The sequence below is a fragment of the Zingiber officinale genome, chromosome 5A, assembly GCF_018446385.1.
Source record: "Zingiber officinale cultivar Zhangliang chromosome 5A, Zo_v1.1, whole genome shotgun sequence".
Lineage (NCBI taxonomy): Eukaryota > Viridiplantae > Streptophyta > Magnoliopsida > Zingiberales > Zingiberaceae > Zingiber > Zingiber officinale.
In genome coordinates this window covers 63,925,442-63,997,530 of record NC_055994.1, presented here as the reverse complement: position 1 = coordinate 63,997,530, position 72,089 = coordinate 63,925,442, and the positions used below count along the sequence as shown (strand labels likewise).

The 72,089-nt window shown below is 37.4% G+C and overlaps 1 protein-coding gene and 1 non-coding gene across 6 annotated transcripts; both read left to right on the top strand.

Moving 5' to 3' along the window:
• Positions 1-12,822: 12,822 nt before the first annotated feature.
• Positions 12,823-12,928, top strand: LOC121983455. Its single transcript, XR_006112507.1, has one exon. It is a non-coding gene; the product is annotated as a small nucleolar RNA R71 (small nucleolar RNA).
• Positions 12,929-31,094: 18,166 nt separating this feature from the next.
• LOC121980527 lies at positions 31,095-33,429 on the top strand. Of its 5 annotated transcripts, XR_006111581.1 has the most exons (4): positions 31,095-31,638; positions 31,726-31,805; positions 32,197-32,350; positions 32,962-33,429. XR_006111581.1 is itself a non-coding variant. In XM_042532600.1 (3 exons), exons 1-3 carry the CDS (start codon positions 31,156-31,158, stop codon positions 32,977-32,979), a joined length of 651 nt encoding a protein of 216 aa, XP_042388534.1. In that variant the 5' UTR covers positions 31,095-31,155; the 3' UTR covers positions 32,980-33,416. The 5 variants fall into 5 exon arrangements, 3 of the variants coding, with proteins under 3 accessions (XP_042388534.1, XP_042388533.1, XP_042388535.1); XR_006111580.1 differs by having other exon boundaries at positions 31,095-31,805; positions 32,962-33,428; XM_042532600.1 differs by lacking the exon at positions 31,726-31,805 and having other exon boundaries at positions 32,197-32,346; positions 32,962-33,416.
• The last annotated feature ends 38,660 nt before the right edge of the window (positions 33,430-72,089 follow it).

Below are 72,089 nucleotides of genomic sequence, written 5' to 3'. Positions count from 1 at the left end.
CCCTATTATAGAAGTTATAGACTACTATAAATTAGATAGATTGGTTTATTGTAGTCATTCAGTCAACTTAGACTTATGTGCTCAATTTTATAACAACTTAGTTAAAATAGATGACTTGACATACTCTACCAGAGTAAGTGGTAAGGACTTTAGATTCTCACCCACTCTACTGTATGATAGTTTGGGATTTAGGCAGTCCGTATGCTTATTTTTGTGTTATCCTAGTAGGGACTTGTCATTTGACGAATCCTATTCCCATATTACATTGAATATCATCCATAAGTATTTCTTTAGGGATGAGAGAGTATCCATTGTGACTGACTTTAGATCTCTCTCTCAGGAGTTCAGGACTATGTCTTATTAGAGTTCTTACCACCTGTATTTTGCCCATCACATCTCACGATGTTGTGATGATGCGACCATATTTTTCCTTCTTTCTTTTTGCACTATGCCAATGACTAGACATCGACATTGCATTACATATGTTTCAAAATGTCATTCACACATCTAGTCTCATCACTAGGGGACAGGTTCATATACCCTACTGCCATATTTTGATTTTCATATTTTCGACCATAGGGGTAGACATGACCCATGGTACACTTACATCCCTTAGTATGTATAATGAGATTGGTCAGCGTTAGCTTGCATTAGTACATATAGGGGTTACAGCTTAGGAGGGACTAACTTGGAAAGCGGGTCCTCATCCATCTATTCCGGACGAGGTCGATGAGAGCATCCTGCCAGTCATTCTAGCCGAGGTCGATGAGGCAGCTACGACTATGGAGGAAGAGATGCCAAAGTTTATGTTTGACGAGTACTTTGCACCTCTTCCATTTATGACCTAGCCTTCGACCTCACTTTCTATAGAGGATTGCCTTGCTAGACTTGAGGAGTCTTCCGCATAGATCTGATAGTCAGTCTTGGAGGGATTCAACTATCTCCGCGGTGAGATGCCCACTAGATTTAGGTAGCTAGACCTATAGATGCAGACCATACTTCAGGCTTTGCAAGTGATTGATCAGCCCCCACCTCCACCTTCCAATGATGGCTATACATTATTTTGTTCAGTGTACTTGTATATAGTGTTTGTTTGCTTGACTTTGTAGGGGATCTTGTGACCGGCCAACTAGAAGGGGGGTTGGATAAACGACTCCCCCAATGATTCGCTTCCTATGTATTCGTTAGTGCACAAGCAGAAATATAATACTAAATACGAATACAAAAGCTAAAGACAAAGAAAGACAAAGCAAATCACTACACGTTGTTTAACGTGGTTCGGAGATAAGGCTTCTACTCCACGGCTGTCCGTAAGGTGGATGATCCCGATCCATCGGTGGATAACTCCTCGGCAAACTTCGGCTAGCTCACGTAGCTCCTTTTGGATGGAGAAACCTCACCACAACTCTCACAAGAACACTTGAGACGCTAGGGCACAAGTAGACGACTAATATGGATTAACTACATCTATTTCATCAACCTTAACCAAGCTTCCAAGGCTTGGTTATATAGGCCACGGGTTGAAAAATCCCGCCTATCAGTCTACTAATAAAAGTTCCAATCGACTGTCCTCCATGGAGATTCGACTGTTACAATCCAACGGCTCGATACCAGTCGACTAGTGAAAGTACCAGTCGACTGCTCCACACTGCCCGAGCGAACAGAAGCATTCTGTTCGCTCTCAGTCGACTACCGAGTTGACTATACCAGTCGACTGCCATTTCAATCAGTCAATTGGTACCCCAAGTAGAGCCTCTCAGCACTCAGACCCTCACCCCTACGACTCACTTGACTCTTCCTTGCAGCCTTGACCTCTTGCCTTCAAGCCTACTTCCTTTGGCTCTCGTCCCTCGGATGCATCCAAGCTCGCGGCTCATCCCCAATGCTATCCTTCATGTATGCCTCAAAGTCACTTCCCTCAGCCCTTGTCCTTACTACCTTGTCCACGATCCCTCGGATGCTCCATTTTTCACCAGACCCGAAGCCATCAAGCTGGGTCATATGTGTATCCTGCAAACCTGCACACTCACATACATATATTAAATACAAGGGTGAACTTAACTTAAATCCTTTGTCCAAACACCAAAACACATGGTCGCACAGACCATTGGGATTGCTCCAACAATCTCCCCCTTTTTGATGTTTGGCGATATATTTAAGTTAGGGAAAACATAATAGCAAAATAATATGCTAAAAACATTGAACTTACGTTGTCAAGGATACACACTTGGACTTACACCACCGAATGGACTTACGTTGCAAAGGCTATACACTTGGACTTACACCGCCGAATGGACTTACATTGCCAAAGCTACTCACTTGGACTTACATCGCCGAATGAAAAATGCAAACATGTATTAGAACCCATCCCAAGGCTCCCCATACACCTATGCTCCCCATTGAGTTAGGAATTTTACCACAGGGCTATTTAAGAACCTATCATAAGGCTCCCCCTACCAAAAGGCATTTAAGATTTTCTTAACTAAACCTTACATCTCCCCCTTTGCCTAACATTAAAAAGCTCCAATAATCTCCGAATTGTCAAAACTTATCATCCAAACTGATCCTAAACTCGTGTATTTATTCCCCATGGATCTCATACACCTAAACGAGTTGACTTGGTCAAAACCACTATTGAAAAATAATTTCAGACTGGTATCAGTCGACTGCCACAAGTATCAGTCGACTACTCCTATTGAATTCAACACACAGAACCATTTTATGTTTAAAATACACTGTTACCAGTTGAGTGATAATTGTACCAGTCGACTAGTACCCTAATTTCAGCCTAATCAGCATTCTGAACCCAACTTCATAAATGCATAAAAAATTCTATAGACATCTATAAATCCTCAAATTTTGTAGAGAGATCTATTTTACCCATGTCTACTTAGGAAAAGTACATCTAAAAATGCTATTAGAGTGTATACTAAAAGTCTAGCTTTTTGTATAAATATTTATTTTGAAATAAGAATCACATTGGTCAAATGTCTACATTTATGTTTAAGTGTAATTGTCCATTTAATTTATATTGTAGATAATATGGTATGTGGTGCCACAAAGAAGATCATGTTATCAGTTCCTTATAAATTATAAATAGTAGCTCACAACCAAGATAAAATGGGACAAACAATTGGAGTGGTTATAGTGTAATATGGTATTAGTTTATCTTACTATAAAATTACACTAGTACACTATGAGTGTATTGAGCAGGACCATTTGAGGTAGTTTCTTTTTATACTGATTACATAAAAGAATAAAACCTCTATTATTATGGAAGTGCGTACTCTTAATCATGATATAATAACAAGCACGTATACTTAATATTTATTTCTTTAATTTATCAAAGGGTGAGATTTAGTTCGTTAAATCAATAGGCCCGATAAGTTGGGAAATGATATTATTTATATGGTGTGTTGTTGATTATAGAATGAAATTGTGTCCTAGTGATCTGCGTTGATGATGCTCCCTTGAGGAGCTCATAAGGATTGTCATGTAACCCCTATAGGTGGACTTAGTGTCCGGATGACACTAAGTCCAGATGAGTCTTGTGTATACAAGAAGTGTGACGGAAACGTGGTGATATTTCTTGTACTATACGTAGATGACATTTTGTTAATTGGCAACAATGTCAAAGTGTTGTCAGAAGTAAGGGTATGGTTGTCCAAGAAATTCAATATGAAGGACTTAGGAGAATGCGGATATATTCTTGGGATCAAAGTAATAAGGGATCGCAAGAAAAGAATGTTGTGCTTATCCCAAGCTTCATATATCGATACTATCCTATCTCGTTTTAGCATACAAAACTCCAAGAAAGGTTTTCTGCCTTTTCGGCATGGAGTATCTTTATCTAAAGAGATGTCTCCTAAGACATCCAAAGTGATAGAGGAAATGAAGGTAGTTCCTTATGCTTCAGCTGTAGGAAGTCTAATGTATGCAATGTTATGCACGAGACCGGATATCTATTTTGCCGTGGGCATGGTTAGAAGATATCAAAATAATCCAGGACATTGGACTGCCGTAAAGCATATATTAAAGTACATGAGAAGGACTAGAGATTATATGCTGGTTTACCAAGCAGATGATTTGCTCCTTGTGGGTTACACGGATTTTGACTTCCAATCAGATAGGGATAATAGTAAGTCTACCTCAGGTTATGTGTTTACTTTAAGAGATGGAGCCATAGCATGGAGGATAAGCAGAAATGCGTTTTAGACTCCACCATGGAAACTGAGTATGTGGCAGCCTCTGAGGCAGCCAAAGAAGCTGTATGGCTCAGGAACTTCTTGATGGACTTAGATGTGATTCCTGGTTTTCCCAAAATCATCACAATTTATTGTGATAATAGTGGTGTAGTAGCAAACTCGAAAGAACCACGAGCCCATAAGGCGAGTAAACACATTGAGCACAAGTACCACCCGATACGAGACATTGTAAAGCGAGGAGAAGTTGTTGTCGCCAAGATTGCATCAGCAGATAACCTACTAGATCCTTTCACTAAGGCCCTTCCGGCGAAAGATTTTGATCGACATGTTGAGGGGATGGGAATTAGATATATGGCAGCATGTATGGCAGCATAGTCTTTTAGTATAAGTGGGAGATTGTTAGAATGTATACTAAAAGTCTACCTTTTTGTATAAACATTTATTTTGAAATAAGAATCACATTGGCCAAATGTTTATATTTATATGCTAAATATAGTTGTTTATTTAATTTATATTGAAGATAACATGGTGTGTGGTGTCACACAGAAGATCATGTTATCAGTTCCTTATAAATTATAAATAGTTACTCACAACCAAGATGGAATGGGATAAACCATTGGAATGGTTGTAGTGTAATTTGGTATTAGTTTATCTTGACAACAAAATTACACTAGTACACTCTGAGTGTATTGAGTAGGACCATTTGATGTTGTTCTTTTTATACTGACTGTAAAAAAGAACAGGACCTCTGTTATTATGAAAGTGTATACTCTTAATCATGATATAATAACAAGCACGTATACTTAATATTTATTTCTTTAATTTATCAAAGGGTGAGATTTAGTTCGTTAAATCAATAGGCTCGATAAGTTGGGAAATGATATTATTTATATGGTGTGCTGTTGATTATAGAATGAATTTGTGTCCTAGTAATCTAGGTTGATGATGTCCCCTTGAGGAGCTCATAAGGATTGTCATGTAAATCCTACAAGTGGACTTAGTCCGACATGATAATAAGGTTGAGTGGTACTACTCTTGGAGCTAGATATTAATTAAGTGAGTTGTCAGTAAATCATTTAATTAGTGGACATTCAATATCTTAAACACAGGGAAACTATCGCACTCATGATAAGAAGGAGCACATATTGTAATATGGGATTGGTGCGGTAGTGCAATAATAACTCTTTAGTGGTATGAGTTATTATTGATGAACTTGAGTTGGGTGTTTGGGGCGAACACGGGAAGCTCAAGCTCATCAGGAGACCAAAACAATTCCTCCTCTCGGTCCCTGATGTAGCCTCTTATTTATAAAGCCTTATATCCACTTAAAGCCAAGCTTCTTACCCATCTTGTTGTGGCCGGCCAAGCCAAGCTTGGAGCCGAAGCTAGGGCTGACCAAGCCAAAGGATGGAGCCAAGTTGTGGCCGGCCAAGCTTGGAGCCCAAGCTAGGTGGCCGACCACATAAAATATAAAAGGGTATTTTAAATTTTAAAATCTATCCTTTTGTGGAAGTCATGGTTTTAAAAGAGAGTTTTTAAAATTTAAAATCTTTCCTTTTATAGCTTTCTATAAAGGATTAAGAGAGAGGTTTGATATCTTTCCTTATTTGTAGTTAAAAGAAAGATTTTAATTTTTTGATAAAATTTTGCCTTTTGTAACCATCCACATGTTTTAAAAGAGAGATTTTAATTTATAAAATTTTCCTTTTATAACCAACAAGGGATTTAAAAGAGAATTTTTTTATTAAAATTTTTTTACCGGAAACAAATAAGGAAGTTTTAATTTTATGTTTAAAACTTCCCTTGTTTGGAGCACATGTGTAGGGTCGGCCATGACAAACATTAAAAGGAAATTTTAATTTTTTGTTTTAGAACTTTCCTTTTTAGTCATTGACATGGAAAGTAAGGAAGTTTTAATTATGTTTAAAATTTTCCCTTTTTGCCAAGACCAAGGATTATAAAAGAGATGGAGGGGGTGCCTCATGAGATAACAGATCTTCTATTCCTCTCTTCCAATCCTTTGGTGGCCAGCCCTTATCCTTTTCTCTTCTACTTTTGTTTTCTCTCTTGGAGGCCGCCGGCATCAAGCATTGCTTTCTCTTGGTGGCCGGTTGCTTAAAGGAGAAGAAGGAGAGAAGGAATCTCTCTTGTCTAGCATCCCTTGGAGGTTAGTTGGTGGCCGAATCTTGGAAGCAAAGAAAGAGGCTCGTGTGGATTTCATATTGGAAGATCGTCACCCACACAACATCCAAGAGAATGAGAGGAATACAGTAGAAGATCAAGAGGTCTATAAGCTACAAAAGGTATAACTAGTTATTATTTTCCGCATCATAACTAGTTCATCTTTTAGGTTATCATTTTGTTATCGATTTTATTTTTCGATTTTATGTTTTGATATTGTGTTTTTATTGAGGTCTCTGTAGTTAAACCTAGTTTACTATAAGAAGTTAAATATTTGATTTCTTTGAAAGACTTTATATAGGAAGTGGTAGATGATCTCATACCCAAGAAGGCCTAGTGCCTCACCATGTTTAACTTAGAAGCCGATCTTTGAAATATATATTTGATTGACTTCTGTAATATGATTTAACTTAGGAAGATCACATTGGTTAAATTTGGAGTAAAAATATTAAGTATCGTTTCCAATCATAGTTTAACTTCTGAAGGACAATTTGGATTAATAATGTTAAGTATCGTTTGCAATCTAAATTTAACTTTAGTAGAGCACATGGGTAGCTAGGATAGTTCTATATTTGTACAAAATTTTTGTACAAGTGAACTAGAATGGTATTCTGAGTAGCAACTAACAAATGTATCTATCACCAATCCCAAGATTGACACAAAATCCAAAACTATCTAAATGATTCAATTGTACCTTGACATAAAGTCTTAGTTTTGGCTTCCTCTTGATGTATTTGCTCATACTAAATCACAATGCATCTCTAGCATTGGTTTATATGGGATATATACATCCAAAACCAATTATCATGCAATATGACCCCCAATGTCATATTTCCTTACATGAAACACAACCCAATTGTGTTAATTCCCTAAGGTTGAGACTCAAATCTGTCTCCAAACCTTTTGGCACATTTTATGACTCAATCTAGACTCCCAAGTAAAATCCACTTGAGATCCATTTGTCATGGGTCCCAATTTGACTCTTAGATCTCCCCCTGGAGCTCTTAACCTTAGTCACCTCTCTAGATAACTCATCCACAAATGCTAGGCCACATCGATCCACCTTCCGTGACACTTGGCCTACAAAGCTAACCTTCTTAACCTTAGACACCTGGTCCTTAGTTAATTTCTTCTTACTTTTAAATGGCTTTCTGTTACCTTTTATTGGCTTCTCCTTGCTATAGTCATATGCAACCCTAGCATAAGACTTTACCTTAGCCTTGGAGACATTGGATTGGTATCCTAACCCCAATCTATCATTATTGGGTCTTTGGCTACCCAACACCATACTTAACCCTCTAGATCCAACATTGAATATATTTAGGGTTTTCTCTAAACGATCAAGCTTTGGCTTCAAAGCTTGATTTTCCTTTTCTAGGTCCCTAACCCTAGAATTGACTTGTCCACATTGGGCATTCCTAGACCTGCCCATTTTTCTAGGCATATGTGTCCCCTTCTTGGGATTAATGTTTTGGTTCTTCTTAGGCCTACCATATCTAGATTTATCATGAATGGGTCTCCTAGGGTTATCTCTAACATTTACCCTATTCATATCATGATATCTAAATCTGAAATTTTGCATGGGTAAATATTGAGAATTATTTCTAGCATGCATGGGAGTATAAGAATTTGAATTAACCTTCAAGTTAGGATATACCTCCCTTACCCTTGAAGCTCCCCCTCGACTTGAGCTCCTCTTCTTCTCCCATTTCTTTAGATACTCCAACTTCTTGAGCTCTCCCTTCTTCGGGCGTTTGGTGTGGTAGTGGCCCTTCTCACCACACATGAAGTGTTGACCTCCGCAAGTGTACGAAAATGTCGTAAGTAATAATAAAAGATATCGTATCCATAGGGACTAGAATAAGCACTAAAGATGTCTCAATGCGAATTAGCTAAACAACTAATCAATTGGTTTTCAAAAGCTAAGTATGACTATGAAATGTAAACAAAGAAAAGAAAGAATAAGAAACAAGAATAAGGGCAATGATAAAGGTATGTTCTAGGAGTTTTGATTTCTTTGTAAGGTTCTTCAATGTATTATTCCTCAATTGTCCATTATTTGTAGAAGGTTGTCGGTTCTCTCTTGCAATAGACAACTGGCCTAGGACTGAAATATATCTAAACGTGATCAATTAGAAATGAATCTATGTTGTCCTTACACGGGCTTGTTGTCACGTGTGTCCCTCAGAAAATCAACATAGAATTCATCACTCCTCAACCGCATTAAGATATAATATATAAACACATACAATCCATCCTACCCTCTTGAAATACCTAATTTCCCCCTTCAAGATTATCCCTCAAACGTCCTTACACGGGCATGTTCCTGTCACGAACGCCCCTCGGAAAATCGAATGAGGAATTATGTCTACAATATCCACAAGGTATCCAAACATTCATTCAAGCATGGTAATTAAGCCCTAATCACAACAATCTACACAAGAAAGAATAGATACAAATAGGGCAAAATCATAGAAATAGGAATTAGGTAAATCCACAAGAGTTTACATCAAATCTCCATTACAAATACTCCCTCCATCCTAGAACAAGAGATCTAATCCATGGAACAAGGAAAGAAACCCGAAGAAAAGATGATTACAAGCATTCTTAATCCCCTTCAATCTAAGAAAAGAGAGAGAGAAAACTTATCTACAAAGAAGAACGTCTTCGGATCCAATCCTTGCTTTCCCAGAGTCGATTCGGTGAAGATCTGCCCTTAGATCGCTAGAAATTCCTCCAAAAATGGTAAGGAATGCCTGAAATCTTGTTTCCCCCCTCCCCCCAAAAGGAGAAAAAATCCCTCTCAAATCAAGAAGGAGGCCTTATATAGAAAAGGGGTTTGGGCGCCACACGGCCCCGAGGCACGGCCGTGTGAGGTTCACACGGCCAAAGCCATTCCCTTCTCTGCCAACCTTACACGGCCATGTGTGGTACATGACCGTGACATGCATCTTCCATGACCCCCATTGCACGGCCGTGTAGATCTACACGGCCCGGACTGCTTCTGCCTCTAGAAACCTGGCACGACCGTGTGGTGTACATGGCCAGAGTCCTCTTGCTCACTGTAAATCCTGCACAGCTGTGTGGTGTACACGACCAGGGCTTCCCTGGTCTCTGGAAATCTTACATGACCATGTGGTGTACACGGCCTAGCTCCATTTGGCTTCAAATCTTGGCACGACCGTGTGAGGTTTACACGACCGAGCCATCTTCCTTTCCTACTGCAGCTACATGGCCAAGGATCCACACGGCCTGGGCAACCCCCCATGGCAGGGTCGTGTGAGGTTCAGGAATGGTGCCTTCCTCCCTTGCTTCGCTTTCAGATTTGGCCTTGAAAATGAAACCTTCACCAAATTCGACTCCTGTGTACAGAAAATGCACAAAAGCATATTTCCGAACAAAAAGAGTAAATATGCTAAAAGGAAAACTGAAAGTATGAAAATACGTAGACAAAGCATGTACAAGGTATGTGAATGTGCATCAAAACATGCTAAACAAGTGTATACAATCTACGCACATCACACCCCCCAGACTTAAACCTTTGCTTGTCCTCAAGCAAAATGCTGCAATCTAAATTCATATGTTTTACAATGCTCTTGTATCCCTAATGCATTCTCCTAACTCTATCAAAAAAGTTTCATTAACAAGCATGATCATGGAAACAAGTTAAGTATGGCTCAAGCATAAGTCTCATATGCACAGTGCAAAGTAACTTAAAAACTCTTCAAGTTTCAATCTATGTCCTAGTCAAGTCGTCATCAAGTTTGAATTCCTAATGTTTCCAGTGATAGACAAGTAACCAATGATAGACACTTACTTACCACACACTTGGTTCATCTTTCTCAATCAACCCAAGGTCTCAAAAGCGTGCTCAATCTCAAGAGAAGCTAAGCAGTCATTTCCCCAGTAATCTAACTCGGTCTCAAAGGGGTGACTTGCTAGATTCCACTCACGACAACTATTTTTTATATCCCTTATTCAATATTTTTTTCTATTTTTCACACTCTTTTTTTTCATAGGCATTTGCATTGTGCAACACTTATTCACAAATGTACTTTTAGCACAAATGTTGGGATATTTTGATTTTTCCAAATGAGCTTACATGATTTGAGCCTCATCCAGTAACCAAAATGAAGTTTGAGAAATTACCATGGAAACCAAGTACTAAAACAAACAAGATGAATCATGACTATTTCAATGAAATCAACCATCCAAGCATCAAGTATAGTGAAGTGAAGATAAGATCCTTAAGGTCAAGCCAAAACTAAAACTCATCTCCATAAGATACTTAGCTTATGTCATGCTACCAAAGATAGAGAAAAGAGGTACATTAAGCATTCTACTAGCATCACTTAAAACATCATGAATCTAGATAATGAACGTGCTAACAATTTGCTATAAGACAGGAAAACATAAAAATGGAGTTTGATGCTCTCAAGATGTATGCCATAAAAAATCAAAACAAAATGCAAAACATAAGCAAAAACAAAAACAAACAAAGCAAATCAAATGCATCTAATGCATCCCCCTAGACTTAAACTTTTCATTATCCCAATGAAAACTAAAAACAATGTGGAGAAGATTTTAAGAGAAGTTACCAAGTGATGAGTTCCAAATGGTTGACATTCATGTTTTTAAAGATACTCCTCCATCCAATACTCACATTCCTCCACAACTTTGAATTCTACAACAATAAGATAGACAAGAAAAATTAAGTAGAGGATACATGTTTATTATAAAGAGAGAACTAAAGACATAAAAGAAAATAAGGAAAATGAACTTGGGTTGCCTCCTAAGAAGTGCTTGTTTAAGGTCATTAGCTCGACCACCTCATTAGATTCATCTAAATCTTGCTCTTGGAGGGGTAAGATATTTCAACACCCTCCTACCAAGGGCTCTTATTATGGAGGGAGCTTTCAACATAGGAGTTAAAAAGTGAAGTATCGCTCTCTCCATCTTTGTCTTCTTTAAAGTTCTTTTGAGTGGTCGAAGACAGTTCAGATTGAGCTTCCAATTATTAGCCCAAGTGAAATCTGCACATGCAAAGAAAAGACAAATCTCCCACAAACATATTAGTCAAGATAGAGTCATAACCATATTAAGATAAGCAGAATAAGAAATAAAAACTGAATCACATCCAACAAAGTCAATGATAGGTACCTCTATAAAATTTTCCAAAAGATAATAAGAAATACTAACCTTACTTTGCTAAGAAATACCTAAAATTTCTAAACATGTAGATATGACTTCCTCTGAATCAAATGATGGTTCTGGCTCTGGCTCAGGTGTTGATGATATCAATGATGGTGATTCTTGAGACTCTACTATATCTACTTGAGTCCCTACACATTGGTCCACAACATGCTCAATCCTTGCAACTCTTACAACATCTAAGGATTGTGTGGACAAAGGAGGTGATTCTTGAGATGCTGCTTCCATAACACAGCTCCCTACACATTCTTCCAAAACATTATCATCAACACATACATCAAAAAATAAACCAACATCTATATCCTTAATAGGAGAATCAATAACAAGAGGATCAATAACTTCACTTGCAGTTTTAAGTTGATCTACCACATCACATGTATCATCTGAAAGTTCAATGTCAATATGATACCTTATAAAATTTAGAGGTAGATCTGAAAACTTATTCATCACTGCATTATCAATAAAATCCTCATCTGAAGAGTCTTCATCTTCATATACCTTCAAAAATCTGCACTCAACCATATTAGTGTCACAGGATTTGCCGAAGTCTTTATTTTCATCGACCCCCACTAACCTTTGAGGAAAAGGAACCTTTAGTGAAGGTCCTGGGAAAGATTTAACTTCCTTTTTCCCAAATTCCCTTTGAGATTTTGGAGGAGGTTCAACTTGCTTATTTAGTGTTGGTGTGATCAATTGTTGAGGGAAAGGTACTTGTAGCCTTTAGGAACTTCCTGGAGAAATGGAATTGAGTCCTTGTGATTTTCTATTATTCTTCTCCTCAATTCTAAACATGTCCTTCTTTAGAAGTTCTTCATGATTTTTTCCAATTCTCAACCGAACATCATCATACTTTTCACTAGATCTTGTCTGCGAAGGAGGGGGATCTTCTTTAAACCATTTTTAAATAATACTTTCAATCTTTGCCCCCAAATATTTGAACTCCCCGTTCTGTGACTTGTGATTTTCAAGACTCATAGATGGTTGAGTTATAATTTGTTTGACAGGCTCTATAGCATTTATGGCTTGCACTTCTTGAATGTTTGAAGGAGAATTCATCCAACTTATGTTCGACCATTCATGGAGGTTCAATGTCACTTGATCAATTAATGTATATGCTTCATCTACACTTTTATCCATAAAAGAACCTCCAGCTGATGAATCCAATATACTCTTGTCTGAAAAAGAAATTCCCCCATAAAATATGTGCAAAATCATCCATTTTTCAAAAACATGATGAGGGCACTGTCTTTGAAGACTCTTGAATCTATCCCATGCTTCAAATAATGATTCTCCATATGCTTGAGCAAAATTTGTTATGCAATTCCTCATATACATTGTTCTACTTGGAGGGAAAAAATGATTCAAAAATTACTTCTTCAATTATTTCCAACTTGTGATGCTTTGAGGACGGAGAGAATATATCCAAGTCCTTGCTTTATCCTTGATACTAAAAGGAAATGTCATCAATCGAACTGCATCTACGACACTCCTTCACATTTCACCATATCACAAATCTCTAAAAATGTTTCAAGATGCAGATAAGGACTTTCTGATACTTCTCCTCCAAATTTGTGACCTTGTATCAGGAAAATTAACTCTGGGTCTAGTTGGAAACTTTCTGCTTCAATTTGAGGTTGCACAATGAGAGATAAAAATCTTGCAGAAAAAAGTGTAGAAAAATTTCTCATGGGCCTGCTTGACATGTTAGTGCTCATGGATGTTCAAGAATCAAAAACAAGAAATAAAATGTAATATGAAAAGCAAGAAAGAAAATGCAGAATTTAAATTGCAAGAAAGAAAGTGCATAATGAAAACAAGAAAGAAAAGATAAAGGAAAAAGAAAAATATCTAGAATAATTTATATGCTAATCAACTAATGTGTTTATAAGTTCTTATTATTCTTGAGGCCTTTACGACGTTTGATCTTCACATACACAAGAACAAGATTGCAAGATATGTTTACAAAAGAAAAAGAAGAAAGACACTAAATCAAAAGAAAATCAGAGAAAAGTTAGACTAGAATGTTAGAAATCAAAAATACAGAATTAGAATTGAAACAAAAAGAATTGACAAGAAGTAGAAAGTTATACAAGAAAAAATTATGAAAACAAAATTCTAAATATTAGTTACAATTATGCTAATGAAAAGAAAAGAAAAAGTCATGTTTAGTCTAACTCAATTGATAATCTCTAATGTTATAGCGCAGTCCCCAACAACGGCGCCAAAAACTTGTTGACCTCCGCAAGTGTACGGAAATATCATAAGTAATAATAAAAGATATCGTATCCACAGGGACTAGAATAAGCACTAAAGATGTCTCAATGTGAATTAGCTAAACAACTAATCAATTGATTTTCAAAAGCTAAGTATGACTATGAAATGTAAACAAAGAAATGAAAGAATAAGAAACAAGAATAAGGGCAATGATAAAAATATGTTCTAGGAGTTTTGGTTTCTTTGTAAGGTTCTTCAATGTAAACGATCTACCAAATCTTATTCCTCAATTGTCCATCATTTGTAGAAGGTTGTCGGTTCCCTCTTGCAATAGACAACTGTTGGGTTTTTCGGGCCGCGAAAACTGCTTTTCGCGTCGCGGAAACCCCGAATCACCCATGCCACTGGATCTCGTGCGAAGAAAAAATTTTGAAAATATGAGTACGAGTTTTAAACTTTGATCTACAGTAGATCTACAAAGGAAAAACATTTTTATACCTTTGATGCGTGCCCTTCGCAATCCTGCAAGTCCAAGGTACGCCGGATCTCGAAGTTGTCAATGTAGACAACTCTCTAGTGATATCCACACGAACAAGATGTGTTCTCTAACACTCAAGGATGGAGAAGAGAGCACCCCAAGTGTGCTAGCACTTTCTAGGGCTCTCGGATGGGATTGGAAAGAAAAATAGAGAAGATGAAATACAAGAACACTCTTCTTCTTCTTCTATGTGACAATCACTCTAGTTTTCTTTCATGAAACTCAAAACCACTCACCTTGTTTCTTCCTTGAAACTCACGGCCAAGAAAGAGGAGAGGGAGAAGAGAATGGCTAGAGGAAGGAGATGAAATGAATGAGACTCATGAATAAAATTCATTCACTTGTGTGGCCGGCCACATGAGTAACTCCCACTCATTTAATGTGGCCGACCACATTAATGGGAATGGAGGTTTGTAACCTCCATGATGTGGCATACCATGATGATGTGGAGCATCATCATTGGTCCACATCTTGCCATCTCACTAATGATGTGGCAATTAGTCAAGTCAAACTTGACTCTTCCTCTTCCTCTCAAGTCAAGTCAAACTTAACCAAATCTCTTACATGGTTGATCTAATCTAACCATTTGATTCAAGCCAACTTAATATAATGAATCTAATTCATTAAATTAAGTTGATTTTGTTAGGACCAAAAGTAGCTAGAGGGGGGTGAATAGCTCGTCGCGTTCGCTCGGTGCTCGTTCCTTCAAAGATGTGCAGCGGAAATACAAAGAAACAATCACACAACGCTAACACGGTTGGTTTACTTGGTATCCACCTCACAAGAGGTGACTAATCCAAGGATCCACACCAACACACACACCCTCCACTATGAATAACACTCCTTTATGGTAACTACCAAAGGCGGAGAAGTCCTACAACACTCTCAATACAAGAAGAAGAAAGGAAAATACAAGATAAGCAAAAGCTTACAAGATATGCAATAAAAACCTTAACCCTAACTTCTTCCTCTTGCAATAGATCCGCCTCTTGACTTGGAGAACTTCCAAGATCCTTCAAGAACTGGTGATCTCGAGTTTGGAGAGAGCTGTGGAGGAGCTGGTGAAGATCTGAGTTGAATCGGTGAAGAGATGCTGAAGGAATCGCACGCCAACAACGCCAGCGGTCGAATCCCAATCGATTGGATTGCTCCCAATCGATCGGGAGGCTTTGGATCGATCCACGGATCGATCTAGAGCGCCTCTGAAACATGCCGATCGATCCACGGATCGATCCGGCCATATCCACGGCGGCGTCCCAATCGATCCAGCGATCGATTGGGACGAAGGGTTCTCACGGGGACTCCCCGATCGATCGGCGGATCGATCCAATCTTCTGGATCGATCCACCGATCGATCCAGATCTGATCGATCCACGGATCAATCAAACTTGGATCAATCCACGGATCAATCCAAACCTGCTGGATCAATCCACGGATCAATCCAAACCTTGGTTTTTGCCCAAACCAAGTCCAAAGCCCCCTAAACCAACATCTAGTCAACCATGACTTGTTGGTACATAAGACCTAGCATCCGGTCACCCTTGACCAGCTAGGACTCTCTCACCAAGTGTCTGGTCAATCCCTTTGACCCACTTGGACTTTTCTCTTCTTGCCAAGTATCCGGTCACTCCCTAAGACCTACTTGGACTTTTCTTCCTCGTGCCAAGTATCTGGTCAATCCCTTTGACCTACTTGGACTCTCACCAGATGTCTGGTCAACCTTGACCCATCTGGATTTCTCTTGCCTGGCTTCACTCACCAGGACTTTTCCAATTGCCTAGCTTCACTCACTAGGTCTTTCACTTGGCTTCACTCACCAGGATTTTCCTCCTGCCTAGCTTCACTCACTAGGACTTCCCAATTACCTAGCTTCACTCACTAGGTCTTTCACCTGGCTTCACTCACCAGGATTTTCCTCCTGCCTAGCTTCACTCACTAGGACTTCCCAGTCAAGTATCCGGTCATCCTTGACCTACTTGACTCTTCTTCAATCAACCTTGCATTGTCAAACATCGAAACCCAAACCAAGACTCAAGCTTGGTCAACCAGGTCAACCTTGACCTGAGGGATGTTGCACCAACAGATTTAATGAGTCATAATCTAAATTAGACTCATTGAATACATGAATCAACTTAACTCCAACTCAATTATCCCAATTAGGATTACTCTTAATCCAATTTGATTCATCAAATGAATCTAATCCTCTTGGTTCATCATATGAACCTAATCTCCATCCACTTGTTCTTTGTGTGTGACCTAATAGGTTCTTGTAACGTTGGCAATGCCCCTAAACTCATTTAGAATCATAAGTAATGAGCGGTATCTAGCAATACATCATTACTACCCAAGTTACAAGAATGTTGAGATCCAACATCACCTTGTGACTACTAATTGTGACTCCTCACAATATATGACATTGTCCTTATATCCTAGATATCTAGATTAATCAATGTGAGGCATAGACCATGTCATCCTCTAATCAATCTAAATCTTGAACTCCAAGTAGACTCACTCGATCAAATGAGCTCAACATCTCATGTTGACTCATTTGGGCATGGTCATGCACTTCGTGGTCTAACTCTATCAAGAATACCGATGTCACTCCCGTCATATGGGAGGGATAGATCCCATCTACATCACTCATATCCCTCTGCATAATTCGTTATATACCCAATAATCGCCTTTATAGTCCACCCAGTTATGGGTGACGTTTGACGAAACCAAAGTACATAAGTCCTTATGTAGGGAACCATGGTGACTTCAGGTCTAAGGACCAATAGTCATACTAATAGTCACATGAGAAAGTATATGACACTCATATAATGATCCATGATACTTTCTCATGGCGGGTCATTCAGTATACATTCTCCAATGCATACCCATGTTTCAACTTGATATCTCCATATCCATGACTTGTGAGATCAAGTCATCGAGTTGACCTATATGCTAGTCTTATTGCATTAACATTGTCCTTGAATGTTAATACTCGACTAGGAATGATTTAGAGTAGTGTTCTCTATATCATCTCACTGTAGATTCAACCAATCGATTGATATAGGTAAGAACCTTCTACTCAAGAACGTTATTACACTTAGTTTATTTGGCACCAATACAAGTAAGTATAATAACCAAAAACCAAATGTCTTTATTTATATAGAATATGATACAACAAGTCCAAAATATAATTATCAAATGATTGGCTCTAGGGCTCTAGCTAACAACAACCGGCTTAGAACTGAAATATATCTAAATGTGATCAATTAGAAATGAATCTATGTTGTCCTTACACGAGCTTGCCTATCACGTGCGTCCCTCGGAAAATCAACATAGAATTCATCACTCCTCAACCGCATAAAGATATAATATATAAACACATACAATCTATCCTACCCTCTTGAAATACCTAGTTTTCCCTTCAAGATTACCCCTCAAACGTCCTTACACGGGCATGTTCCTATCACGAACGTCCCTCGGAAAATCGAATGAGGAATTACCACTACAAGATACACAAGATATCTAAACATTCAATCAAGCATGGTAATTAAGCCCTAATCACAACAATCCACACAAGAAAGAATAGATACAAATAGGGAAAAATCATAGAAATAGGAATTAGGCAAATCCACAAGAGTTTACATCAAATCTCCATTACAAATACTCCCTCCATCCTAGAACAAGAGATCTAATCCATGGAATAAGGAAAGAAACCCGAAGAAAAGATGATTACAAGCATTCTTAATCCCCTCCAATCTAAGAAAAGAGAGAGAGAACACTTATCTACAAAGAAGAACGTCTTCGGATCCAATCCTTGCTTTCCCGGAGTCGATTCGGTGAAGATCCACCCTTAGATCACTGGAAATCCCTCCAAGAATGGTAAGAAATTCCCGAAATCATGTTCCCCCCCCCCCCCCCAATGGGGAAAAAATCCCTCTCAAATCATAAAGGAGGCCTTATATAGAAGAGGAGTTTGGGCGCCACACGACCCCGAGGCACGACCGTGTGAGGTTCACACGACCAAAGCCATTCCCTTCTCTACCAACCTTACACGATCGTGTGTGGTACACGGCCGTGACATGCATCTTCCATGACCCCCCTTACACGGCCGTGTAGATCTACACGGCCTGGATTGCTTCTGCCTCTAGAAACCTGGCACGACCGTGTGGTGTACACGGCCAAAGCCCACTTGCTCACTGGAAATCCTGCACGACCATGTGGTGTACACGGTCAGGGCTTCCCTGGTCTCTGGAAATCTTACATGGTCGTGTGGTGTACATGGCCTGGCTCCATTTGGCTTCAAATCTTGGTACGACCGTGTAAGGTTTACACAGCCGAGCCATCTTCCTTTCCTGCTGTAGCTACACGACCAAGGATCTCCACACGGCCCGGGCAACCCCCCATGGCAGGGTCGTGTGAGGTTCAGGAATGGTACCTTCCTCCCTTGCTTTGCTTGCAGATTTGGCCTTGAACACGAAACATTCACCAAATTCGACTCCTGTGTACAAAAAATGCACAAAAGCAGATTTCTGAATAAAAAGAGTAAATATGCTAAAAGAAAAGCTGGAAGTATGAAAATACGTAGACAAAGCATGTACAAAGTATGTGAATGTGTGCCAAAACATGCTAAACAAGTGTATACAATCTACGCACATCATGAAGCACACTATGTGTCATTTCTTCTCCTTCTTCTTCTTGGCACCATCATTCCTACACCCCACATTAGTATCTAAAAAAATTTGAGTAGATTTAGGAGATATCTCTTTCTTACCCAATGGACACCTACTCTTATACTGTCCCTTCTCATTGCACCCGAAGCATATGATATGATCTTTTGACTTCGCTTTAGTGGAGGTGCTTGCTAGATTGACTTCCAAGACTTCTTCTTCTTCACTTATCTTGGATTTTTCTTCAACCTTTGAGGATTTCTCCGCATCCACACTTGTGGATGGTATTTCCTCATCTTCCTCTTTGGATGTTGAGCATAACTCAACTTCCAGTTGCTCCACCTCCTCTCCTTGAGCAATTGAACCCATTTTCTTGGGCTCTCCTTCTTCTTGTGTAGGTATAAGTTCTTTGCCTAGAACTTTCTTTACTTTTCTCCACAAATCATGGACATTCTCATATTCACCTACATCACTTATCATGTTAGGTGGCAAAATATCAATTAAAATTGATCTTACCTTTGAATTTGCCTTTGCCCATGATGTTTGCTCTCCCTTCCAATATCACGGTCGGAGTTTCTTCCCTTTCTTATCTTTTGGGACTTCAAATGGTTCCTCGACGACCCAACATAGTGTCCAATCCATCTCGAAGAAGTTCTTTATTTTCACCATTCAAAAGGTGATGCCCTATAAGCTTCCTCCTTCAAACTTCGAAGGTTCAATCAAGTCGGTCATCTTCTTAAGCGTTTCTCTTCTCGGCGGTTAGTCCGGTGAATTGTGACCTTATCTCTGATACCACTTATAGGGGATCTCATGACCGACCAGTTAGAAGGGGGCTTGAATAGACGACGCCCCCAATGATTTGCTTCCTACGTATTTGTTAGTGCATAAGCGGAAATACAATACTAAAAATGAATACAAAAGCTAAAGACAAAGCAAACCACTACACGTTGTTTAACGTGATTCGGAGATAAGACTCCTACTCCACGGCTATCTGTAAGGTAGACGATCCCGATCCATCTGTGGATAACTCCTCGACAAACTCCAGCTAGCTCACGTAGTTCATTATGGGTGGAGAAACCTCACCACAACTCTCACAAGAACACTTGAGACGCTAGGACACAGGTAGACTACTAATACGGGTTAACCACATCTATTTAGTCAACATTAACCAAGCTTCCAAGGTTTGGTTATATATGTCACGGGTTGAAAAACCCCGCCTATCAATCAACTGGTGAAAGTGCCAGTCGACTGCCCTCTGTGGAGATTCGATCGTCAAAACCCAACGACTCTACCAATCGACTGCTCCACACTAGCTGAGCGAACAGAAACATTCTGTTTGCTCTGAGTTGACTGCCTAGTCGACTGTACCAGTCAACTATCATTTCCATCAGTCAATTGGTACCCCAAGTAAAGTCTCTCAGCACTCGAACCCTTACCCTTACGACTCACTTGACTCTTCTTTGCAGCCTTGACTTCTTGCCTTTAAGCCTACTTCCTTTGGCTCTCGTCCCTCGGATGCATCCAAGCCCACAGCTCGTCCCCAATGTCATCCTTCGCGTATGCCTCGAAGTCGCTTCCCTCGGCCCTTATCCTTGCTACCTTATCCATGATCCCTCGGATGCTCCATCCTTCATCAGACTTGAAACTATCAAACTAAGTCATATGTGTATCCTGCAAACCTGTATACTCACATACACATATCAAATACAAGGGTGAACCTAACTTAAACTTTTTTCCCAAATACCAAAACACATGGTTGCACGGACCATTGGGATTGCTCCAACGAGCTTGACTTGATTTATCTATTCAGTTACTTATTGGCTACTTTATTTGGATAATCTAGTAAATTCTTTTTTTCAAAATCTAATTAAAGTGTAGGATGTGTTTCTCCTTAAACAACTTTCAAATTCTAGGAAAATTTATTAATTATGTTTTCTCAAAATCCCCATTTTTCTAGTGTTTAAAACTACTATGAACATAGCCTAGGACTTCCCCTAAAAATCATGATCCTATAATTTTAGGCAACCAGCATCTCACAAGCACACTAGGATTACTTTGCTTGTGTATTCAAAAACATAGAATGATGTGAGATGCTTAGGCCTTTGACTGAACTTCAGATTCTTAACTCAGTGTATCAAAATAAATCTTGGTGAAAAATATAAAAATACAGTGATCAAGTTAAGTAGTCATTTTTCAGCAAATATCTAATTGGACAATATTACTTAACTTGACTAACCAAGTGAACTTTACTATCTTTTGGTAGCTAATTAGTAATCAAAGGTTAAACATCTAAGGATAATTTTTTGAATATTATGTTTAAAGTAATATCAGGTTAAGGGGAGGATATTTAAAAATTGATTTCAAAACATTTTATTTTAAAAATTTTCTTTTCCTTACAAATTTTTGCAAACTATTGGTTTGAAAACTCTTTTAAAACTTTATTGAAACTTATTTTTCAAATGTTTTTTAAATTATTTTTCTGTAATTTCTTTGGAGATATTTTGAAACATGTTTTGAAAATTACTTTATAAATTATTTTGAAAACAACTTACAAAAGGTCCTTAAATATATTTGAAGGGTTTATTCAAAAAAACTCTTTTTAAAATTTTTGATAAAGTAACTTTCAAAATTATCTTGAAAATTAACCTTAAATACTTTGGCAATTACTTTGAAAAAAGTGTTATCTTTGAATTTCTAAATCCTCCCTGATATAAACTTGAAATTTTATACAATATTTTAATTTAAACTTTAAAACACTTATTTCTTGATATGCTTAATTAATCTATTTACCTTTAAAAATTTTTAAATCCTCCCTTCTCTTTGCTTACTCTTGCTTAAATTGTATATTTTTTTTTTATGAATGTCAAAGAAGGAGGATTAGGGTTTAAGTAAGAAAAACTAAACTAAGGAAAAAAGGAAAATCCGAAAAAACTTAACCCTAAAATGATCAAGAGAATAAAATAGGAAATGAAAATTCTTGATATGTCTCTTAAGTCATTTTGTATTGCTATATATATTTGCATATTTTCTTAACTTTAACTCAAATTGTCATTATATCAAAAAGAGAAATATTGTTGGTGCAGTTAGCAACAATAGTAAAACCTAAGTTTTGATGAATAACAAATAGATTAAAGTTAGATATGTTATGATCTAACCTTTCTACTAAGTGTGCAAGACTTGACTAGTCTGATACTGGACTAAAATTCACCTAGGTCTGAAGGACCTGATAGCTGGTGTAGAAGTCTAGATAGGTCAAGGAGCAACATGATATCTAGCTAGAAGTTTGACTAGGTTCGTGAGACCTGACAGTTGACCGAAATCTAGTTGGGTCTGTAGACTTGACAACTGGCGGGAATACCTAGTGGACCAAGGTAGATTCAAGCAATTCCTGGAGGAGAGTGTTCTAATGAGAATAAGTCTCAATTAGGGACTTTAGGTGCAAGTCCAATTTCAATAAATTTTGGAAACCTAAATTGAGACCGTGACTGGATCTTGATGTCGAGAAGATAAGGTCTAATTAATACTGCTGTTTTATAATTATACTAAGTTTTACAAGTTAGATATTTTCTTATTGAACTAACATATTTTGCAGGAGCAAAAATAACAAAAAATCTCGAGTGAGCAGTACTCAAGCTACCTCCTGTGCTACTAGAGGTGCCTCGAAAGCTTTGGTTAAAGTTCTCGCACAGAAGGGGACAGAGGCGCCTTCCATGCGAATGAAGGCGCCTTGAAGCTTGGTGCTAAAGGCGTCTCAAAGAGCTTTAAAGGCGCTTTCACTCGGATAACGTAGAAGACCTTGGTGACAATAAGAAGCTGCTTTCTTAGGATAAATTTTTTGGGTTGAAGGTGCCTCCAGTGGCATTGGAGGTGCCTCCAATCCTCTTTAAAAGGGTTGTTCGACCACCTCTTGAAACACAACTCATATACGCGATCCTTTGAGATTTTGGTCGCTCTGACTTCGTCCTCATGTTGTGCTAAGACCTTGCTATGTCCTACTACTGCTAAGAAGTTGCCTCGACACTAAGCTCGATTCGAGAATCTTCAAAAGTGTTGGGTAATGAAAATTTTAATTAAGTGCTTAATTACTGCATAAAGTAAAGTGCAGATTGTTACACTTGTCTTTAGTTTTCTATTGTACTTGATTCCCTCTTCCAGTGGTTCTGGAAGAGGTTTATTATGGATTATCCATCGATACGGTTTGAGAGATCATGGGTCTTGGAGTAGAAGTCCCCGAAGGCTCTGAATCAAGTAACCGATCATGTACTTATCTTTGCTTTTCTTTTCCTTTACTTAATTGCATCTTTTCCACTGCGTACTTACTTTGATTTCAAAAGAAAAGATAGGTTTCTAAAACTACGTGATTCACACCCCCCCCCTCCTTAAGTGCATAACGATCCTACACATAGAGCTTGTTAAACAAATTAAAGAATTAGTTAGAACTATTCCAGTTTGAACTCTACCACTAGACCCTGACTATTTGGTCATAGAAATAGATGGATGTGAAATAGGTTAGGGAGGAGTTTTATTTTAAAAAAAAACTCCAAATATGACCAAAAACCTTAGAATCTTTGTGTAGATATGCCTCAGGAAAATACAAAGAAAAAGGTCACTTAACTTCTCAAGATTACGAAATTCTAGCGGTCATTTACTGTCTTGATACATTCATGCTCTTTAATTGCAATAAACAAGAAATTACTATCCGAACTAACTGCGATGCAATTGTGAAATATAGTCAACAAACTAAAGGATTACGTAAAAGCTTAAGCACAAAATGATGACCTAAGTTCACATATATAATTATAAATGAAGGATTAAAAATCCAGTGGAAACATATTAAGTGAACAAAAAATTCCCTAGATGATACTTTATCCATACTTTTACATAAACTTCACTAAATATTACATGATCAATGGATCGACAAAAGAAGGTGCAAACTTTTGCCACAAAAATCATGAGGTTTGATAACCAAGAATTACAACAGTTTACAAACTATGAGGATCAGTTTCATTTTTCCTCCAGAGATAGACTTGACAATATACAAAATTGTTTATTTAACAATATTTGAAATATCCTCACAATTCCTATCAGTGCTAATTACAAGATAGCAATAATTAATGTTTTATCCAACTACTTCCTAACCACGGTACAAAAATCATAAGGCAAGAAGTTTTCTTGTTATACTGTAACACCCACTAAGCTTTTAAGATAAATATGAGAATGATGAATTTGCCTTAGGAAAATATTAGTAGAATGTTGAACCAAAAAGAAATAAAAAGAAATAAAAATAGGGAGTGGTCAAGGATTGAACCTTGAACCTCTCATGATGTAAATGATAGGATTAATGAGTAATAACCAATTGGGATAGGAATAATATATTGATAGCAAAGGAGGGAAACTCATGATAAGGATGAGAGTAAAAGCTAGCCAAAAGAAAACAAGAAAAGAACAAGAGAAAGGCAACTTGCCTTCCTTCCTTTCTCTCCCTCTTTCTCTTCTTTGCCGTGACTTAAAGAGGAGAATTAAGGGGATTCATTCCCCCTTGTTTCATCATGAAGGATGAGAACAAATAAATAAATAAAAGAAAAATAAAAAGAAAAAAATGAAAAAAAGGGCTAAGGGAGAAGGAAAGCAAAAACCAATTTTGCTACCTCTTCCCCCTTAACATAAAAGAGAGTATGTAAAGAGGAGATTTTATTTTTCTCTCATTTCTCTCATTCTCTCCTCTCCATCACCGAGAACCTCAGCCCCCTCTCCTCCATTTTCGGCCTCCAAAAACAAGGCTCCTCCTAGAATACAAGAAAGGCTACCAAGGGAAATCAAAGGAGGAGAACAAGAAGAAGAGACCTCTTCTTCCATCACCACACTTTAGAACCACAAGCGAAAAGGATGTAAGCTTCCCCTCACCTGTGGTACAAGGGATTTTAATGTGTTTTTGGATTTTATGAGGATTTTAAAACCTAGAACAAAGTTGTGAAAAATTCGGCCAAAAGAAGGACTTGTGATCCTAGGAATGTTTAAAATAAGCCTTGCTTCATGATAATTTTTCTATGCTTTGTAAGAAGGTTTTCTCTCATATTTTTATATACATGCGATGTTGGATTAGAGATGTATCTAACCCTAGAGTTTCGGCCAAAAAGGTTTTATAGGGGCTAGGGAAATTATTTTTTTACCTAACTTGCGCAAAACCCTCTAAATAAATGGTTAAGGACCCATTATTGTTTTCATGCTTGAAGGTTATTTGGAACCAAAAGTATCCCACTCACAAGTTTCGGCCAAGGAAGGGTTTAGGGTTAGGAATACTTTGAATTTAAACTCACCATGTTTATATGATAGAATATAGAGTTTCTTAAAGAGGTTGCATGCTTGTATGTTGATAGAAACTCATGAACACCACTCTTAATGTTTCGGCCATGGTAAGGTGAATGGCTTAGAATATCTTAAACAGAGTTTTAACATGCTCAAAACCTCCATGACAATAAGATATGAAAGTTTTTTGATGCTCCCATGCTTAATTAGAGTATAGGAAAATTGGTTGCATGATATATGTTAATTAAGACCACAAGGGTCCTAGCTTGTTTGTGAACCAAACTTGTATGTATAGTTTCTTTGATATTTTTGCCATAAAACTTGTTTAGGTTTTACATACTTTAGGCCACCTAAAACCTAGTTTAAAGACTTGGAAGGTTTCGGCCAAACATATGCTATGAGATAAAGAAAGGAAAAACCTAGGAAACCTAAGACACAACTTGAATGTATGTTTATAGTGCTTGACTTTTATACATGTTATGAAATGTGTTATGACTTTCTATGCTTTTATGCCATTTGAACAAATTCCATGCTTGATGAGGTTCGGCCATGTAGGGTTTAAAGACCTAGAAACCTTAAAATTTAGACCTCATGTGTTAAAGATGCTTATTATGAAATTGGGATAACATGTTGATTGTGTTCACATGCTTATATATTTAACTATGATTCAAATGGACACTTTTAAGTCTCGGCCATGAAGGGAATACATGCTTTAGAAACCCTAGAACTTACATTGAATATGCTCATGTCACTCTCCATGAAATAGGAAATGTAGAAAGCTAAAATTTACATGCTATATGTTGTTAGTGACCTAAAGTGATGCTAAGGGAAGTTTCGGCCATGACCACTTGTATGATGCCATTTATGAATTTATACATGATGTTAGAGTAAGTTCACATGCTTGTATGCTTGCTTGAAAACCTAAATGAGTACTTGTAAGTTTCGGTCAAGACCTAAATTTAAGGGCTTAAAGAATTTAGGAACTAACTCAATGGTGCTTACCATATTCCTTGAAATGAATGCTATAAATATGGTTAAGGTTTCCATGCTTTATGTCCTTTAGAACCTTGTTTCACGCTTGTTAAGATTCGGCCAAATGAGGTTTAAGGACTTGGAGAACTTAGAGTCCAAGTAAATCTTGTTTATGATACTTCCTATGAAAATGATATGTGAATGAATTAGGTTCTACATGCTTGCATGTTGTTTAAAACCTAAATGGGCACCTAAGAGGGTTTCGGCCATGATAAGAACCCAAAGGATTAGGAAGCTTAGTACCCAAATTAATCATGTTACATTGTTCCTTATGATTGGATGAGCACATGATATACTTTTATGCTTAGACATGTATGCTTGTGAGCTATACCAGATGAGAATTTTTACGATATGTTATGAGTTCAAAATATGCATGTTTTATGTTATGATATGTGGGTAAATCTTACATGCTTTGATGATATGATATGAGCTGAAAATATGCATGCTTATGTTATGATATGTGGTTAAATTATGCATGCTTTGATGCTATGTTTAATGCTTAAAATATGCATGCTTCCATGATATGCTATGTGGTTAAATTATGCATGCTTTGATGCTATGTTAGTGCTTAAAATATGCATGCTTTCATGATATGCTATGTGGTTAAATTATGCATGCTTTGATGCTATGTTTAGTGCTTAAAATATGCATACTTGCATGATATGCTATGTGGTTAAATCATGCATGCTTGATGATATGCTTTGTGCTTGAGATATGCATGTTTTTATGATCTATGCCTAAGTGATGCATATTGTTATGATATGATGTATGCCTAAGTGATGCATATTTTTATGGTATGATGTATGCCTAAGTGATGCATACCTTTATGACATGATGTATGCCTAAGTGATGCATACCTTTATGATATGATGTATGCCTAAGGGATGCATACTTTTATGACATGATGTATGCCTAAGTGATGCATACTTTTATGATATGAAGTGTGCCTAAGTGATGCATGCTTTTATGATGTATGATATGTATAAGTATGACATGTACTTTACTTTATGTGGCTTGTACCAAGGGTGGGCTCCATAAGCGCCCCGGGGTCGATGGAATAAGACTCGGGCCTCGTTAGGGATGGGCTCCTAAGTGCCCCTAGGTCGATGGAGTAAAACTCGGGCCTAGTATGTTTGCCTTGTAGGGTTCAAGACTTGCTACCTTGGACCTACATAGGTTGCGCGCAATATGTAAGTGGTACATAGCCGGGATCCCCTTTAAGTTGAGATTATGTTCAAGTATATATGTAAGAAGAAATGGTTTTAAAGGTCATGAGACATACATATGTTTTTCAGATACATGTTTTCCAAAATCATATTGCATATACCTTATGATGATTTATGATATGCCATGGTTAGATATGATTATGTTATGTTCCACGATATGTCCATGTGTATGATATTCCATGACTCCTTATGATGATATGCCATGATTAGATAAGATTATGTTATGCTTCATGCTATGCTTACGCTATGATATGCCATGACTAGTTATGATTTCTTCATGTTGCATGATATGCTTAAAAGAGTATGTTACATTACGTCATGACTAATTGAAATGATGTCATGTTGAGACATTCTTTGATTATACTATGATTTATGGTTTTAGTGAGTAGGAAAGGAACTTACTGAGCCATGAGTGCTCACAGCTTACTGTCCTTGTACCACAGATAAAGGAAAAAGCTGGATGAGCTAGAGGAGCAGCAGGAGAGGCAAGGAGATGTGTGTGGCAGTGGCTAGGCAACCAAATAAGAACCTGCTTTAAAAACTTTTAAAGAACTATGCTTTGTTATCATGAATTGTAGTACCGTATGTGTAACTTGATGTTATGTTTCTACTAATTTTGATATCATGTTATTAAGGCCATGATAGTGTAGTTCAGATTTGATGAAAAGGAAACAAAAGAAAAGTTTTTATTAAACTAAGAAAATCATTTTAAGTCTTTCGCTGTAATTTGTACATAGAGTATCGTAGCCCCGTCCCTTAGAGTTAGCAGGGAGGGCGGGCGTTACATATACAGTCTATTCAGGAACACAAGCAGGACTAGGAAGAAATCAAAATAGCCACACAAGGTTGTGAAAAAATATCCTACAAAAGCTTTTACTCCATAGATGAAGCATTCACTTCTGTTAGGGCAATAATTGGCCCTAACTTCTTTATAAGCACCTTACTTAAGGCAAGAGGAAAATTAGACAAAATACAGTTTGACAGAACTTATGCTCAAATAGCCATACCTGAACTAGACAAAATAGAAACTCTACCTTCAAGTTTTATCCATAGACTTCATTATTTAACTTTGGCCCAACTAAAAGTAAATGCGGCCTCAACTTCAGAATAGAGAGCTTCAGAATCTATGCTATTGGAACTTCCTATAACTATTTCAGAAGACATTTTCACATGTGTTCGAAGTATGGCTGAAAAATCAACCTTAAATACTTTTCTTGAGCTATGTGACATAGTCAAAGAATTTCATGCCAATCCCCCAGAAGGTATGATAATCATCTACGAAGTCGAATTCAGTATTAAACTAACACTAATAGAAAAGTTATTTTTAATGACGAATATTAACGATGGTAATTGATACCGTCGTTATTGGCGGTTCAACAACGATAAGATTTAGTGCCCATTGTTGATATATACACATTAACGAAAGCATTTTGTTTCGTCATTGATACTTTGTCATCAACGATCGTATTGTTGGTGCAATATTCCCAAGGTCAAGGTTGACCTGGTTGACTGAGCTTGAATTGGGTCAAGCTCGAGTCTTGATGTTTGGGTTTCGATGTTTGACAATACATGGAGACAAGACATGGAGATTGTAGGTGCAATTGTTCATGTGGTGAGATTATGAAGGAGAGTCAAGTAGGTCAAGGGATTGACCGGATACTTGATTGGAAAGTCCTGGTGAGTGAAGCCGGGCAGAAGAAAAGTCCTAGTGAGTGAAGCTAGGCGGAAGGAAAGTCCTAGTGAGTGAAGCTAGGCAGAAGGAAAGTCCTGGTGAGTGAAGCCAGGCAGATGGAAAGTCCTAGTGAGTGAAACTAGGCAGAAAAAAAGTCCTGGTGAGTGAAGCCAGGCAGATGGAAAGTCCTAGTGAGTGAAGCTAGGCAGAAGGGAAGCCCTGGTGAGTGAAGCCAGGCAAGGGAAATCTAGGTGGATCAAGGATTGATCAAACACCTGATATTGATAAGCCCAAGTGGGTCAAGGATGACCGGACACTTGGCATGAGGAAAAGAATCCAAGTAGGTCAAAGGGATTGATCGGATACTTGGCACGATGAAATCAAAATGGATCAAGGTTGATCGGACATCTGGTGTTGGGAAGTCCAAGTAGGTCAAAAGAATGACCGAACACTTGGAACGAGGAAATCCAGATGGGTCAAAGTTGACCAGACATCTGGTGGAAGTCCAAGTGGGTCAAAGGGATTGACCGGACACTTGGTAAGGGAGTCCTAGCAGGTCAAGGATGACTAGAAGCTAGGCATGATGTATCGACCGGTCATGGAGGACCGTATGTTTGTTTGAGGGATGTTTGGACTTGATTTGGCAAGTCTCACATGGGCTGGATCGATCAACCGATCGATTGGCTCATGCCCAATCGATCGGTTGATCGATGGGTGAGTCCTGCGGAAGGGGAACCTCCCAACCGATCAGTGGATCGATTGGGGAGAATTGCCGATCGCACAGAATGCCTCCCAATTGATCGACCGATCGATTAGGAGCCTCCAATCGATATACTGATCGATTGGGAGCTGCAATTTTGCGCGATAAGCCCTGGATCGATCAGTCGATCGATCCAGGCAATTCCCAGGAGCACAGAGGCACTCTGGATCGATCGACTGATCGATCCAAAAACTCCCCAATCGATTGGGAGCAATCCAATCGATTGGGATTTGACCGTTGGCGTCGTATTTAGCTATTGGCGAGCGTTTCTCTCGATTGAACTCTCGACTTTCATCTCCGATCTTCACAGCGACCATAGAGCTTCTCCACAACCACTCTCACGCCAGATCTTGAAGGTTCTTGGAGGCATTTCCAAGTCAAGAGGTGAATCTACAGCAAGAAGAAAAAGCTAGGGTTAGGGTTTATTGTGTAAACAATGTAAGCTTTCCCTTGTATTTGCTTCTCCTTGTTTCTTGTTGTATTGAGAGTATTGTAGGGCTTCTCTGCCTTCGGTAATTACCGAAAAGGAGCGTTTTCATAGTGGAGGGTGCGTGAGTATATGGATCCTTGGACTAGTCACCTCTTCTTGAGGTGGATACCAAATAAATCCCTAGTGTTAGCGTTGTGTGTTTGTTTGTTTGTATTTTCCGCTGCATTTCATTACAAGAAGCAAGTAACGACGGGCACGAGATCGCGCCGAGCTATTCACCCCTCTACCCCTCTAACTATATTTTGATCCCAACACATATTTTTTATTTTGGTCGTTAATGTCATACCTTTAACGAAGGAATTTTCTCCGGTCGTTATTGTAAGACCTTCAACAATGAATTATTTATCCTGTCCTTGTTATTTTTCTAATTTTTCATCGGCCTAATGATATTTTTTTAATGGTACTTATTTTAAAATGTAATTATAGATACTCTAGTAAGATATTTATTAATCTGGAATGACAACTATTCAAAACTCTTTACTCAGATCTAGCCATCCAACTCTCTATCTAGATCTAAAATGATCTGAACCATTGGATGCCGGAAGAGAGAAGCCTAGGGCTCCTTCTAAAAATGCTCCATCTATCAAACCAAGGAACTTCTCTTCTGGACGCCTTCACCCCTCTCACACCTCAAGCCTCACGCCTCACGCCTATGCCTCATGTCGAACACCGACCTCAATCCGCCGGCCGATGTCCGTCCTCCTCCATCTTCACTGTTGGCCGGCCAATTGCCGCAGCCAATGGCGGTGGCAAGGCGGCGCAGGGGTGTGCGGAAGCACCCCCTTGCTCCCAGAAATTCCACTAGTATACGGCCTCCGTCAAGGATCTTCTTCCTTTCCCCTCCCGATTGTTCCCTCCCCCGTCGATCTCGAGGCCGAAGCTCCCATCGAACCCTACCTCTGTTGCAGACTTCGGTGAGACGGAGGAAGATGGCGACAATGGAGATGCGGCCGAAGAGGAGGATGGCGGAGGCAGCAGGGGCGAAGTCGCGAAGAGAAAGTGAATATCAAATCGCGGCAACACATGGAGCACTGGGAGCGGCATTGCCCCAAGCCCAGCCTCAGGTGTCATGTGCCGCTGCCGAGGTACAAGGTACCGGTTCCATGGCCCAAGAGCAAAGACATGGTGAGATTGATTCTTGGGTAAGCCGGCTATGGTTTTCTTTTTCCCCAATTCTCTCATTGATCGTCGCAATGTATCTGATTAAACCTGATGATTGCCCTATCTAGTTTCTCCTTGCTTCTGATTCCCGTGTTGACTCATACTGATCTATAAAGACGGATCCTGTTACCACTTTGAGAAGAATATGGTATGATAAGTTAGCATCTGTCGAGTATGATTATCTCACGTTGTTTCCTTCGAGATACGTTGTGTGTACCTCAGTAGTTGATTTCTTATTTTCCTTGTTGCTGCTCTTCAGCAATGGTACATTAATAATCACCTTGCTCTCTATAAATTTTTCATTCATTTTTTAAAATATTCAGCCTTGACTTTTGAACTTATTGGAAACATTTTTGGACTTCGTGTAATCGTGTTGACTCAGTATTTTAGAGTTCACATACATGGAACTTTGATTAGTGTGAAAATAGAAGGGAAAATGGTGGAAGTATTCTTCTTGTTGTCAGATGATATTTTGGTTGCTTGGAGCTTAACCTGTCATTTATTTGGTCTTCCTAAATTCTCTATTTTTCTGTCAACAGATTTGGTATGATAATATTCCTCACACCAAACTCGTTGAATATAAGAAAGACCAAAACTGGGTACAGAGTTCAGGTGATTACCTAGTTTTCCCTGGAGGTGAAACTCAATTGAAAGATGGTGTTTCTAAATACATCGAGTTCATCGAGCTTGTAAGTACGTATTCTCAACTATTTTAGTATTCTGTTGCTGATTTCAGCCAAAGAAATTGTTGGACGTGCCTGTACTAGAGGCTAAGATTATATTCCTTCTATAATTATGGGTTTCTCGTTTGGTTATTTTTTTCTCTATAGAGTTGTTGGAATTTTATTTTTAATTTGTTCAATTAGCACTTATGACCTAATGCTTACCTTTTTGATATTATTGAGTGATGAACATGAATGCATGCCCTGTTCCATTCTGTTTCTGTTACTTTCTTTAAAATGTACAATGCTCTTTATCAATTCCAAATTTTTGATAAATTTTCATTGCATGATTATCCATTGTTGATTATCCATTTTAAGGGATAGGAATGTTATCACTATGTCTTTTGCGCCAAAAGACGGGCACGAAGCTCAAATACAATTTGCATTAGAGCATGGTATTCCAGTCTTTTTATCAATAATTAGAACTCAGAAGCTATCATTTCTTGACAATGTATTTAATTTGATTTACTGTTCACGCAGTAAAGTCGGATGCAGATGGTACATGCTATATTTTAATCAATTCTTTTACTTTTATAGACTAATGTTTATCCTTAATTTTATATCTGGACTATCTTAATACAGGTGGGAAGTCACTCTTGAAGCTCAATCGGATTCTTAGAGTTGGAGGATTTTTGTTTGGCCCCAACAACTGTTCAACACCTGTTTACCGCAATAATGAAAATATATGTGTAAAAATACGAGCTAACTCAAAAATCTTATGCTTCTAGGTAACTAAATTCTTTGTTGTTTTTTTATTTGTTCAAATGATATTTAAAAGATAATTTAGAAACATCATGTGCACACTTTTGATATACTTAATTCTGGTTCTTTGATAATGAGAAAGAGTAGGTTTTGTTCATTTTGAGTTGTCAATGTTTCATAGGCACACAAACTAGTAGTGAGGAACAATAGCATGCATGCTCATCTTGGTGATTGAAATTGATTGGTATTCTCTAATTTTTTTTTCTTATTTTATTGTAATATTATTGAATATGTTGTTACAATGTTAGACAATTACTGTTAGACAATCATTGTATATTTATCATTGATATCTTAATTGCCACTTATTCTATACACGGCTGTAATTCTTAAAAGATATGAAATTGTTCCAATAAATTAGGTTTAGCCCAGAAATATTTGTACTAAATGTTATTTAATATTTATTATTTATCTCCTGTTCTGATTATTATCTCTCTTGATTAGTGAAATTAAATTATAGGTTTAATATTTATTATTTTAAAAATTTTATTGTGATACTTATTTTTTGTATATTTATTATAGGTATTGAAGGTTTGATGCGAAATAGTCTTTTTGAGCTTTTGAGAATGTCAGCAAAATGAAAACTTTAGAGAAATTGAATATTTTTGATGTAAATTGTTGTGAATTTTATAAATTTAATGATGTACATACAATCATCATGTGACAAAAGGTAAAATCGTTTACTCCTAGCGTCCTCGCCACACTTGACCTTAGGTCATCACGAGGGAGGTAAATCATGACAGTCGAGAGGGCAAGTGATGGTGGGGTGAGTTACATAGGGTCCCAGGATTTACGCCCCGACAGCCCTGCGGTTCGATCTCGCGACCTCATGTGGTAAGCATGTCACCACTTATCATCTCGGATGACCTATGGGGTCATGTACATACAATCATCATGGTGGCAAAAGGCGAACATGCTCACCCTCAGCGCCCCCATCCCAGAGCCAACACGGAGGAGATAAATCACAGGCGGCTACTAGCCTTTGAAATAGTGACTAACATATAAGAGAGGTATTTACTTCGGCTTTGTCGAGATTCGAACTAATGGATGATTGTTTAATATTGGATGATAGTTTTGACAGGTTTAAAAAAATGAATTCTGTATTAGTAATGATGATGAAAAAAAATACTTATATAACGATGAAATATCACTAACGATAATAGTGAATACCGTTGTTAAGAGCTATTAATGATAGCATGTTTTTTTTTTCATGTCGCTAATCAATTCCCGACAAGTACTTTTAACTACAATTTCTTACGATATTTAATCTCGTCGTTGATGAGCATTAACAACGAGAAATCCCGTCATTAAAGGGTCTTTTTTTAATAATGTAAAGTGTTAAAAACTCACCAAAAACTGTGTTGGCTTAGTTAGATATGGATGTCAATGCCAACTACTATATTCTTTCAGAAAAATCAACATTGACTTTGAAAAATATATCCCAACAAACTATAGGGGATGAATTATTACCACATTTACTTTAATAGATTATGGACTTCTATCAAGACACTAGGTACGTGACCCAAACTCTGTTACAAACTTTCCAAAGAAATTGGTGGCATAATAACTCAAGCATTAGAAGAAGAGGAAACATTTGTGATATGCACTTTTGAAAGCTCCCAATCAGAATAGCTAAATCTAAAGATAGAACTAGCTAGACATTTGATCAAGATAGATGTTCATGACATAATTGGTCTTCATGTAGAACTTGAAGAATATCCTTTTGATCCTGATCTGAAATGGGCAACACATTTAGCACCAGTAGATCAACTTAAACACTAACGAACAATTTGTTCTAGGATCAATAGGAAGGTCCAAATGCCTATGTCCTAGTTGGTGAAACTTATACCGAAAATATTTATTGGCCAAAAGACATGAGAATCAGAATGTTTCCATTTACTTTCTCTACTCAACATATATCCCTTTTTCAACATTACCAAAATAAATTAGAATGCTCGGCAAATAAGAAACTGGCCAACTCAACAAAAACAACAAGGGCTTACAGACGTGATCTAAACACAACAACTCAGGCCACTAGCTCCAGGGCTCTGTCTTTACATTCTATAGGTGAACATAATCTGGAAAACATGATGGAGCCATGATGCATGACATCAACACTATAGCCATGATGATAGCCTCACAAAAATCATAAGCAATGACACCATGAAGCAAAATCGTAAGCAATGATGTCATAAAAAAGAGGCCCCCTCTTTGTCAAGATGATAACTCACCTCTCTTTCTCCATCATGTTGTGCCCCCCCTCCTCCCCTCTTTTTCCACAGAACTGACAGCTCATCTCTTCTTTCCTTCTCCATGAAGTAACTTTCTAGCCTCTGACTTCATCTCCTCTTTCTATAAATACCTACCTCAGGCCTCCAGCAAGATGCAAGAAGAAGCTTGTGTGATAGTGTGTGCTAGTGTGATTTAGTGCAAGTGTGATTTCAATTCCATGTGAGTACTATAAGTATCTCTTATAAATTTCCTTATGCAAGCTTGTACCTTATTTATATAATTTCCTTATGTAAGTCTATAGCTAGCTAAGTTAGCTTGTATGCTTTAAATTTCCTTGTTTGTATATTTCTAGTGAAAATCTGGTATGACAGCTTAATAAAAAAGCTTTATTTTCATCTCATTGTCTTTAAAAATTAGGACATGTCTTGTGGTTTAAGCTTGTAAAACCTATGGTGACTAAGTTGGATAGCAAGAACTACTAAAAGCTCGTTATAAGACCTACAAAAGTCAGGATGGATCTTGAACAATAAGACATAACTGATGAGAAGTAATAAGAAAAAATATCCTTCCAAAATGTCTAGATTTAGCAATCACTGTTTGAAATTACGGTTCATAATTACTGTTCACTTCTTACTATTCATAATTACTGTTCATAATATCTGAAAAACATAACTAAGCACGTAAATCTCTCTCTCTCTCTCTCTCTCTCTCTCTCTCTCTATATATATATATATATATATAGGCAACGCTTTGTGCGCGACACGCATACATGGCGTTTCCAACTTGATTTCTTTGAAAAAAAATATTTCTTTTATTCTCTCTCCGTTTTTGCCTTTTATTCAAAACGACGATGAAGGTATTCTCCAAATCTAAATTTCCCTCGCTCTCTCTCTCCCACTTGCCTCTTCCTTCACTGCCATCTTCCATCGCAGTGTGCTCCTACCAGGCAAGTAAAAGTAAAGGCGCTGCAAACTACTTGGACAATTTACAGTCGGATGCTTGTTCTCAAGTTGGCTAGCAGCAGATTTGCTTAGCACCCCTCTCAATTCTTGATCGTAAGTCTTTCCACTCCATAGTATGTTTTTCAGCTCTGTATAATATTTTTACCTCTGATATATTCTACAATGCACAAGCCCTAGCTGCTTTCTTACCAATTTTTATTTATATAATTTGCTGAGAACTTCTCAATCATCAATTCATAACCAATGGTAATTCATTTATTATTAAGATGTAATTCCCAACCGTGATTCTAATATATAGAAGGATTTAAGTGGTAATTCGTTTATATTCCTAATATGATACTGTTTATACGTATTCCTAAATGATCTATTTAATTAACATATGAGAAAACATATGTTATTATTATTGGACATATAGCTGCTACAATGTTGTAGCAACTACTTGGAATGTTAACTGCTACAGCATTGTAGTAGCTACTTGGAATGTTAGCTACTACAATGTTGTAACAGCTACTTAGAATATTAATTGCTACAACTAGGTATCATCTACTTTGACGACTAGCTGCTACAACGTTGTAGTAGTTACTTGGAATGTTAACTACTACAATGATGTAGCAGCTAGTTGGAATGTTAACTGCTACAACTGTATAGCAGTTACTTCGATAGCTAGCTAATACAGCGTTGTAGTAGCTACTTGGAATGTTAACTACTACAACGGTGTAGTAGCTAGTTGGAATGTTAACTGCTACAACTGTATAGCAGCTACTTCGACAGCTAGCTAATACAGCATTGTAGCAGCTACTTGGAATATTAATTGCTATAACCGTGTAGCAGCTACTTCGACGATTGGCTACTATAGCATTATAGCAGCTACTATAGCATTATAGCAACTACTTAGAATATTAACTGCTACAATGGTGTAGCAGCTACTTCAATAGTTAGCTATTACAACGTTGTAGCAACTACTTGGAATATTAACTACTCTAATGGTGTAGTATCTACTTGGAATATTAACTGCTACAATTGTGCAACAACTACTTGAAATATTAACTGCTACAACGGTGTAACAGCTACTTCGACAGCTAGCTGCTACAATGTTGTAGTAGATACTTGTTAGGATGTATACTAAAAGCCTAGCTTTTGGTATAAACATTTATCTAGAAATAAGAATCACATTGGTCAAATGTCTACATTTATGTAGTTGTTCAATTAATTTATATTGTAGATAACATGGTGTGTGATGTCACACACAGAAGATCATGTTATCGGTTCCTTTTAAATTATAAACAGTAGCTCACGACCAAGATGGAAAGGAACAAACCATTGGAAGGTCGTAGTGTAATTAGATATTAGTTTATCTTAACTATATAATTACACTAGTACACTTAGAGTGTATTAAGTAGGACCATTTGAGGTCGTTCCTTTTATACTGACTTTATGAAGGAACAAAGACCTCAGTTATTATGGAAGTGTGTGCTCTTAATCCTAATATAATAACAAGCACATATATTTGATATTTATTTCTTTAATTTATCAATGGGTGAGATTTAGTTCGATGAATCAATAAGCCTGATAAGTTGGGAAATGATATCACTTATAGTGTGTGTTGTTGATTATAGAAGGAAACTGTGTCCTAGTGATCTAGGTTGAGAATGTCCCCAAGAGGAGCTCATAAGGATTGTCATGTTAAACCCTGCAGGTGGACTTAGTCCGACATGACGATAAAGTTGAGTGATACTACTCTTGGAGCTAGATATTAATTAAGTGAGTTGTCAGTAACTTACTTAATTAGTAGACATTTGTTATCTTAAACACAGGAAGACTAACACACTCATAATAAGAAGGAGCCCAAATGTAATTTGGGATTGGTGCGGTAGTTCAATAATAGTTCTCTAGTGGAATGAATTATTATTGATAAAATTAAGTTGTGTGTTCGGGGCGAGCACGGGATGCTTAATTTTATCGGGAGACCAAAACCAATTCCTCCTCTTGGTCCCTATCGTAGCCTCTTAATTATAGAGTACTATACTCACTTATACCCACCTTCTTACCCATCCTATAGGGGCCGGCCAAGCTAGCTTGGAGACCAAGCTAGGGCCGGCCATGGGTATGTTCATGGGTGAATTCATGTGGCCGTCCCTACTAAAATAAAAAGGAATTTTAATTTTAAAATTTTTCTTATGTGGATAATATAATTTAAAAGAGAGTTTAAAAATTTAAATCCTTCCTTTTATAAGATTCTACAAAAGATTAAGAGAAGAGTTAAAATCTCTTTCCTTATTTGTAGATTAAAAGGTTGATTTTAATTTTGGTAAAAACTTTCCTTTTAATTATATTCATGATTTAAAAGAAAGTTTAAAAATTAAAAATTCTCTTTTATTAGTTTCTACAAAAGATTAAGAAAATATTTAATATCTTTCCTTATTTGTAGATTGAAAGGAGATTTTAATTTTTAGAGATAACTTTCCTTTTTGGAAATTATCCAAATGTTTAAAAGAAAGATTTTAATTTATAAAATTTCTTTTTATTAACCAATCATGAAGGGATTAAAATTATTGGAGAAATTTTTATAAATTTCTAGAAACAAATTAGGAAGTTTTAATTTTTGTTTTAATTAAAACTCTCCTTGTTTTGGGGAGAAGAGTGGCCGGCCATTATAATTTGAAAAGAGAAAAATATTTTAATTAAATAAATTTTCCTTTTCAATGGCAAAAGAATTAAGGAAGTTTTTATTAAATTTTCCTTATTTGCCAAGACCAAGGATTATAAAAGAGGGGGTAGAGGAGGCTTCAAGGCAAAGGACTCTATTCTATTTTTCCTCTCTTTTCTCCTTGGGTGTGGCCGGCCCTTTCTTTCCTCTCCTCTCCTTTGTGTGGCCGAAACCTTCTCATGGTGGAGATAGCTTTGGTGGCCGAATCTAAGAAGGAGAAGAAGGAGAGAAAAGAAGCCTCTTTTCTAGCATCCCTTGGAGCATGGTGGTGGTGGCCAAACCTCTTCATCCTAGGAGAAGTTTTGATGGCCGAAACTTGTAAGGAAGAAGAAGGTGCTTGGTGGTTCTCATCTCGGAAGATCGTTGCCCACACAACGTCCGAGGTTAGAAGAGGAATACGGTAAAAGATCAAGAGGTCTTTCTAGAAGGTATAACTAGTAGTTTTTCCTTTTCCGCATCATGCTAGTTATTTATGGAAATAATACCAAATACAAGAGGCTTACGATTCTAGTATTTCGAATATGTTTTTCGATGTTGTGTTCTTTTATTTTATTTTTCCTTGTGATTTGATTGTTCTTTTCGATTAACCTAAAGTTATTTTAGAAAATTAAATATTAGCTTTCTATAAAAGGTTTTGTCTAGTCGGTGGTGGTTGCTCCCATATCCAAGAAGGACATGTGCCTCGCCACGTCAGTACTGGGAACCAATTATGGAAATTAATATTTAATGGAATTAATAACTTAAGGTGATTTGGGTCGAACGTGTTAAGTTCCGCAAGAGACCCAAGTCAAAACCTAAAAGAACGAATAGATTAAGTTTTGGATCAAACGTGTTAAGTTCCACAGGCGATCCAAAATTTAATTTAAAAGAACACATGGTAGCTAGGAAAAGGTTCAGACCTTTGTACAAAATTTTTGGACAGTGGAACCTCTAGGTTTTCCGAGTAGCAACCAACAATTGGTATCAGAGCTAGGGTTTTGCCTCTGTGTATTTGGTATTAGTTTAATTATGCACATGTCATACATAATTTAGGTAGGTTAATAGTAGGATGTGCTAACTTTGTGGATGCAGGATCCAACTATTATGGCTTATAGTTATTATGTGTGTGATTGGACCCTTGGACATGTCAAGGGCATTTTATTGTGTGTGCATGATTGTATTATAAAATACAACAGGAGCTGTATTTAGTTTTATTAGGATTTTATTTTTGATCTAGTTACATGTACATTCCTTTTATTGAATATAGGATCGATGGATGTAAATTTTATTTTATGTTCGATCTAGTTTACATGTACATTCCTTCGAGGAATATAGGATCAAAATGTAAAATTCTATTTATATCGCGGATCGAATCTTGCAAAGCGTGGAACCTTCTAAGGACCAGAGGCGCAGCGGAACTAGGAGCAAGATGGATGCGGCAGCTAGACCCGGTGGCAGTGGCCAAATATGGCAGCAGCTTGGGATGACAACACACGGAGGACAACAAGAGATAAAAGCCATAATATTTGAAAATTAGATTTTCTATTTATTGCTTTTATTGTGCTGTGTGTGCATGTTAGTTTACATTCCTCATTTATAAATAACTAAGTGGGAGAGGGATTTTTAAGTAAATCTCATGGTCTCCATTACTGGTTTGTAAGTGATGCAAACAAGCTTGTGCGTTGGCTCTGAGTGCCTTCCTCCATAATGGATGAGCTTGTTTGTGGATCACTAGAATAGACTTCCATTTTTGGATGACTATAGGAAGTTAATTAAGAGCGTGTGATCTTCCCCAACGGAAGGGGCATAATCTTATTAATGGACTTAGTGTCAAGTAATGGTATACACTTAGACACATCTAATAGTATCCTCCCCATCGGAGTCACAGCTATTATTTGTGTGACCAAATGATACCAACTATTAATTTTATTTGTCAAAAAGTTAGGTTGACAAGATAATAAAATTAATGGGTTAAAACCCTCCTTTTACAAATGTTGAATTTGTATACGTCCACACTAACGTGGCATGCAAAATTCACGGTGTTTGAGCTGTTGGTGAATTTAAATAATATTGTTTGAGGAATCAATATTTTTTTAAAATTCAAAAGTTTTTGACCAAATATTTGATCAAAGACAGATCAACTATTAATTTTATTCGTCATAAAGTAAAGTTGACGAGATAATAAAATTAATGAATAAAATCTCCTCTTCAATTTTGTATACACAAAATTCATGGAAATTTTAAGGAGTTGATCTTGACCAAATATTTTTTGTGATTCTTAGGATTTAAAATGTTTGTCAATCCCTAATAGTCATACTATAGAAAAGACTTAGTAGTCCCAATTGTAATGATTGGAAATAGGACTTGGACATTAAGGTAGACTGTCTTCTTAGAACTAAGAACAATATAGGTGTATTTAATTCATTAGTTGAAACATATTTAGTGGTGTTATCTACCAGAACCTGGAGTGTAGATATAGATGCCATCAATCATGTCCGCAATTCATTGCAGGGTTCCAGGAAATCCGGCAACTAAATGAAATTAAAACACCGTCCACATGGGCACTACTGTAAAAATGGTAGCTGTTGCAGTGGGAGATGTTTATCTTTTGATAAGAACAAAACATGGATTTTTGAGTAATTGTCTTTACGCACCAAGTTTAGAAAGAACTAGTTTTCAGTTTCTAAACTATTCAAAGAACTTGATATTCTGCCTCTTTTAATAACAAAGTTGTTATTAAGAAAAAGAGGGAAGTTATCTGTTCTGGTACGTTGATTGGCAATTTATAAATCCAATAACTCTCACTATGCAACAAATGGAAATTAGTAACACATCTTCTAACTTTAAAAGAAAGTAACCTTCGAAAATGAACCAATTATATCTTTAGCTTCTAAGGCTAGGTTATATTAACTTGAGTAGGATTCATTGGTAGCTGATGAACTTTTGGGTTCATTAGTAGTGGAAATCTTTCCAACCTACGAGTCTTACTTGGAAGGAAAAATAACCAAGAAGTTTTTAAGTCTAAGGGGTATGGAGTCAAAGATATATTGGAATTGGTTCATTCTGATTTGTGTGATCCTATGAGCATCCAGGCAAGAGGTTGTTTCAAATATTTCATCTATTTTATAGACAACTATTTGAGATACGGATATATTTACTTGATGTGCCGCAAGTCTAAGTGCTTTGATTAGTTCAAAGAGTACGAGGCTAATGTGGAGAAACGACAAAGTAAAAGTATCAAGACACTACGGTAAGATCGTAGTGGCAAGTATCTCTTGGGAGAATTTAGGAGTCATTTATCAGAAGTAGGGATTAAATCCCAACTAACTGCACCTGGTACACCCCAACAGAATGGTGTAGGAAAAGGAAGGTATAGGACTCTTATGAAAATAAGTAGATTGATGAGTTATTAAGAATATTATCAAAATTATTTTAAGGATATACTCTGGAAACGGGAGTGAATATAGTACCTTCTAAAGTCAGAACTCTCTACTCATATAGAATTGCTGAATAGGCGTAAGCCTATTTCGAAGCATATTCGGATTCGGGTAATCCAGCACATATGCAGAAGAGAGACAATGATAAGTTGGACAGGAATTCACTTGTTTGTGGGTTATCCTAGTGAAATGAAAGTAGGTTTATAATCTTAAAAATCAGAAGGTCATTTTAGCATCAATGACCTATTTTTAGAAAAGGACTATGTAATAAACCATGTGCCCATAAGAAAATTTGTTCTTAAGGAAATAATAAAAGGCATGTCTAATCTAGTACCAACTGTACAAGATGAGATACCACAAGAAAACTGCAACACGTATCATAAATGATACACAATTGCAGAAAGTGTCTTGTCGTAGTGGGAGGGTTGTTAGGCAACCTAAAAAGATTCATATTTTGGGAGAGTTTTTGGACTCGATCCCTGGAGGACATGAACCTGATCTCTGGTCATATGATGAAGTACTCCAAGATAAAGATGCAACATCTTGGCAAAGAGTAATGAATAACAGAATTAGAATATATGTATTCTAATAAAATCTGGAAGCTTGTAGAATCACCAAATGGTGTAAAAGCCGTTGGGTGTAAAAAGGTCTATAATAGGAAAAGAGGGATAGACAGGAAGGTAGTAACTTTCAAAGCAAGGCTTGATGAAAAAGGAAACTTTTTCACTGGTAGCCATGTTTAAGTCTATCCAGATTCTTTTATCTATTTGGCAAGTGGATGTCAAGACAGCATTCCTTAATGGAAGTCTTGAAGAAAGCATCCATATAAAGCAACCAGAAGGGTTCATTGCAAAGGGCTAAGAGCATCTTGTGTGCAAGCTCAATCAGTCTATGGACTGAGGCAAAGCTTCAAGGTCTTGGAACATCCGGTTTATCAAAGTAATCCAGATCTATGGATTTAGTAACCGGATAAGTCTTGTGTATACAAAAGGTGTGATGGAAGCGTGGTGGTATTTCTTGTACTATACGTAGATAACATTTTTGGTAGTTGGAAACAATATCAAAGTGTTGTCAGAAGTAAGGGTATGGTTGTCCAAACAATTCGATATAAAGGACTTGGGAGAATGTATATATTCTTGAGATCATCAAAGTAATAAGTGATCGCAAGAAAAGAATATTTTACTTATCCCAAGCTTCATATATCAGAAAAATCCTTGCTCGTTTTAAGCATACAAAACTCCAAGAAAGGTTTCTTACCTTTTCAGGATGGAGTAACTTTATCTAAAGATATGTCTCTGTAGACATCAAAGGAGATAAAGGAAATAAAGGGAGTTCTTTATGCTACGGCTGTTGGAAGCCTAATGTATGTTATTCACGAGATCAGAAATCTATTTTGCCAAGGGCATAGTTAGCAGATATCAAAGTAACCCTGGACAAGGACAGTAGACTGCAGTAAAGCATATATTGTAGTATCTTAGAGGCACTAGAGATTATATGCTAGCTTACAAGGCAGTTAATTTAGTCCTTGTGGGTTGCTTGGATTTTGACTTCCAATCGGATAGGGACAATAATAAGTCAACCTCGGGGTTTTGTGTTTACTTTAGGAGGTAAAGTCATAACTATGGAAGAGTGATAAGCATAGGTGTTTTTCTGGACTCCACCATAGAAGCTTAGTATATAGCAAGCCTCTGAGGTAGCCATAAAAGCTGAATGACTCAATAACCTCAAGATAGACTTAGATATGATTTCTGGTTTGTCCAAAGATTATTACAATTTATTGTAATAATGTTGGTGCAGTAGCAAACTCGAAGAAACCATAAGTCTATAAGGCAAGTAAACACAATAGAGCGCAAGTACTACCCAATACAAGAAATTGTATAACGAGGAGAAGTTGTTGCCGCCTAGATTGCATCAGGTGATGACCTATAGATCCTTTCACTAAGGTCCTTAAGGCAAGAGCTTTTGATGGGCATGTTGAAGGGTTAGGAATCAGATGTATGGCAGCAGATATAGCAGCTTAGTCTTTTAGTATAAGTGAGAGATTGTTAGGATGTATACTAAAAGCCTAGCTTTTGGTATAAACATTTATCTAGAAATAAGAATCACATTGGTCAAATGTCTACATTTATGTAGTTGTTCAATTAATTTATATTGTAGATAACATGGTGTGTGGTGTCACACACAGAAGATCATGTTATCGGTTCCTTTTAAATTATAAACAGTAGCTCACGACCAAGATGGAAAGGAACAAACCATTGGAAGGTCGTAGTGTAATTAGGTATTAGTTTATCTTAACTATATAATTACACTAGTACACTTAGAGTGTATTAAGTAGGACCATTTGAGGTCGTTCCTTTTATACTGATTTTTTGAAGGAACAGAGACCTCAGTTATTATGGAAGTGTGTGCTCTTAATCCTAATATAATAACAAGCACATATATTTGATATTTATTTCTTTAATTTATCAATGGGTGAGATTTAGTTCGATGAATCAATAAGCCTGATAAGTTGGGAAATGATATCACTTATAGTGTGTGTTGTTGATTATAGAAGGAAACTGTGTCCTAGTGATCTAGGTTGAGAATGTCCCCAAGAGGAGCTCATAAGGATTGTCATGTTAAACCCTGCAGGTGGACTTAGTCCGACATGACGATAAAGTTGAGTGGTACTACTCTTATAGCTAGATATTAATTAAGTGAGTTGTCAGTAACTTACTTAATTAGTGGACATTTGTTATCTTAAACACAGGGAGACTAACACACTCATAATAAGAAGGAGCCCAAATGTAATTTGGGATTGGTGCGGTAGTTCAATAATAGTTCTCTAGTGGAATGAATTATTATTGATAAAATTAAGTTGTGTGTTCGGGGCGAGCACGGGATGCTTAATTTTATCGGGAGACCAAAACCAATTCCTCCTCTCGGTCCCTATCATAGCCTCTTAATTATAGAGTACTATACTCACCTATACCCACCTTCTTACCCATCCTATAGGGGCCGGCCAAGCTAGCTTGGAGACCAAGCTAGGGCCGGCCATGGGTATGTTCATGGGTGAATTCATGTGGCCATCCCTATTAAAATAAAAAGGAATTTTAATTTTAAAATTTTTCTTATGTGGATAATATAATTTAAAAGAGAGTTTAAAAATTTAAATCCTTCCTTTTATAAGATTCTACAAAAGATTAAGAGAAGAGTTAAAATCTCTTTCCTTATTTGTAGATTAAAAGGTTGATTTTAATTTTGGTAAAAACTTTCCTTTTAATTATATTCATGATTTAAAAGAAAGTTTAAAAATTTAAAATTCTCTTTTATTAGTTTCTACAAAAGATTAAGAAAAGATTTAATATCTTTCCTTATTTGTAGATTGAAAGGAGATTTTAATTTTTAGAGATAACTTTCCTTTTTGGAAATTATCCACATGTTTAAAAGAAAGATTTTAATTTATAAAATTTCTTTTTATTAACCAATCATGAAGGGATTAAAATTATTGGAGAAATTTTTATAAATTTCTAGAAACAAATTAGGAAGTTTTAATTTTTGTTTTAATTAAAACTCTCCTTGTTTTGGGGAGAAGAGTGGCCGGCCATTATAATTTGAAAAGAGAAAATTATTTTAATTAAATAAATTTTCCTTTTCAATGGCAAAAGAATTAAGGAAGTTTTTATTAAATTTTCCTTATTTGCCAAAACCAAGGATTATAAAGAGGGGGTAGAGGAGGCTTCAAGGCTAACGACTCTATTCTATTTTTCCTCTCTTTTCTCCTTGGGTGTGGCCGGCCCTTTCTTTCCTCTCCTCTCCTTTGTGTGGCCGAAACCTTCTCATGGTGGAGATAGCTTTGGTGGCCGGATCTAAGAAGGAGAAGAAGGAGAGAAAAGAAGCCTCTTTTTTCTAGCATCCCTTGGAGCATGGTGGTGGTGGCCAAACCTCTTCATCCTAGGAGAAGTTTTGATGGCCGAAACTTGTAAGGAAGAAGAAGGTACTTGGTGGTTCTCATCTCGGAAGATCATTGCCCACACAACGTCCGAGGTTAGAAGAGGAATACGGTAGAAGATCAAGAGGTCTTTCTAGAAGGTATAACTAGTAGTTTTTCCTTTTCCGCATCATGCTAGTTATTTATGGAAATAATACCAAATACAAGAGGCTTACGATTCTAGTATTTCGAATATGTTTTTCGATGTTGTGTTCTTTTATTTTATTTTTCCTTGTGATTTGATTGTTCTTTTCGGTTAACCTAAAGTTATTTTAGGAAATTAAATATTAGCTTTCTATAAAAGGTTTTGTCTAGTCGGTGGTGGTTGCTCCCATATCCAAGAAGGCCATGTGCCTCGCCACGTCAGTACTGGGAACCAATTATGGAAATTAATATTTAATGGAATTAATAACTTAAGGTGATTTGGGTCGAACGCGTTAAGTTCCGCAGGAGACCCAAGTCAAAACCTAAAAGAACGAATAGATTAAGTTTTGGATCAAATGTGTTAAGTTCCGCAGGCGATCCAAAATTTAATTTAAAAGAACAAATGGTAGCTAGGAAAAGGTTCAGACCTTTGTACAAAATTTTTGTACAGTGGAACCTCTAGGTTTTCCGAGTAGCAACCAACAATTGGTATTAGAGCTAGGGTTTTGCCTCTGTGTATTTGGTATTAGGTTAATTATGCACATGTCATACATAATTTAGGTAGGTTAATAGTAGGATGTGCTAACTTTGTGGATGCAGGATCCAACTATTATGGCTTATAGTTATTATGTGTGTGATTGGACCCTTGGACATGTCAAGGGTATTTTATTGTGTGTGCATGATTGTATTATAAAATACAACAGGATCTGTATTTAGTTTTATTAGGATTTTATTTTTGATCTAGTTACATGTACATTCCTTTTATTGAATATAGGATCGATGGATGTAAATTTTATTTTATGTTCGATCTAGTTTACATGTACATTCCTTCGAGGAATATAGGATCAAAATGTAAAATTCTATTTATGTCGCGGATCGAATCTTGCAAAGCGTGGAACCTTCTAAGGACCAGAGGCGCAGCGGAACTAGGAGCAAGATGGATGCGGCAGCTAGACCTGGTGGCAGTGGCCAAATATGACAGCAGCTTGGGATGACAACACACGGAGGACAACAAGAGATAAAAGCCATAATAGTTGAAAATTAGATTTTCTATTTATTGCTTTTATATTGTGCTGTGTGTGCATGTTAGTTTACATTCCTCATTTATAAATAACTAAGTGGGAGAGGGATTTTTAAGTAAATCCCATGGTCTCCATTACTGGTTTGTAAGTGATGCAAACAAGCTTGCGCGTTGGCTCTGAGTGCCTTCCTCCATAACGGATGAGCTTGTTTGTGGATCACTAGAACAGACTTCCATTTTTGGATGACTATAGGAAGTTAATTAAGAGCGTGTGATCTTCCCCAACGGAAGGGGCATAATCTTATTAATGGACTTAGTGTCAAGTAATGGTATACACTTAGACACATCTAATAGTATCCTCCACATCGGAGTCACTGCTATTATTTGTGTGACCAAATGATACCAACTATTAATTTTATTTGTCAAAAAGTTAGGTTGACAAGATAATAAAATTAATGGGTTAAAATCCTCCTTTTACAAATGTTGAATTTGTATACGTCCACACTAACGTGGCATGCAAAATTCACGGTGTTTGAGGTGTTGGTGAATTTAAATAATATTGTTTGAGGAATCAATATTTTTTTAAAATTCAAAAGTTTTTGACTAAATATTTGATCAAAGACAGATCAACTATTAATTTTATTCGTCATAAAGTAAAGTTGACGAGATAATAAAATTAATGAATAAAATCTCCTCTTCAATTTTGTATACACAAAATTCATGGAAATTTTAAGGAGTTGATCTTGACCAAATATTTTTTGTGATTCTTAGGATTTAAAATGTTTGTCAATCCCTAATAGTCATACTATAGAAAAGACTTAGTAGTCCCAATTGTAATGATTGGAAATAGGACTTGGACATTAAGGTAGACTGTCTTCTTAGAACTAAGAACAATATAGGTGTATTTAATTCATTAGTTGAAACATGTTTAGTGGTGTTATCTACCAGAACCTGGAGTGTAGATACAGATGTCATCAATCATGTCCGCAATTCATTGCAGGGTTCCAGGAAATCCGGCAACTAAATGAAATTAAAACACCGTCCACATGGGCACTACTGTAAAAATGGTAGCTGTTGCAGTGGGAGATGTTTATCTTTTGATAAGAACAAAACATGGATTTTTGAGTAATTGTCTTTACGCACCAAGTTTAGAAAGAACTAGTTTTCAGTTTCTAAACTATTCAAAGAACTTGATATTCTGCCTCTTTTAATAACAAAGTTATTATTTAGAAAAAGAGGGAAGTTATCTGTTCTGGTACGTTGGTTGGCAATTTATAAATCCAATAACTCTCACTATGCAACAAATGGAAATTAGTAACGCATCTTCTAACTTTAAAAGAAAGTAACCTTCGAAAATGAACCAATTATATCTTTAGCTTCTAAGGCTAGGTTATATTAACTTGAGTAGGATTCATTGGTAGCTGATGAACTTTTGGGTTCATTAGTAGTGGAAATCTTTCCAACCTACGAGTCTTACTTGGAAGGAAAAATAACCAAGAAGTTTTTAAGTCTAAGGGGTATGGAGTCAAAGATATATTGGAATTGGTTCATTTTGATTTGTGTGATTCTATGAGCATCCAGGCAAGAGGTTGTTTCAAATATTTCATCTATTTTATAGACAACTATTTGAGATACGGATATATTTACTTGATGTGCCGCAAGTCTAAGTGCTTTGATTAGTTCAAAGAGTACGAGGCTAATGTGGAGAAACGACAAAGTAAAAATATCAAGACACTACGGTAAGATCGTAGTGGCAAGTACCTCTTGGGAGAATTTAGGAGTCATTTATCAGAAGTAGGGATTAAATCCCAACTAACTGCACCTGGTACACCCCAACAGAATGGTGTAGGAAAAGGAAGGTATAGGACTCTTATGAAAATAAGTAGATTGATGAGTTATTAAGAATATTATCAAAATTATTTTAAGGATATACTCTGGAAACGGGAGTGAATATAGTACCTTCTAAAGTCAGAACTCTCTACTCATATAGAATTGCTGAATAGGCGTAAGCCTATTTCGAAGCATATTCGGATTCGGGTAATCCAGCACATATGCAGAAGAGAGACAATGATAAGTTGGACAGGAATTCACTTGTTTGTGGGTTATTCTAGTGAAATGAAAGTAGGTTTATAATCTTAAAAATCAGAAGGTCATTTTAGCATCAATGACCTATTTTTAGAAAAGGACTATGTAATAAACCATGTGCCCATAAGAAAATTTGTTCTTAAGGAAATAATAAAAGGCATGTTTAATCTAGTACCAACTGTACAAGATGAGATACCACAAGGAAACTGCAACACGTATCACAAATGATACACAATTGCAGAAAGTGTCTTGTCGTAGTGGGAGGGTTGTTAGGCAACCTAAAAAGATTCATATTTTGGGAGAGTTTTTGAACTCGATCCCTGGAGGACATGAACCTGATCTCCGGTCATATGATGAAGTACTCCAAGATAAAGATGCAACATCTTGGCAAAGAGTAATGAATAACAGAATTAGAATATATGTATTCTAATAAAATCTGGAAGCTTGTAGAATCACCAAATGGTGTAAAAGCCGTTGGGTGTAAAAAGGTCTATAATAGGAAAAGAGGGATAGACAGGAAGGTAGTAACTTTCAAAGCAAGGCTTGATGAAAAAGGAAACTTTTTCCATTTTAACACAGGCAGAGAAGCAAAAATATATTGTGTAATTACCATTTTAACACCTAAACTCAGTGTGTAACAAATATTTTGAAAGAATTTCATTAAAAGTAGATCGGTGCCCCACGGTGTCTTCGTCAATCAACCTCACCATGACGGCTTGTTTCTCATCCGAAGCTTCGCCTCCATCGTAAGTATTTCGTTAGACTTTAATGTTTTGATTCTTTTCCTCTTGTTTTGGGGTTTGATTTTTTAGGATTTTGATTCTTCTCCTAACTGCTACAATTATGTTTAATGATTATAGGTCTTTAGATTGAAGATTTATTTTCAGAGAATAGAGGTTTTAAAAAAAAGGTTGTAATGTTGTAGCAGCTACTTAACAATTGGTGCTACAATGTAGTTAAACCCTAATGACTGATACAACTTGGTTAAACCCTACAGTCCCTTTTGGATTCTCATTATTGTAGTAGCGACTTGACCCTAACTACTATAATGTGATAAGTAGTCATGTTATAGCAGCTACTAATCACATTATAATAGCTAGGAGAAATATAGACATTGTAATGTATCATATTATGGTTAAAAAAATGACAATATAATGTATCATATATATGTGCTTGAAAACTAACAAAATTGTAATAAAGTTAAATGATTATCATTAAGATCTGATGTATTTGTTTCACAGAATTAAATGGCGAGCTAGAAAATTTTTGCTTCCCATGTATATCGTAAAAAAGTGCATTGGAAAAATAATTACCCTCACTTCAAAGGTTTTATCATCACTACACATCAACGAGTGACAAATAGAGTTGATAAATGGAAATCCATTTTCTTGGGGTATAGCCATGCCTAAAATTACAAATATTTTGACAATTGGGACATTGAAGCCAGATGTTTCATCTTTCATAATAAGGAAACTTGGCAAACATCATTTCCCACAAACTATTTGTTGATAAGTCTTTTTAATATAAGTTGTAATTCCCTCTAATCATAATTTATATTATCATGCATAGGCAGAGAAGCAAAAATATATTGTGTAATTACCATTTTTAACACCTAAACTCAGTGTGTAACAAATATTTTGAAGGAATTTCATTAAAAGTAGATCGGTGTCCCACGGTGTCTTCGTCAATCAACCTCACCATGACGGCTTGTTTCTCATCCGAAGCTTTGCCTCCATCGTAAGTATTTCGTTAGAATTTAATGTTTTGATTCTTTTCCTCTTGTTTTGGGGTTTGATTTTTTAGGATTTTGATTCTTCTCCTAACTGCTACAATTATGTTTAATGATTATAGGTCTTTAGATTGAAGATTTATTTTCAGGGAATAGAGGTTTTAAAAAAAAAGGTTGTAATGTTGTAGCAGCTACTTGACAATAGGTGCTACAATGTAGTTAAACCCTAATGACTGATACAACTTGGTTAAACCCTACAGTCCCTTTTGGATTCTCATTATTGTAGTAGCGACTTGACCCTAACTGCTATAATGTGATAAGTAGTCATGTTATAGCAGCTACTAATCACATTATAATAGCTAGGAGAAATATAGACATTGTAATGTATCATATTATGGTTAAAAAAATGACAATATAATGTATCATACATATATGCTTGAAAACTAACAAAATTGTAATAAAGTTAAATGATTATCATTAAGATATGATGTATTTGTTTCACATAATTAAATGGCGAGCTAGAAATTTTTTGCTTCCCATGTATATCGTAAAAAAGTGCATTGGAAAAATAATTACCCTCACTTCAAGGGTTTTATCATCACTACACATAAACGACTGACAAATAGAGTTGATAAATGGAAATCCATTTTCTTAGGGCATAGCCATGCCTAAAATTGCAAATATTTTGAGAATTGGGACATTGAAGCCAGATGTTTCATCTTTCATAATAATGAGATTAACTTTATAAGAAAAGATGTTTCACTGATTCGAGGACTTCCAAACCAAGGCGACGAAGTAATTTTGTAGTAGGATCCAACCGCCACCCCACTATTTTTTCAACACTTCAGTAATGTGGAGTGCACATAGAATGAACTAAAGAACAAGATGATCAACTTCAGCAAACAACCTTCATATGCTAAATCTAATACTCTCTTTTACAAATTTTTAATATTATATTTATTTGTTTGTGTTTTATTTATTACTACTAGCAGTATATCTAGATTATCAGTACAATCATTAATCGATTGTGTAGATGATTTTGAGAATTTAGGTAGGTATAATTAGTGTAAGGCTATATCATTCAATTGACCGAATCTCCTATCAGTTGACTGAACTGCTTTACTTCCTTCTTCGTTGAGATCTGATCTTCATACAATTATGAGCAATTAATGTTCAGTCGACTAATCCTCTTAATCGATCAACCGATCGTTGTAGTTTCCCTATTCACTGAGATTCTTCATCAATGAGCTTTAATTGCATTTAATGTTTGATCAATCGATCCCTGGGTTCGGTCGACAGATCAGGCTGGCTTCTAACTTTGCTTCTAATTGATCTAATCTATGCCACTTTGACTTGTTTCGGTCGACTGATCTACTAGTTCAGTCAACCAATCAGTCAACATACCAACTTTACTGTCGAGCTGATCTCTTCTTTATAACAGGTTGGTTGAGTCTACCGATCCATAGGTTCTGTTGACCGATCATGCCGAATATGTAAAACAAAGTTATTATAAATACTCATGCAAAACAAAGTTAGCACAGTATAATGTATGTGTAGTAAGATGCATGAATAGTATTTGACAATAGAATTGTCTTAATCTCAACTTGAAAACCTTTCCAGTTTCTTCAATTAGATCAGCGACCTAGGGTTTGTTCCCTTTCAAAACATGTCTTCACTGTCACTCTTCTCCAGTTGTTTACCTTAACCTACCTGTCAAACATTGATCCTCCAGATTTGTTTGGACTTTGCTAATTAGCATTGAATCGGCTCACCAAAACTTCCTCTTGATCTTCAGTCCTCCAAACCTATCAAGCTTCTCTGCCAAGTGTCATGTAACACTCCACCCTCCTCACTACTGGACTGTGAGGGCAGAGCGCTACTGGACTACTAACTTTACTTAACTATCCTTGTTCACATGTTGATAGTAATTCCTAAAACTCTCGGAGAACTCAAAACATACAATTAACTAGCAGCGGAAGACTAAATGACTCATCTAATACATTCTTAATAAATGACAGTCTTAATAAATTCTTATGCTAAATCCCAAGGCTTCTATAGTCCAGGCATCACACATCCATCCGCACCTCCTTGTAGCCTTCCTTTGCTATAACTTTTCTTTTCCTGTATCTGCAGTAAGAGGAAATGCAAACTATAAGCAAAATGCTTAGTAAGCGTTATCTAACTCACAAAATCTCGATATGCATGTACATATATCTATAACATGATCTAACTGATTACTTACTGAAGACTACTCATGCTCATCTAATAATAAAGGAATCAAACAGGCTAAAATGCTAAACATGTAAAACTACTCATGCTCAGAAAATAGTAAAGAAAAGTAAGCTAATCTAAATAACATGCTAGCATAAAAGAAAACTCAACTTGCTGCTTTTAAAACAAAATGAAACTTATTTCATTTGTTTTAAACTTATTCTTTTATTTCACTTGTTTAAAAACTTCTTCTTTAATACTTTTATACTTATGTAAAACTTACTTGTTAAAAAAAAACGTATACTTATAATACTTCAAAATAATAATCAACTTTCTTCTTGGGCCCGACAACTGTACTTGCTATGCGCGCATCCCTAACTAGACCCAAGGTAGCTAGTCCCGAATCTAGTAGGGTTTACTATTGTAACGACCCGACCCATTTGGCGACCCTCGGGTCGTCGACCGTCGACCGTCGGCCGTGCCGTTACTACTAGGTTATCTAAACCTAAGGACGACTATGGGAGCCCAACCCAAGGACAACTGAGAGTCCAGCACAGTATCATTGATAAAAGTAAAATACTTGTTATCTTTTAATACTTCTAATATATAATGCCTCGACATTTTAACAAGCACCTTGTGTGCCAAAATCCCTAAAGTCTTGACTTTGGGATCTACTTAAGGCCTTGGCCTTTTTCTTTCTTTTCTTTATCTTTCTTATACTTGTTAATACTTCTAAAAGAATGCTTCTTTAAAAAGAAACTGAATGTTTAAGCAAATTCTAATTTTGAAATGCTTAAACAAAAATCTGCATATTATGCTAATCAAAATTCTGCATACTATACTAATCAAGATTCTGCATTCTATGCTACACTATTTCTGCATACTATGCAAACATAAATTCTGCACTATAATACTTAACCAAACTGCACTATAATCTTTTTCTTTAAAAATTGCACTATAAGTTCCACCAAAAATCTGCACTACAAGTTCCACCAAAAATCTGCACTATAAATTCCACCAAAAATCTGCACTACAAGTTCCACCAAAAATCTGCACTATAAACTTTAAAGAAATCTGCACCATATGCTCTTTAAGAAATCTGCACTACAAGCTCTAAAGAAATCTGTATTTTAAGCTCTAAGAAATCTGCACTACAAGTTTAATTAAAATCTGCACTATAAGCTTACATAAAAATCTGCACTATAAGCTTAATTAAAATCTGCACTATAGGCTTAATTAAAATCTGCACTATAAGCTTAAATAAAAATCTTCACTATAAGCTTAATTAAAAATATGCACTATATGCTTAATTAAAATCTGCACTATAAGCTTAATTAAAATCTGCACTATAAGCTTTCATAAAAATCTGCATTATAAGCTTAATTAAAATCTACACTATAAGCCTACATAAAAATCTGTACTATAAGCTTAATTAAAATCTGTACTATAAGCTTAATTAAAAATCTACACCACAAGCTTAATTAAAATTTGCACTATAAGCCTACATAAAAATCTGTACTATAAGCTTAATTAAAATCTGTACTATAGGCTTAATTAAAAATCTGCACCACAAGCTTAATTAAAATCTGCACTATAGGCCTACATAAAAATCTGCACTATAAGCTTAATTAAAATCTGCACTATAGGCTTAATTAAAAATCTGCACTATAAGCGCTTCTCATGATTCGAATTCAAGAAGAACAAAGGTCCGAAACTACTCCTACTGCAGGTGAGAAGCACTTACCTTTGCGTTCTTGGGCTTACAACCGGAAAGAAAACTTCTAGGGTTTACGGGAATTGCAAGCTTCGACCCCTCCTTCGTGCTCACGGTTTCCCCTTGACGAGAGGATCACAACCATGTGAAGATCTCCCGAAAATCTCCCTTGGGCGGCCGCCGGAGAGGAACCCTAGATCCCCCCTTTTTTCCGTCGCCCAAACAGGAGACGCTGTGCCGTCGGGAGAGAAAAGGAGAGGAGAGGTTTAGGTTTTGAAAAATAATCCCTAAGTTCTCCCTTTTTATAACTTAATATTTCTGTTAACTATCTTAAATAAATTCGCTACCTTTTCTAAACAAACAAATCCAACATCAACTTATCTCTTTTATAATCCAATATTCTGTTAACTATCTTAAATAAATTCGCTACCTTTTCTAAACAGACAAATCCAACATCAACTTATCCCTTTTATAAACCAATATTCTGTTAACTATCTTAAATAAATTTTGCTACCTTTTCTAAACAGACAAATCCAACATCAACTTATCCCTTTTATAATCCAATATTCTATTAAACTATCTTAAATAAATTCGCTACCTTTTCTAAACAGAAAAATCCAACATCAACTTATCCCTTTTATAATCCAATATTATGTTAACTATCATAAATAAATTTTGCTACCCTTTCTAAACAGAACCGCCTGCTTGACCACTTGGTCAGTCGGATTTGCTTAAGGCTTGGTTCAGCCGGAGGTTGTAGGTTCGAATCTCAGCTAATTTTCTTTATTTTTTGCAACTTGTTTCTTTTGGTAAAAATACCAAACGAACTCCAAAAATTACATAAAAATACTCTAAAAATTTCTAAAAATCTCTAGAATTTTTCTAAAGCATTTCTAAATATTTTTAAGTATTATTAGGACTCGAAATGAGAAAATTTGGGTTGTTACATGTCGGGTCCTCTCGACCCACTTGGGCTTCTTCCTGACTTCCACGATCTGCTAAGACTTTTCCAGTCCAGTAAATATCTTGCACACTTAGTTAACTTGTTAATTTATAACAAGACTTAACTTGAATCTTTAACAACATTAAAACTCAGGTTCGATTCTGGTGCACCCTACACCAACACTCATCATATATTAATTAATGTCAACTAGCTGCTACAACATGGAGCAGCTATTGTAAGGTAGCTGATATAATGTGAAGCAACTATTTAGGGTAGTTGCTATATTTTGTAGCAGTTATTCTCAGATAGTTGCTACAAGTTTTTGTAGCTACTCGATTGATAGCTGATACATGTTGTAGCAGTAACAACTTAAATCATAAAATACTAAAATGTATCAACCATGAAAACTAAAATACTGGATATAAAAAATGGCAACCCATACAAATATAAATGTGTATTAACTATTTAGAAACAACTAAGTAGCTAACTTGAAAAGACTTACCATTGAATGGTTTATGGAAAATGATGTTTGGTAAGTTTCTTGCAAATTATAGAACAAAATGGTAAAAAAAAGGGTTGTTTGGAGTGTCGAAGTAGCTGCTATACTGTTGTAGCAGCTATCCGTCGAAGTAGCTGCTACAACATTATAGCAGCTAACAGTCGCATTAGCTGCTATATAGTTGTAGCAGCTAACATTCCAAGTAGCTGCTACAACGTTGTAGTAGCTAACATTCCAAGTAACTAATACAAAGTTGTAGCAATTAGCTGTCAAAGTAGCTGTTACCACGTGGAGAAGCTAGTTGTCGAAGTAGCTGCTACATGTTGTAGCAAATAGTGCAGGAATTTTACATTTTAGTATAAATCCTAATATATTATTAGGATTTGAGGGAATTAAGACTTAAATTTAAACGTCTTACCATTAAATCAAATGTGGAAAATTGAAGCTCCCCAAATTGGTAAGTTTGCTGCAAATTATGCAACTAAGAAAAATATAAGGCATTATTTAAAATAAAAAGATTAATAACATTGTAGGATAGCACGTTGTAGGCTTCAAAGCTCTTATTACATCCTGTTTATTCTCGAAGGCCTTGTATAGCACACTTAAAAAGGTTAACTTATACATATGCTTCTATCCAGGTGTCATAAACACCCGGCTAACGTCCAATAAAGACAACATATGTTTAGTCCTATATTAATTAAATAGATCATTTAAAATCACATATAAACAATACATATTATGAATAGAGGAAATTACAACTTAAAATGAATCGACTTACCATGTAGCTATTATATATTGTAGAAGTTAACTTTCTAAATAGCTGCTACAACGTATAGTTGTTAACTTTCCAAGTAGCTACAACATGTTATAGCAGCTAACTATCAAAGTAGCTGCTACAACATGTAACAATTAGTTCTTGTATGTTGTAGTATAAATCTTAATAATATCTTAGAATTAGAGATAATTAAAAATTAAAATAATTTTAAATAAAATTTTACCAAGTTTATATATATAACGAAAATATTTTTAGGTGTACTATCTGCTAGAAAATGTAGCTGCTACAAAAACATTATATAATCAAAAAATCATTTAAATTTATAAAAAAAATAAATAATTCACAATAAAAGAACAGATTATTTGCCAAATATTTTTTAATAAGATTTATTCTACAATGACACAACGTACAGGTCGTAGCGACTACAACGTGTAGCAGATAGTTGGATAGTTATCTGCTACCGGTTGAAAACCAATATTTTAATGTATCATCAAGATTATCACTATGATCTGATGTATTTCTTTGACAGAATTTAATAGCAAGCCAGAGAACTTCTTGTCATATTGTATTGTAGGTGTCGATATGTGGACATTGACATCTAATTGAGCCTTACAAATGCCACCGTGACATTCTAAGAATATGCTAGTCCACTAGCTGATCGCCCTTCTTGTCTTTTCCATTTACTTCACGTAGTGGTGGGAGAAGTTTGGATGATCATATCAACACAACAGGATTCTTGAAATTCATTGAAGCACAAAATCTGGAAGATGAAAGAATATAACAAGGAAGACACACAATTAGATTTTAGACAAAGATATTTCTTTCTAAAGCCCAAACTGACTACATCCATATGAAAGCTTACAATACACCGCAAAAGGCAACATGACCACCTTGTCATTTCCATTTTGGGAGGAAGACACAATACCATATTTTGGACAAATACAGTGGATGCCATGAAAGGATTAAAGAAGGTAGTGTAGAGAAGATGGCGGCATAGTTATGCTACTCATAAAAGTGTCATGAAAGAAAGAATGATGGAGAAAGTGAGAAGACTTGTAAAAGAGTGATGATGTGGAAGCGATAATGAAAGAGTCTCCCTACAACACCATCATTTTATAGGAAAATTAGGTCACTGTAAAATCCGGGAATAGGACTATCACGCACCCACAGTTGTCCTTCTACCAAATTCGGATTCTACCTGTGTTCATGGGCCATGATTTATAACAGGTATAAGTGGGCATTCTATAGAAGTGACGGATCAATGATCCAGAGTAGGTATGTCTCCATTATTATTAATTGATAAGTCGTTATATATTAATTGCTGTCAGCTAGCTGTTACAACATGTAGTAACTAATGTAGGGTAGTTGCTATAACATATAGCAGCTATAACATGGAGTAGCTATTGTAGGATAATAGTCTGGAATTAGTTGCTACACCGTTGTAGCAGTTAAAATTCCAAGTAGCTGCTACAACATTATAACAACTAGCTGTTAAAGTAGCTGCTAAAATGATGTAGTAGCTAATCGTTGAAGTAGTTACTACACCGTTGTAGTAGTTACCTGTCAACGTAGTTGTTATAACATTGTAGTAGCTAATCATCGAAGTAACTACTACAACATTGTAGCAGTCTATATTATGGAATTAGCTACTACACCGTTGTAGCAGTTACCTGTCGAAGTAACTACTACAACATAGTAGCAGCTGGCTGTCGAAGTAATTGCTACACCGTTGTAACAGTTAGCATTCCAAGTAGATGCTACACCATTCGAGCAGTTAACATTTCAAGTAGTTACTATAACATTGTAGCAGCTAGCCGTCGAAGTAGTTGCTACACCGTTAGATCAGTTAACATTACAAGTAGTTGCTACAATATTTTAGTAGTTAGTTGTCGAAGTAACTGCTACACCATTATAGCAGTTAACATTCCAAGTAGTTGCTACAATATTATGGCAGCTAGCCTGTAACGACCCACCTTCTACTAACTAAGCTGTAAGGCCGGATCATCACATTAAGCTGTGCTAAACTATAAGGTGCGGAAATCTGGGCTGAATAAAATCTTACTCTGCTAATGACTATTACAGCATGTAAGATTAGGTTCAAAGACCTTTCCATTGACATACATACACTAGAGAAGGGACTCATACTTTCTGATTGCTCAAAAACTGAATTGAGACCCTTCCAGCTGAAACCAGACACTCCAATCGATCGGCTGATCGATTGGAGCCATCTGAATCGATCCACTGATCGATTTAGCGTGCTACTGTGCACGGAAGAATTTATGGATCGATCGGCTGATCGATCCAGCTATGACCAATCGATCCAGTGATCGATTCGGAAGCTCTCTGTTCGCGAGGCTAATTCCTCGATCGATCCAGTGATCGATTCCAGAGCTTACTGTTCGCGGAAATCAACTCTCAATCGATCAACTGATCGATTGAGGTCCCTCCAATCGATCGGTCGATCGATTGGAGTTTCTGATTTCGCTGCAGAACTTTGATTTCAGAGCTCAATCATACACAACTCAATATAATAAACCTAAAACACCTAGAGAACATTGTAGTTAGTCTTCACTAACATTATGCATGATTTACTACTCATCAATAAGTTAGCTTGTGTCCTAGGCATGGTGTAAGCATGGTTTCACAATTCCAAACTCTTAAACATTCTAAGAGTGCATAACATTAAAAATAATAAAAGGTTCTAATTCTTGAAATTCGCTAGTTCCCAAGGGTCTTCATTCCAAGTTTCTGCCCACACACATCTTCGTAGCATTGACCTCCAACCTCCACTAGTCCATCTTTCCTTTACCTTTATCTGCAGTATAAGGAAAAAGTATCTGTAAGCTTGAGAGCTTAGTAAGAAACCATCTACCTCACAAAACATGCATACGATGCAATTTATGCTTTTAAAACATGCTATTTGAAATATATGCTGGACATTACTAAACATGGATTCTAAAACATGGCATAATCACATACAATACATGGCAATCATAGCTAAGCATAAATCATCATGTGGATCCGTAAGAGCTAAACTGAAATAAAAACTGAGCTACACTACTACTAACTGATGCTAAGCCACTCTGTATTCACATAAACTATGTTGTGAAGTTTTGAAAGTTATTTATCATAAATAGATGAAAATACATAATCATGCTGTTGATGGGCCCGACAACTGTACTTGCTGTGCGCACATCTCTAACTAGACTCGGGGTTGCAAATCCCGAATTTAGTAGAGTTACTAGGTTATCTAAACCTAGGGATGACTATGGGAGCCCAGCCCATGGACAACTGAAGTCCAGTACAGTGCCACTGAAAGTAAAATACTGATTTGTAGCTAATATACTTTACCTTGCTCTTGCTAGGTTATCTGAACCTAGAACTAGGTTGTCTGAACCTAGAGGCGACTGTGGGAGCCCACCCATTGGACCGTAGTCCCATAATAGCTGTAGCAAGACTCATATACTATTTTAAATGCTTCTATGGCATTTATTGAGCTATTAAAATGCCTACTGTAGCATTTTACTGATCTAACCATTCTGTCGAATACTTGGTGTGCATTAAACCACACCCTTCATACTAAAAATCTGCACACAACTAAACTAATGCAGAAAACATGCGAATAGCTACTTATACTGCAGGTGAGGGGTTTCTTACCTCCTGTGCTAGTTTTTCTTAAAATCCAATCGCTAGGTTTTCCGGAGAAGGGATCGCCTCGACGATCTTCTCGCGTCTATTCGTTCTTCTCACGGAGAGGAGCGTCCTCGTACCTTTGATGTTGCCGGAAGATACTCCTATGGCCCTAAGGGTGGAACCCTAGGTTCTTCCTTGGACTTGGGCGCCAAGAGGTGAGGAAGGGAGAGGGGTCGGCGGGTGAGGGTTTGAGGGAGAGAAAACTATCGATCAAAAATAACCAATCCCCACTTAAATCTCCTATTTATATTAAGTGATTAATTTCACCCCAACTCAATCATAAATATTATTGTTCCTCTCTTCTTTTAGCACACCCCTGCTGGGGCCACATGGTTACTAAAGCTACCTATAAGTCGTAAGGTTCGCTAGGTCTCGTGTTCGATTCCCGCTTAAGCTGTTTTACGTTTTTATTTATTTTTGTTGTTCCTGTTACTCCAAAAATTCCATAAAAATATTCTAAAATTCCAGAAAAATCATAGAATATTTTTAAAATTGATTTGAGAATTTTCGGGCGTTACAATCCCCCATACCTTATAAAAAGTTCATCCTCGAACATAGAATAACTCTGGGTACTTCTGTCTCATACTGGCTTCTGTCTCCCAAGTTGGCTCTTCTGCTGTGTGACTTTGCCAACTAACTTTCACTAATGGTACTTCCTTGTTCCGCAATATCTTAACTGCTCGGTCTATTATCTGAATAGGCCGACTGTCATAGCTGAGGTCTTCGCGGACTTGTACCGACTGGGGCTCAATCACCTGGGTGGCATCTGGGATATGCTTCTTCAGCATAGAGACATGAAATACATTATGGATAGCTGATATCTCCTGTGGTAGCTCTAGCTCATATGCTACTTTGCCAACTCTCCTAGTGATGAGGTATGGTCCCACATATCTGGGACTTAATTTGCCCTTCTTCCCAAAACGCATTACTCCCTTCATGGGAGCTACTCTGAGAAATATTATAGCCCCAACTGAAAATTCTAAGGGTCTGCACCGTATATCAGCATAGCTTTTCTGGCGGCTCTGAGCGGTCTCTATCCTCTGGCGGATCTGTTGTATAGCTGCCGTGGTATCTGCTACTAGTAGACCTGACCACGGTTCGGAACCGACGGTTCGACGGTTCGGAACCTCCGGTTCACCGGTTCCAGGCAGGTCGACCCTTAACCTTAACCGCCCAAGACGGTTATGGTTCACGGTTCGGTTCACGGTTCGTTACGGTTTGTCACGGTTCAAGATTAATATGTTAAAAAAATTAAAAATTAAACATTAACCATTAAAAATTAGAAATTAAAATTTATTAAACAAAGGGCTTGCACTTATTTAAGTTGCCTACATATCCCTTTAGGGGAATCAAAGCCCACGTAGTTCTTTTACATTTTTTATCCTTTTACATTTTCATTCACTTCCATTTCCTATTCCTGTCGTATTTGTTCCTTCAGTATCAAAATCTTCAACTTCGTCATCTGAAAGTTGCATTCCTTGGATTCTTTTCTCCGCTCTGGTCCAATCGTCCAGTAATGCTTGGGCTTCCAAGGAGTCGGGAGACAAAGTTTATCGTCGTTCATCTAATATGTTGCCGCCGGCACTGAACGTCTGCTCCACAGCAACAGTTGACACTGGACAAGCTAAAATTTCTTTTGCGATCACGGAGAGAACGGGAAAGCTTTGAGCCTTCTGTGACCACCACTTTAAGATATCGAAATTTTCACTATCTGCTTCATTAAAATCAAAAGAAGTCGTAAAATAATTCTCAAGTTCCTGTGTGGAACTTGAGAATTCTCGTGGACGTTTTGTCCGTTCTTTTGTCCGTTCAGAAGGGAGCCTTTGTAAGTTTTAAATTACTACTAGTAGTTTGTTAAATTTCAGAAATATTAATTTGTGTTCCATATTTTGCATAATATTGATTATAAATATCATATAAATAAATTCTAACATTATATATAATATTAACTGGATCAGGAGAAGAAGAATCTTTAATTGGAATTAAAGCGCCATAATATAAAGTTAACATTTCTTGTAAAACTTCTAATTTAAATCTAGGATCTAAAGCAAATGCAATTAAATAAATTTAAGGAATTAAATAAAAATATTTTTCCCATTTAGTTTTCATAGCTAAGATGCAAGGAGATAAAGATTCATTATTAATATGTTCATTTAAAACTAATACTATATTAGAAAAATTTTCTAAAACTAATTGAGCAGTGGGATAATAAACACCGGAAAGTTGTTCAGTTGCATCATTAAATACTTTTAAAATTTCACAAATACTACTACAAATATTCCATTGTTGTGAAAATAAATATATATTAGTATTAGTATTTTGTGCAAAAAATGAACATAATAATTCTTTATATTGAAATGAATCTTGTAATAATTGGTATGTTGAATTCCAACGTGTTGGTACATCACGTGGAAATTTTTTAGGTCTCATTCCATTAATTTTACAAAACCTACCCCATTATTTCATTATAGATGGATGAGACCATAAATAAGAAATTGCAATTCTAATTGGTTTAATATAACTTTCTAAAATTTTTAAACCATCTTGAACACATAAATTTAAAACATGGCATACACAACGAATATGAAAAAATAAACCTCCAATAATAGGTTGACAAACAAATTTTAGATCATCTATACAAGCAGTATTAGAACTAGCATTATCTAATGATATTGAAAATATTTTATGAGTTAAACCATATTCTTCTAAAATTAAACATAATAATTGTGCGATATTATGAGCATTATGTGATTCATCAAAAACTCTATAAGCTAATTTTTTTTTTTGGAGGTTCCAAGAGTTATCGATCCAATGGCAAGTCACACCCATATACGAATGTGTTTGCCAATGATCACTCCAAATATCGGAACATAAAGAAACTTTATTATCTAATTTACTAAATTCATCAATTAAATTCTTTTTTCCTTGTTTTACTAATTTTTTAATTGTACGAGTAAGTGTAGTCCTAGGAACACGTTTAGCACATGGATTAAGAGATTCTTTACAAAAATCTTCAAATGTGCATTTAGATCCAAAACTAAAAGAAAGATGTTCTACGGAAACAAATTTAGCTAATGATTCTCTTAATTTATTATCCGAATATAAAAATAAACCGGAATCGGTACTACCGCTAGTTGAAGAAAATCTTGATAATTGTGTTTGAGAACGGTCGAGTCCATATTCCGTCGGGTGCTTCGTTTCTACATGTCGTTTCAACGACCCATAGCCGCCGCCGGCTTGGAATTTGTAGGAAGCATTGCAGTGCTTACATTTTGCACGCATTTCTCCCGACGGAAGAGTGACATTCTCAAAATGTTTAGTAAAAATAGAAGACTTTAGAGTAGGAAGTTCCCGAACCTTAGAAGTAATTGCATCGGTACTTCCTTGTGTTTCGGATGTCGGATTCGGAAGATGCTCGATCTCATCAACGGTGGATTGAATGTTGGGGTCTTCCTCCAGCGGATTCATTATTTGCTTTCCCTTCCGAGCTCGAGATGATGCACCTCCGCGGCCTCCTTCCATTGTAATTGAAAATTGAAAACGAAAATAGAGAATATGAAAATGAGATTAAGAGTAGAAGATGTGTGAAAAATGATGAAATGAGCTCTCTATTTATAGAGTTTTGATAGTAACGGACACTAAATCATAGCCATTGATCAAAAACGGTCAAATGATCCTAACCGTTGAGAAAAATACCTAAAAACCCTCCCAGCGACTCAACCGTTAACGGCGGTTCAATAACTATGAATGCACGTTAACCGGTGTTCAAGCCGTTTTAAAAAAAAAATTGCGGTGAACCGCTAGTTCAACCGTCGGTTAACGCGGTTCACCGCTTTTACACCCAATGAGCCGGAACCGGCCCGCAAGTTCCGGCCGGTTCCGGCCGAACCGGGTCAACGCAACCGCCCGCTTGACGATTCTGGCCTCGGCGGTCCGGGCGCTGACCGGCCGGGTCGGGTCTAGCTACTAGATCACAGTTCTAGTTCCTTCATTCACCACTCTCGCTACCAGATTGGAGATCTACACCTCGCCCATAGAGAGCCTCGTAAGGTGCCATGCCGATGGTGGCCCGATAGCTATTGTTGTATGCAAATTCCGCTAAACTCGGATATTTGCACCAACTTCCTTGAAGTCTAGGGCATGCCTGCAGCATGTCTTGAGTACCGATTTACTCGCTCGTCGACCATCCGAGGATGGAAAGCTGTACTAAATTTTAACTTGGTGCCCAATGCTGACTGTACACACTCCCAGAAGTGTGATGTGAATCGACTGTCCCTGTCTGAAATAATGGTCCGTGGGACTCCATGCAGTCTGACAATCTCTTTGAGATACAACTGAGCTAGCTGCTCCATGGAGTAGGATATCCTGATAGCTAAGAAGTGAGCTGATTTAGTCAATTTGTCGACTATTACCCAAATTGTATCAAAACCATTGGTGGTCCAAGGTAGTCCCACTATAAAGTCCATGGAAATATCCTCCCACTTCCATTCTGGAATCCGAATAGGCTACAAAACTCCTCCTGGTCTCTGATGTTCTGCCTTGACCCTCTAACAAGTCAGACAGGTGCTAACATATCTAGCGATGTCTCTCTTCATCCCAGGCCACCAAAAACGTTTTCTTGAGTCTTGATACATTTTGGTAGAACCAGGATGCATCGCATAAGGAGTCCTGTGTGCCTCGTCTAGGATCTTTCTTCGTAGTTCCTCCTGATCTGGAACACAAAGTCTGTCACCAAAGTACAATACCCCACTATTGGACATTCTGAACTCTCCACTTTCTGATTCTGCTATCCCTTGCTTGATTTTCTGAATTTCAGGATCCTGCTCCTGAGCTGTCTGAATGTCACCAAGCAGGGTAGATGCTAATGTCATAGTAGAGAGCTGTCCCACTATGAGTTCGAGACCGAAATCTATGATCTCCTTCTGTAGGGGTGGTGACATGGCTGCTAGGGATAGTAAGGTAGCACTGGACTTTCTGCTAAGTGCGTCTGCTACCTTATTAGCTTTTTCCTGGGTGGTAGAGGATGTCTATGTCGTAGTCTTTGACTAGCTCAAGCCATCTACGCTGTCGCATATTCAGATCCTTCTGAGTGAAGAAGTACTTCAGGCTCTGATGATATGTATACACTCTGCACTGAGCTCCATACAAGTAATGTCTCCAAATTTTGAGGGCGAAAATAACTGCTGCCAGCTCGAGGTCATGAGTAGGGTAGTTCTTCTCATAATCCTTGAGTTGTCTGGAGGCATAGGCGATCACCTTACCATCTTGCATCAGTACTGCTCCTAGCCCTAGCTTAGAGGCATCACTATAAATGTCAAAGCTGACTGTATTTTCTGGTAGAGCCAAAATGGGAGCACTGGTCAATCTTCTTTTGAGCTCCATGAAACTGTTCTCACAGTCCTCTGTCCACTGAAATTTTCTGTTCTTCCTGGTAAGAGCTGTCAGTGGGGAGGCTATCCTGGAGAAATCCTCTACGAACTTTCTGTAATAACCTACTAGTCCCAAAAAGCTTCTGATCTCACTGGCGTTCTTGGGTCTTTTCCAGTTACTCACAGCTTCTATCTTACTGGGGTCTACCATGATACCATCTCTGGAGATGATGTGACCCAGAAAGGTTACCCGATCGAGCCAGAATTCACATTTCGTGAACTTGGCGTACAGCTGGTTCTGTTGAAGGGTCTGCAATACTATTTTCAGGTGCGCTGCATGTTCTTCCTGAGTTCTGGAATAGATAAGGATATCATCGATGAACACGATAACAAACTTATCTAAGTATTCTCTGAATATCCTGTTCATGAGGTCCATGAAAGTAGCTGGAACATTCGTCACACCAAAGGGCATGACTACGAACTCATAATGTCTGTATCTGGTCCTGAAAGTCGTCTTGGGTATATCACCTTCTTTAACCTTCACTTGGTGATATCCCGATCTGAGGTCTATTTTAGAGAACACTGCTGCTCCCTTTAGCTGATCAAACAAGTCATCTATTCTGGGAAGAGGATACCTGTTCTTAACCATGACTTGGTTTAGTGCCCGGTAGTCTATACACAGGCGCATGCTCCCGTCCTTCTTCTTCACGAACAATACAGGCGCTCCCCGTGGTGAGTGACTAGGGCGTATGAAACCCTTGTCGAGCAGCTCCTGCAATTGCTCATGAAGTTCTTTCAGTTCGGCTGGAGCCATGCGATAGGGTGCTTTGGAGATGGGATTTGTACTGGGAATGAGCTCTATCTCAAACTCTATCTCCCTGTCTGGTGCTAGGCCTGGTAATTCCTCAGGGAAGACTGCTGGGTAGTCACATACAACTCAGACCTCTTCTAGCTTTTGGTCCTTGTCCTGGCTGGTACTGACTATATGTGCTAAGAATCCCGTACATCCTAAATCCAGTAGTTTCTGTGCCTTCAGAGCTGAGAGAAACTTCTTGGCTTTCCTCTTTGGTTCTCCGATGAACCCAAACTGCACTCTTGTTTCGCCTTGGAATACAACTCTCTGTTTACGGCACTCTATGGAGGCGCCATACTTCATCAGAAAGTCCATTCCCAAGATAACGTCGTAGTCAGCCATATCCAATACTATCATATCACCAAAAAGCTCTCTGTTTGCTATGATGATCAGCACTGCTCGGAGCCAGTGCGTGGACACCATAATCTCTCCCGAAGGTAGCGTCGTCAAGAACTGACTACTGAGTACCTCTGGAGGTATTGCCAACTTTTCGACGAATGCCCTAGATATATAAGAATGGGTTGCCCCAGTATCGAATAAGATAGTTGCACTTTGCTGTAAAATACTAATCTGACCTGTAACAACTGTCGAGGCATTCGCTACATCCTCTCTGGTGAGTGAGTAGATCCTCGCATTCGTCGTGGCTGAGGGGGCTTCTAATCTGCCCTGGCTGATGTGGGGACCGTCTAAAGCAGCCCGCATCTGATGCAACTGTGCTGGCTTGACTTCGTACTGAATCGGCTGTGGTGGAGGAAAGCTGGTCTTGTTTGGGCATTGTTTAGCCATATGCCCTTCCTGTCCACATTTGAAACATCCTCGAGTGCCCTTGCGACAAACTCCTGGGTGAAATTTTCCACAAGTGGAACACTTGGGATAGCTGGGTTGTTTACTAGATGGTCCTCCTTTAAGGTAACTCCCTGGTTTGCGTTTGTTGCTGGAGTTCCCTTTCCAGTTAGAGCCGTGGGAGCTGTGGCCCTGGTGTTTTTGAGTACCTGAGCCTCCTTGGCCTTTCGACTCTGAGAGGACTTGCTTCTGCTGTTTGATACTGTTCTGATAATGCTCAGTGGTTAAAGCACTGCTCACTAGTTCTTCCGTAGTCTGCGACCTACGGACACCACTGGCCACATTCATAGCTATCTCCGGCCTTAACATCTTGAGCATCAACCGGACTCGTTCTCTTTCAGTGCTGACTAGTTCGGGGCATAGACGAGCCAGTCTGTTGAATTTCCTCACGGCCTCCTCAACTGAAAGGTCTCCCTGACGAAATTCAGTGAACTCGTCGTAGTGGCGGTTTGTGACCCGCATATGGAAAAACTCTTCGAAGAATTCCTTTTCGAAATCAGCCCATGTCATCTGATTCACTGGGCGCTTCGCTTTAATTTTCTCCCACCACATGCGTGCATCTCCTGTCAGATAGAAAGAGGCGCACTTCACCTTCTCATGCTCTGGCCAGTCCAGAAGCTCCATCGTACTCTCCAGTGTCTTGAACCAGGCTTGAGCATCCCATGGTTCACTAGTGCTTGAGAAATTCTCCGGCTTAATCTTCTGCCACTAGATCAGATAGGCTTCCCTCATTGCCCCTGCTGCTGGGGCTACTGGTGCTGCAGGTTGGACTGGTGGAACCTCTATCACTGCTGGAGTTGCTAAGTTAGGCTCTGGAGTGACAGTGGGAGTGTTCTGCTGATTAGCCTTTAAAGTGGCTATTTCCTGTTGCTGTTCAGCTAATTGTTGCTGTAACTGAGCCACCACTACTGTAAGGTCTGGAGGAGGCACTGAACTGCCTGCCTCGTGCTGGGGCTCAGTGGCTGGTGCCCTTCTAGCTGGGCGTCCTCGTGCCATTTCTAGAGACATAGAGGACATACATAATTAATACAATCATAATTGCGTATCTACTGTTATCATGTTAAATACTATCATAAACAAACATGCTTTAGTTATCTCTAAACATGAAAACAAGAAACATAAATAAAGTGAGAGATGTTCTTACTTGGAAGCTGCAGGTTCAATGCTGATGTGTGTGCAGGAAGTATGGAACCTCGCTCTGATACCACTCTGTAACGACCCACCTTCTACTAACTAAGCTGTAAGGCCGGATCATCACATTAAGTTGTGCTAAACTATAAGGTGCGGAAATTTGGGCTGAATAAAATCTTACTCTGCTAATGACTATTACAGCATGTAAGATTAGGTTCAAAGACCTTTCCATTGACATACATACACTAGAGAAGGGACCCATACTTTCTGATTGCTCAAAAACTGAATTGAGACCCTTCCAGCTGAAACCAGACACTCCAATCGATCGGCTGATCGATTGGAGCCATCTGAATCGATCCACTGATCGATTCAGCGTGCTACTGTGCACGAAAGAATTTATGGATCGATCGGCTGATCGATCCAGCTATGACCAATCGATCCAGTGATCGATTCAGTGCGCTACTGTGCCCAGAAGAAGTTATGGATCGATCGGCTAATCGATCCAGCTATACCAATCGATCCAGTGATCGATTCGGAAGCTCTCTGTTCGCGAGGCTAATTCCTCGATCGATTCCAGAGCTTACTGTTCGCGAAAATCAGCTCTCAATCGATCAACCGATCGATTGAGGTCCCTCCAATCGATTGGTCGATCGATTGGAGTTTCTGATTTCGCTGCAGAACTTTGATTTCAGAGCTCAATCATACACAACTCAATATAATAAACCTAAAACACCTAGAGAACATTATAGTTAGTCTTCACTAACATTATGCATGATTTACTACTCATCAATAAGTTAGCTTGTGTCCTAGGCATGGTGTAAGCATGGTTTCACAATTCCAAACTCTTAAACATTCTAAGAGTGCATAACATTAAAAATAATAAAAGGTTCTAATTCTTGAAATTCGCTAGTTCCCAAGGGTCTTCATTCCAAGTTCCTGCCCACACACATCTTCGTAGCATTGACCTCCAACCTCCGCTAATCCATCTTTCCTTTACCTTTATCTGCAGTATAAGGAAAAAGTATCTGTAAGCTTGAGAGCTTAGTAAGAAACCATCTACCTCACAAAACATGCATACGATGCAATTTATGCTTTTAAAACATGCTATTTGAAATATATGCTGGACATTGCTAAACATGGATTCTAAAACATGGCATAATCACATACAATACATGGCAATCACAGCTAAGCATAAATCATCATGTGGATCCGTAAGAGCTAAACTGAAATAAAAACTGAGCTACACTACTGCTAACTGATGCTAAGACACTCTGTATTCACATAAACTATGTTGTGAAGTTTTGAAAGCTATTTATCAAAAATAGATAAAAATACATAATCATGCTGTTGATGGCCCCGGCAACTGTACTTGCTGTGTGCGTATCTCTAACTAGACCCGGGGTTGCAAATCCCGAATTTAGAAGAGTTACTAGGTTATCTAAACCTAGGGACGACTATGGGAGCCCAGCCCATGGACAACTGAAGTCCAGTACAGCGCCACTGAAAGTAAAATACTGATTTGTAGCTAATATACTTTACCTTGCTCTTGCTAGGTTATCTGAACCTAGAACTAGGTTGTCTGAACCTAGAGGCGACTGTGGGAGCCCACCCATTTGATTGTAGTCCCATAATAGCTGTAGCAAGACTCATATACTATTTTAAATGCTTCTATGGCATTTATTGAGCTATTAAAATGCCTACTGTAGCATTTTACTGATCTAACCATTCTGTCGAATACTTGGTGTGCATTAAACCACACCCTTCATACTAAAAATCTGCACACAACTAAACTAATGCAGAAAACATGCGAATAGCTACTTATACTGCAAGTGAGAGGTTTCTTACCTCCTGCGCTAGTTTTTCTTACAATCCAATCGCTAGGTTTTCCGGAGAAGGGATCCCCTCGACGATCTTCTCGCGTCTATGCGTTCTTCTCACGGAGAGGAGCGTCTTCGTACCTTTGATGTTGCCGGAAGATACTCCTATGGCCCTAGGGGTGGAACCCTATGTTCTTCCTTGGACTTGGGCGCTGAGAGGTGAGGAAGGGAGAGGGGTCGGCGGGTGAGGGTTTGAGGGAGAGAAAACTATCGATCAAAAATAATCAATCCCCACTTAAATCTCCTATTTATATTAAGTGATTAATTTCACCCCAACTCAATCATAAATATTATTGTTCCTCTCTTCTTTCAGCACACCCCTGATGGGGCCACAGGGTTACTAAAGCTATCTATAAGTCGTAAGGTTCGCTAGGTCTCGGGTTCGATTCCCGCTTAAGTTGTTTTACGTTTTTATTTATTTTTGCTGTTCCTGTTACTCCAAAAATTCCATAAAAATTTTCTAAAATTCCAGAAAAATCATAGAATATTTATAAAATTGATTTGAGAATTTTCGGGCGTTACATAGCCGTCGAAGTAGCTGCTACACTATTTTAGCAGTTAACATTCCAAGTACCTGCTACAACGCTATAGCAGCTAGCCGTCAAAGTTATTGTTACATCATTGTAGCAGTTAACATTCCAAGTAGCTGCTACAACGCTGTAGCTACTAGCCATCTATTGGTTGCTACTCGGAAAACCTAGAGGTTCCACTGTACAAAAATTTTGTACAAAGGTCTGAACCTTTTCCTAGCTACCATGTGTTCTTTTAAATTAAATT

Bases quoted from the DNA above. Each gene is read 5' to 3' on its own strand.
- LOC121980527 (XM_042532599.1), top strand. From the start codon at position 31,156: ATGTCGAACACCGACCTCAATCCGCCGGCCGATGTCCGTCCTCCTCCA. The intron at 31,639-32,196 runs GTAAGCCGGCTA...TTCTGTCAACAG, and splicing joins ATGGTGAGATTGATTCTTGG to ATTTGGTATGATAATATTCC. The intron at 32,351-32,961 runs GTACGTATTCTC...ATCTTAATACAG, and splicing joins CGAGTTCATCGAGCTTGTAA to GTGGGAAGTCACTCTTGAAG.